The 72,089-nt window shown below is 33.2% G+C and overlaps 3 protein-coding genes across 3 annotated transcripts; 2 read left to right on the top strand and 1 right to left on the bottom strand.

The window, feature by feature from the left end:
- Positions 1-1,807: 1,807 nt before the first annotated feature.
- On the bottom strand, positions 1,808-3,010 carry LOC149962176 (uncharacterized). The gene has a single exon (XM_090164414.1). It carries the CDS (start codon positions 3,008-3,010, stop codon positions 1,808-1,810), a length of 1,203 nt encoding a protein of 400 aa, XP_090020540.1.
- Positions 3,011-15,688: 12,678 nt separating this feature from the next.
- On the top strand, positions 15,689-35,312 carry LOC149962175 (ATP-binding cassette sub-family C member 3-like). The gene is made up of 12 exons (XM_090164413.1): positions 15,689-15,724; positions 16,796-16,870; positions 17,361-17,564; positions 18,782-18,928; positions 18,992-19,088; positions 22,690-22,877; positions 23,623-23,799; positions 25,714-25,881; positions 26,349-26,575; positions 28,405-28,483; positions 35,081-35,176; positions 35,232-35,312. Exons 1-12 carry the CDS (start codon positions 15,689-15,691, stop codon positions 35,310-35,312), a joined length of 1,575 nt encoding a protein of 524 aa, XP_090020539.1.
- A 28-nt stretch (positions 35,313-35,340) lies between these two features.
- On the top strand, positions 35,341-64,586 carry LOC149962174 (ATP-binding cassette sub-family C member 3-like). Its single transcript, XM_090165508.1, has 7 exons — positions 35,341-35,614; positions 54,445-54,644; positions 56,306-56,432; positions 61,107-61,253; positions 61,594-61,919; positions 62,979-63,173; positions 64,387-64,586. The coding sequence occupies exons 1-7, from the start codon at positions 35,345-35,347 to the stop codon at positions 64,505-64,507; spliced, it is 1,386 nt and encodes a 461-aa protein (XP_090021634.1). The 5' UTR covers positions 35,341-35,344; the 3' UTR covers positions 64,508-64,586.
- The last annotated feature ends 7,503 nt before the right edge of the window (positions 64,587-72,089 follow it).

Raw genomic sequence — 72,089 nt, 5'->3', positions numbered from 1 at the left:
GATTTGTTTATACCAAATCAAAAATAAATAAATACATTCTTGACCAAATATACAATACAAATATCTACTTAACTAAAATGGCCCCATTATTAACTTAATTATTACTTTAAAATAATGAAATTTAAAATTCTACTCACTATTTTGTATTTAATGATAATTTGTGTGCCGAGATACGATCCTCTACAATTGCACCACGGCAAAGCCGTTTTTTTTATTCAAAGAAGGAAGGGCTGATTTGAGTCTGAGAAGACCGCAAGCCTGGCGAAGACACCATCTGATTAATCAGGGCGAGATATGTGTAACGGCTACGCCAACGGGGGGATACGTGGGGACAGGGGTGGGGACACCCGTGGCGGAAGTATGCCGACCACCCGTTGGGGGATTGGTGGTCGTCTTCACACAGCCATCCACAAACTCTGCCTCCCGGACGCCTGGGATTACAGGAGTGAGCCACTACTCCCGGCCACGGCAAAGCCGTTACCCTCGGCCGTTACTCTTTGAAACTACTAGTGAAAACTGCAACCTCCACAAGATGGCGGGCTCAAGCCGTCGGTTACACGGTATTACCGAAAATTTACTGTTAATATAACGGTTAATTGACGAACAGGACTATAGCTGTTGTGTACAGCAACTATCTAGTAACTCTAACGGTAAAAGTTGGTACTGGAATTTACCTGCTAAAATTTAACAGGAATTTAACAGGAAGCTACAGTAATTTTTAACAGTGTAGACTTGGCAAATGTTGGGTTTTAAATAGACCTATCAAATGAAATGCTTCAGTTTGATTTTTTACAAAGTTGGTGATTATCTTTCCCAAAATCATGTAATCTTCAAACGTTTCACAAATTATAAATTGACCTTTTTCATACGTGGTTCCTTTAAGCTGCAGATTCTGCGTACATATAGTATTGTCAGTTACAAATCCGAATTCACGTGAATGTGGTATCATGTAATCGTTGAAGTTTTCTTCTTCAAAGTTACTAGCTTGCCCATAATCGATTGTTGGTGGAAATGGGGAACCAGAGGAAAAAAATGCTTGTTGAAACTGATGTTTCTCTGCTAGTGTTTTAGTGATGTTTATAAAGTTCTTAGTATTATTGGCTATTTTCTTATAAACACTATGTTTACTTTCTAACCGTAAAGTCCATAGCCGAATAAGGGGTCCGAACTGCAAAATTAACTCGGGGTAATGACAAATCAGGTAGTGGTGTTTTGCTTTTAGATTATAGTTCGGGAAAGCCTTTAAGAGTTGTCTTTTGTAATGTGTTAAGATGAACATTAACGCCGCCACACCACTTTTAGAAATTTTAGGAGAAGTCACAATTTCGACAATAGTTTTTAATTGGATGTATAATTCCCACACGGGATCGGCGAATTCTTGAATTTTGTCTTTAACGATTAGAGAAAAATATCTGACTAAACACCAAATTTGGGATGCGTCACCAGAAACCTTTTTATTCCCCGAATTAATTGGGCATGGCTTGTTTCCATTGTCACTACCTTGCAATGAAAACTGTGACATAATCCAATTGAAATGATTAAATGTAAACCATTTCTTTTCCTGAATGAAATATGTTAAGAACAAAAACATGTCATACGCCACAACACCCTCAAATACGTCATGGGCAAGACAAGGTACCAGTGAAGGAGAACAAACATGAAAATATGATAACTCATTAAAAGGAGAGTTTGATCGGATCCCTTTCAGCGTTTTTAAAGTCGGATTACTGCTAAGTTGTAGTACGGTTTCGTTGTAATCGTTTACAGTTCTACGCTCAAATATTTCAGTGCCACCCAAGTTGTTAGCTTATGCATAACAGAATCGGCATATAAAACCATTTGAATTTTTTTTTTGAAATCCACCTATTTCGTGATTGCCTAAGTTATCTCCTAGGAGGCACAACAACCGAATTTTTAGGCGTGTCCCATCTCTTAGAATCATACCCTCGGTCTCGAGCCTTTTTAATTCGCTAATAAGCATTTTTAAACACAAGTCAAGTCTATGGTTTTTTATGTGTTTGTTTTTGCATAGAGAAATCAGTTGTATGTGGTTTATTGTTGATCGATACTCAGCAGGTATGTTCACTATACTGTTGTACATGCCTAATATTTTGTGCTTTGATTTAGCCGATCCCAAAGGATTTACTGTTTCAAATGCATCATGGAAAATCAACAAATGGATACATTTTTCTTCGTTAGACAAATGATCTTGACGAAATAGCTTTCCATCCGTGATGTCGCTAAGTACTTGATTTTCTTCATCCTTATATGAAGGTTTGGGAAACGTCAAAAGATCTTTAACATTCTCATTTAAAAGTAGAGCGAATAAAGATTCTTTGATAGGGACGTAGTGTAGAAATGATTTTTTCATATTTCGATAGCCAAGAAAAACAGGAACTGGATCAATATAGTTGAATTCTTGCTTGAAATACTCTTGCCTTCGATAAATAGATTTTAAAGCTTCGTTTGCTTTCTCAATGAAGTTAGATGCGGAACGTTTTCCGATAATTTCCTCAATAACGGATTCTTCTAAGCCAACAGCTCTCAAATCATCCGCCAAGTTGACTTTTAGAAGCGACTTCTCCAGCGATTGTAAATTTGCTATTTCTTCCGCAACGACCTGAATTGTTGAGCTGGAGACGTACATGTACTTTTGAGCTTGCAATTTTAAGTAAAACAATCCTAAATTTCTTTTGTATAAATCTTCAAAGTCGCATCGATGTTCATTGACTGACGTTTTGTCCTGTGTCTGTAAGGAAATTCTTGGTTTGACACCTGGATCATCGTCTAGGCTAATATTATTGAAAGTTTCTTTTGAATCTTCAACTGACTGATATTCTTCATCTTCAATGGGTGTGACAATTAGTCTTGAAATAGTAATTTTATTTCTATTGTGTTCGTCCTTGTGGTTTCTTGTAAAGTGGCTTGTAAGAGAAGACACTTTAGTAAATTTAGTATCAGATATAGTGCAATAGGGGCAGGCTACAGCTGTAGAGTTCTTAATATGCATTTTTAGATGAGAGATCAGTTGATGCACGAAGTTTAATTGAACACGACACCCTTGCACTTTACATAAATATAGATCTGTATCTGAACTGTTATTTATACGAATATTCTTATTTTGATTGTTCATTTCATTTTTATGATTACGTCGAAAATGGGTGTTGAAAGAATTGTAGTTCGAATAAGATTTGTTACATTGACTTATTCCACACACAAATTTTAAGCCGGGCACATGTTTATGGAGAGAGAGGTGATTTACATATTCTTTGAAAGTATTTGCTGAAAAGCATTCCGATACAGGAGAATTAAATACTGCATCATTAACCTAGTTTAAAAAAAACGTAACGATATCACCATTCATTTTAGCTAAGTCATTTTTATGAAATCTTCAGCGCCCTTTCGAATTGGACCCCCTGCCTCGAGATTTTGACACGTATTGAAAGTTTTCTTCATTTGTACCCCCACCTTGAAGATTTTTTCGGCACCTCTATTTTTATTACGCCCAGGGTCCATTTCCCCCTCTGACCCCCTACTTAATCCGGCCGTGTACACAGGTTTTCTCCTGTATCATGAACCAATATTTATTTTTAAGTTTCAAATCTCTTTACATACTGAAACGTTCAAACGACTACCTCTGCCCCTCAAATTTATGTTAATTTATTTTAGGGAGTAATATTCTAAGTGAAATGTTAAGTTATTTAATAGTTAACCAATTATTTCGCTAAAAATAAATTTTAGGCTCCTTGGTAGGATTTTAGGGCCCCCTTTCAAATTCCAAGGTAGACGGCTGCCTACCCCACATACCCCTGGCGCCGCCACTGAATTTAGCATAGATTGATTTGGTACGTTGGGGTAAATGAAAAAAAATAAATTTTGGCGTATGAAAAGGAAAATGCCAAATACCTTTCGACTGGTCATGATTGGATTTTTCAATACACTCAGTTATATTGCAAAACGTTCAGAAAAAAACCAATTTGTGAAAGAAGACTAGAGTAAAAACAAATGATAAAATAAAGATAAAATGAATTCTAAAACCATATTTCTGTAAAGGTATCTAAAAAATTGGTAATACCAATTTATTTTATTATTTTTTTTGGACCTCTAAATAAAGTTAAAATATTAAATTCAAATTTATGTGAACCTTTAAAAATAAATTTGACCTTATACTCTGCTTGGCGTTTGTATAAAATTAACATTCAATTAATTTTATTCATTATTATTATATTGTATTTTGACCACAAATATTATTCATGAATAAACGGTTTATCTAAATTTTGGCGAATAACTGAAATTTCGTTTATTTATACAAAACGCCGAGTATAACTACAAATTGTGTTAAAATACAAATCGAATTAAAATAGGATTTAAGTTACGTTTTTATATAAAATTTTTGGACCTTATCAAGCGCCTCAAATAATTAAGTTAATTTTATTATTTTACAATAACAATAACAGAATAACTTTCGGTGTGAAAAAGGGAGATATCAAGATAAATTATATTTTAGCTTGAAACATGCACAATTAAAATATATATTAAATAAAGTTTAAATATACGTTTACCTTAAAATATCAGCACAGCAAAACGTTGAGGAGCTCAATCTCGACGAGCTCTGAACTAGAACAGTGTTTTTAAGCCTTTTTTTAAATGAGAATCCGAAGCCGAAACCATACATACTGAGGGCCTGCGCGAAAGTCTTTTTGGGAACATTTCGCCAAGCCTGGAAAAACCCTAATAAGGTTCGCCCTCGACCATTGGTTTTTCATAGAGCTATTCCGGGAATCTCTCTCCGAAAACGCTCGAGGCTGACTTGGACAATAGGAAGCTACTCGTATCCTTTGACACTAAAGGGATAGGTAAAAGCACACGATAGTTTCGCGCGTAAAGGGTGGGCCGTCTCTGGCGGTAGTTAAGTATAGAAAGGCATACAATACGATTCAAACGTAGACATAAAATGAAATATTAAAATAGAAGAACGATTTTTGAACGAAGTTGCAAAACAATTATTCTAACAAAATTATATAAAAAACTCGGGGATACACTTTCTCCACCGTATTCCAAGAACCTCTGAAATTTACCTGTTTCTTAGTTAAAAGTCGACGACTATACGCCAACCTCAATAAGTTAGTTTTAGTATAGTTTTCACATCTTGTCTGCTGACAATTACAAATCGTCCCATCCAATGCAAATGAAAATTGGCTTAAATATAAAAGAAACTAAAGTCTGGAGAACTAAAAGAATATTTGAGAAAAACGTACCGGCAAAATTTTTATTAATCGACGTAATGTTTAAGACGTCGAATTTATATTTTATACTTTTCTATGATCGCCGAAGAAATGCACCAAATAAATAGGAGCTAGCTAGCGTTACCGAAATTCGACTTCAGTAATATTATAAAATAAATATAATATTGCGTAGTTTTCTCAAATTTATATTTTATACTTTTCTATGATCGCCGAAGAAATGCACCAAATAAATAGGAGCTAGCTAGCGTTACCGAAATTCGACTTCAGTAATATTATAAAATAAATATAATATTGCGTAGTTTTCTCAAATTTATAGGAAATATAAACTATTTTTTCATTCTTTTCTACAATTGGAAATTTTAGTTTTTCGATAACTTCAGAGATCTATATTACGCGACAGTTCAGTATTACGTACGCGGAAGCAGAAAGGAAATATGTTTATTTCGCTATTCTTTTGAAGTATTTCAACCCTTCGGCCAGAAACACACCTAATGTTGAGGGGGACGAAGAGACAAAGTCCTCTCGGAGAGTTAATTATAAAAACTTATTTTTGCCTTTATACACTATTTGTTGTTAATTTTACGAAAACATTCCATTTTCTATCGAAAACTATAAAAAATGAGTTTTACCTTAACAGAAAAAAAGAGTATTTCTTCAAATTCAGTAACGTATCTGTAATTTTTACAGAATTTCAAAAATACCTCTGATTTAGCAGTAATTTTAACAGTAACTTATCGTTTTTAATTAAAAACAGGGAATACGTTTCTCTTAAAAACAGAAAAAGTGGTAAATGACGAAGGACAACCCGTTACTGTAAAAATTTTCAGTAAAAATTACAGATATTTCTCTCAGTGGAAAAGGCCGGGAAACAGGACCACTGTGCCTCATACGGAGACCCGCCGCCCCACAGCAGGCTACCCAATCCTCCGAGACGACCAGTTTGCCTTGACCCTCTCCGTTAGTCTGAGCCGAAACCCAATTTCCAGCCCATACCTGACCGAAGTCGGAGGTGGAGATAGGACCATTTGATCAGAGCTTACATCTCCCACTGCGCCACCACCCTTAGGGGTTACAAGAGCCGGACCCCGACTCCCCGGTAAAGCCACCAGTTATTGCACACTCTGACCTATTAAGGGCCAAGGTCTCACCCAAGAGCACATGGGTTCCTTTTTCCATTCCTGAGCTAGTTATATTTGTTAGTGCAACAGAATGCTTAAAACAAGCCCTCCGATGCAGGCCAAGGCTCCAGAGTCCAAAATCGCAACAAAGAATCCCCTTGGAGTTTCGATCCATATAACGGTCAAAGCGATTTGATTATCTTCGGATAAAAATACGTTTCCATAGGGAACGCTTTATATTTAATTGGATAAACAGTTGCCTTAAGCCAACCTTCGTGATAGCACTATTAACGTTTTTTATTCGATAATAATTAGTGTTGTTTTGTTTCTTTTTATTAATGATTTAAATTAAACACGGTCATAAAAATGGTTCATTTATTTGGAACAGAATGAATCTCCCGAAGAGCACGCTTCATTCATTTCACAGTGTTCTTTTTCATGGATGTACAAGTACGTGTACCGTTTTGAGTTAGTAGAGACCTAGTAGGCTTTCTTCTTCCAACAGCCGGCTTATATTATACTTTCCGAAAAGAAAGAAAACCTGATATTATAAGCAGGGTGAAATTTAAAATTCATCGCTATTTTTGGATTCCACATTTTTGTATAAAATATCATTTCATTAGGTAAACTCTTGATAATAAATAAGAATTGATTAACTAATTGTATTTTTAACTTTGCAATGATTAAATCTAAGTATCAAGCACAAAAAGTTTCCATTAAACTATACCATAAAATAATTAATTCGGCGAAATTCATGAAATACGTTTTTATCGCACATCAATCAAAATTGTATATTTTGAAATAAAAGGAGATATTGCCTTTTGGGAAACCCTTTATCAGTAAATTATCATTTTCCATTAGGTTAATAAACATCGGATATAGAAGAGAAATTAAAAGCTCCGACATACCCAGATTGCAACGAAATCTAAAGGTTAAGAACACAAATTTTCAACTGGAGAAATATATGTCCAATCAATCGCTCATTTCCAAAGAAACAAAAAAGTAAGAGCAACTAATGTCATATTCTAATTTTTTTATGCGGAAAAATATTCCTTGTTTATGCTATATATTTATGCACATCTGAGATTAATACATTTTGGACGAGTACGACTGAACTATTCATCGTAACGGTTTGTATATTGATAATAGAAATTTTATAAGATTAACAAAAATCCAGCTTTGTTACGTAATAAAATGTTTATTTTATTGTTTAATCATCAAGCAGAAGTTTACAATGCTACAAAACCTTATGGCTATACAGGGTGTTTCGGATAAGAGTACCGAAACTTTGTATATGCATTCTATGGGTCTCTATGAGTACAAAATGTCTAATTTGGAAAAATAATTATATAATTTGAGATAAGGGTTACTGAAAATAGTCATGCTGTGGTTGTTATTGAAGAACAAAATTTAGAAATTTTAATACACTGATGTGTTTGATAAATGTTTTCTTCGCGTACGATAATTCTCCTCAATTTATCTAGTACATATTATCTTGGAACTATATCTACTACAGACTGACTGCTTACAAAGAAATCACTTTGTGCCTCGGATCATCGGATCTTCAGCGTTGACATCAAGCATTTTTACAAACGCTCTTTTATTGAATACATTTGTCTCCCATAGAGCATACTGATACTTTTTTAAACTTCTTTGACGGAAGTTGTTGGGAAATTTAAAAAACATTAGGCGTTCAGCTATTGTATACATATTAAGGTCATAAAATACGCAAATTTAGTTAATATTAAGCCTTGAATCTAAACAGTTATAATTTTAGGTTGAATATTAATCTTGGGTATACTAAACCTAGCTTAACACGGTTTAATACGATTTACCAATCCAATTGAAATTCCAAATGAAAAAAGTGTAAAAATAGCAAAAACGTATTTCATCCGCTGAACGCCATGCCTATTCTCGGGTATACGTCTCGTCTGATCTTATCACTGTTGCAATCAGATTATTGTGACACACCTGCCACTTCTCTATTTATATGGAACTTAGAATAACTTAATTATGATAACGCGTTTAATATTAAGGTAAATGGTCACTGTCAAATGCATATATACATTGAAACGTTATAATATATTTGAAAATCTGCAATTGCAACAGGAACGAGGCTTACATGGAATAGCAACGCTTGAATGATTATATTCTTTAATTTAACAGTGCAGATGAAAGAGAAGAATTGAAAAATAAAACATCAATTTTCAATATAGAAAGTGCTCTATTGAAAGCATTTGGGCCATCGTTGATATTTAATGCGTTGGTACAAATGAGCGCTGATATTCTTTCCTTGATCTTACCATTAATTATCAAGTAGGTTTTGGATTTATTAAATTGCATGATAATTTATCTTATAAATTTACTAATATCATACAGGGTGGAAAAGATCAGACCAACTCTTAATTTGACTAAAAATCTCAAAATTGTGTATCTCAAACTTGGCGACGGAATAAATCGTTATACGAAACTACAGACCTAAGTAACTGGGTGTAAAATTAGATAACGCTTTAATGTTACCAACTTTGTCTGGATCGGAACGTATGCCTTACGTAAATACTCTACCTTCGGCTAGAGGACCCATCAGCCTAAATGCTCGATGGGTCTACCATCTTGTGTCAGCACTGTTCAAGACAACTTTCCATTTCTTGGCGGACAGTTTGAATTCTGTTCTTCAAGTCATTTGAATGTTTCAGTTCCGTCTCGTAATTCTCGCCCTTCATATAGCTCCGAATGGTAAATCGAGTGAGGTAAGATCAGGAGACCTTGGCGTATACATATGGTGGGCGCGGTGGGGGAGCCCCCCTCCCTCCCCTTGACGTTGAAGACCCAGCACCAACGTGCCCTTCACACCCCCCCCCGCCCGCACCACCCTCCTGCGTATCCATCTACACGCAATTTATTTGTCAGTCGAGTAGTTGTACTTGCATATGGTTTGAATAAAATTTGCTTCAGCTTTGCATGTGCCTTGGTGATTTTTTTATTACACCCATAGCTCAAGATGTCTTTTAGCGTTTCCCCCGCTTGAGTTTTTTCTGTATCCGCCACTGACCGCCTTACGGAATTGGTCAGCCACTACCGATCCAGCGCTATGGATATTGGTTGTTGAGCCATTCACGAACATTGACTTCAAGCGGCATCGCTTTATGCCGAACGGTTCCCAGACGTAAGACTAGTCGTATCGTCGGGGATGAAGCCGGGGAAGTGGATGCTGTAGCACGTTTTCACGACTATCCTCACTCTAGCGGTAGATCGGTTGCTGAAGAGTTGGAAGTAAGCCATCCGACTATTCTTACAAATTAACATCAGAACCTACTACATCCTCCTCCACCAAGCATTAAACGATGAAGATTTCCTAAGACCCCAATACTTCGGTCGTAACATACGTCATCTCATTGAAAACGTTCCCTCCATCAAATTAGATGGAAAAAAAATATTCAACCACTGTCAATGCTAATTATTCTATCACGCTACGTAAGACTTCCCCAGAAAGTCCAGGTTAATTTGTCCCGTGATGTTCCCATCGAAGAAAAAAGGTCCAATAATTCTGATAATTACAACCAAAATATTTGTCTTCCGTCTAATTGTATGGTAATTATGTCTTAACCAATGGGAATTGTGCCGGGACCAGTAAAGTTAGTAATGACGGTTTACAGTTCCATCCCTTTGAATTGTAGCCTCGTCAGAAAAAGTATCTGACTTCAAAATAACGGATCGTTTACAATAAGAGGACAGAAGTCTTTCGCTCTAAGGAAATCTTCATCGTTTTATGCTTTATGGAAATGGATCAGATAGGGGTAGTATTGGTGGCGATGTAAATTTGTAAGAATAGTCAAATGGCTTACTTCCAACTCTTCAGCAACCGATCTACCGCTAGAGTGAGGATTGGCGTAAAAACGTGCTCGAACATCTACTTCCCCGGCTTCATTCCGGACGATACGACTAGTCCTACGTTCACAGCCCTGTGCAACGAAACCACTCCCAGTAAGTAGGTTGTATCTTATGCAAGTGCTTCTGTCTGGGAACCGTTCGGCATAAAGCCTAGCCGCTTGTAGTCAATGTTCGTGAATGGCTGAACCACCAATATCCAGGGGCTTTTTAACCATTAGGCAAAGTAGGCACGTGCCTAGGGCGCCATTTTTCTAGGGGCGCCAAAACTCTGATTAAGCCCCACGGTCCATGTACTTGGCTTGCCCCTACTCAAAATAACGCCGAAAAGGTTTGGGGAAACTAAAATATATTTATTTATTTACTTATTTATTTATTTACTTATTTATTTATTTAATTATTTATTTATTTACTTATTTATTTATTATAAACCGATACGCCCCTAATTAGCTGACCAATGCCAAGGGGTGCCAAATTTTTCTGTGCCTAAAGGCGCCGAAAGGGTTAATCCGCCCCTGCCAATATCCTTAGCGCTGGATCGGTAGTGGCAGACCAATTCCATAGCTGCCATTCTCTCCTGATCTTACCCCACTCAATTTTTTTCATTTGGGGCAATGTGAAAGGCGATGTTTACGAGACGGAACTGATACATTAAAATGACTTGAAGGACATAATTCAAACCGCCGTCACCAAAATAGCTTCTCGAATGCATCAAACTGTCCGCCAAGAAATGGAAAGTCGTCTTGAACAGTACTGACACGAAGATGGTAGGCACATCGAGCATTTACACTGATGTTTCCTCTAATCGAAAGTTGTTCCAAGCCACACAAATTTCGTAATATTTAAGCGCTGTCCACTTGTTGAAACTTTCGTCTTATCACTTATAAATCATTATCCAATTAGATAACACTTAGTTCCTACTAGTGAAGTCCAAATTCTTCCAGTTACATAATTCTGTAGTTTCGTTTATCGATTTATTTCGTCAGCTGTTTTAAGATACACAATTATAGTCAAATTAAGTGTCGGTGTGATCGTTTCCAACCATAATGTTTCAGCATTTCAATGCAATTTCTAAAGTTACTTTTATTGCTTTAACGCTAAGGCGTTTTTTAAAAATCCGGGAATATATTCCCAAGTCTAATTCTCATACATATTAGTAGTTTGAGAAATATTCAACCACCATGTAACAATTCCATTATAAATTGAATTGAACTGAAAGTTGTATTTTTAGTTTTTAGAATTTATTTTTTATTTGCAAGCCAATATCAAGTTTATTTAAATCTAAGCTTTACTCAAAGGGGTTCGTAAAATTTCGGAGATATTTTGAGAAACACTTACAGCATTATAAATTACCTTTTCAATACCCAAAACTTGTATTTTGAGCAGATAAAATATTTGTGAGTTTTTTCAAAGAATGACAACAAAACCTTTTTGTGAACGTAACATCATCATTGAAATATTTTGAATGAAATTTATAATATAATCACTCTTTGAAATGAATAAATGTATAATTACGTACATAAGTCGTGGGAACATATTATACCATAAATAAATTTTATCCAATTTTTGGGTTAAGTTTATTTAATCAACTCATGGTTAGCAAAAATAAGAGGGATTTGTTCTGTTGCATTCGGTTGTCCTTAATGACGTCAGTAGTAACAAAAAATACGGTAATAAAGTTCTTTTAAACGCTGTTTAAAAGTAGTTTTATCGGCCCAAGGCAAATTGCGTTTTGGATATTTTAAGATAATATTATTTTTCTAACTCAAAGCCAAATTGTAGAAATTTAATTACGTGATATTTATAAGGGTCAGAAGAGAGCCTAGTACTGTTCACGAGCTGAGCTGAGTGAACTTTATAATAGCTTGGCTGCACGCGACTAGCAAAAGCAGTGGCTCGACTCGAGTCACACCGAGCACAGGTTTGGCTCAACTCGAAAATAAACGAGCCGAGCCGAGCTGGCTCGCTTCAGACGCTTAAAATGCGTTAAATGCCCGAATATGCGAGTATGTGTGTGCTTGAAATAGTTTAAACTAAGTACGTAGGACTTGACTCGTTAAAAATTACTCTCTCCCCCCATTAAGGAATGTATTAGTATATTAAAAACCGAATGAAACGTACTGTAATATTCCCACAGCTAGGAGAGTGGAAAAAACGTTTTTCTCCTGCTTTATGTCGCTTAAAAGAAAAAAACAACAAGATTGTTGGTGGAGAGAATGAAAGCAAAAATAAACAGTGATTGAAAGTGGGGGGTATCCCCTCTCGCGGTATTAGGGCTGGGATAAGCTTTCTTCCTCACTCGACAGAGGCGCTAATTTACAAATTGACCTTTTTATTCGTGCGGGGGGTGTAAGTAAGGTAATACCCACTTATAGCCAATAAGCTCACCAGCCGGCTCGTGAGCCAATATGGCTCGATACCTATTGGCTCGGCTTGCTCAAAAAAAAGCTGGCTTGTTTAATAATCAAACCGCTTTTAAGCCGGCTCCGCTCGGCTAGAACTCAGCTCGCTCGTCATGAGCCTGAGCTGGCTCGACCTCATGAACAGTAATAAGAGAACCGAAGAGGCGGCATACGGACCGAAAAAGCAACGATTTAAGAAACTCTTATTTAAACATTTTAGAGTTCAAATAGTTTTCGATAGAGTAAAGAAATATAATTACGAAGTAAACACTTGTGCGCAACAATTATTGTTGACTTTTGTGTAGTGCTCGGAATTGTTTATTCATTATCCACAAATTTTCCGATTTATTTAAAAAACGTTGGTAAAAAGAATATCATTTTAACTTATTTAATTATGTTTTTACGCAACCAAGCATTTATTTGAATGAATGTGGTATTTATTTAAATAATTGTTTGTTTTATTTAAATAATAGGTTTATTCACTTTCGATTATTTAAATATTTTACAATTTGTATTCAGCCATTGGTTATTTAAATAAATATTATTTAAATGTCGCCGAGCTTATTTTATTCATGGATAAAAATTAATCGAATGCCGAGCACTACTTTTGTGAGACCCGTACGTGAGAGTAGAAGTTATAACATATGCTGTTAGTATACCGCACAGCTCGAGGGGTCCGACATTTGCAAATTTTTCGTACGGGATTTTGAATCTCAAAGTGATTTCAGAAATCAGAAATTGATTTTGAGATTTCAGAGCGCGATTTTCTTGTTAATTTCTGATTTTTAGACTGATTTCGAGATTTTGGAACTTATTATCGCCCAGATTTCGGGATTTTTAAGTTGATTTCAAGATTTCTAAAATTATTTTTCTCTAGAGTGTACGGGATTTTTAAGAATGTCGGACCCCTCGGCACAGCTACATAATCCTACCGTCATCGTACATTACTGTGAGAATTTGAAGTTGCTGAACAATAAGGTTGACTTATATTATAAATCTATAGTATATTTTTACCTCTCCGAGGGGACAAAGTCCCCTAGGAGGGGTTATACAACGACCGTGTCTGTCTGTGGGTCGGTCTGTGGGTGGGTCTGTTCGGTGCAAAGTGTAATCACTGCGTACGCAGTTTCTCAAAGGGTTGGCAAAACCACCGTGTGACGGTGAGCGTTAACGGACGCATTTGCGGTTTGGTTTGGATGGTGTTTTTTCGCTCACTGTCGTGACGGTTTGGTGTATTACGTTTTTGTAATGTTTATGCGTAGGTTGTGAGTGTCGAATTTGTTGTGTTTGTGTTCTGATGGTTGTGCATGTTGAGTCTGTTGTGTTTATATGGGCGTTTTCTCTCCAACTTCTTCTTAATGACTTTGGGACGGACCGAGTGCTGAGTGTAATGCTACCTCTCAACGTCCAATGGCAGGGTTACCACCAGTTGTACACGGTATTCGTCTTAGTATCAATTTGCGATCGCATCGGGCGGGATTTGAACCCGAGACCTCCTGCTTGACAGGCGGACGTTCTACCACAGAACCACCGACACTTGTTACGCCTTATTGAAAATTAGACCTTCAGCTTTATCGGAAGCGTATTTAATAGAGTACGAAATTTTGGTTTAATTGAAATAGAATTGAAATTGAAATTATTGCATCGAAGAAATTCTAATTTAGCGTTTCTCTATTGATTAAAAACAAATGCGCCACCCAGGTTTCGAACCCAGACCATTCGGCTTGGCAGTCGAGCGCTCTACCACAGAACCACCGATAGCTGCTTAGATTCACTGAAATTAAGACAGGCATCGTAAGCATAATAGGTAATAAAGTCTTTTTTTATTAATGAATTTATGAAGGCCTAATCTGGTATTTTTTAAAGGTTAAATCTTGTTTTAGCGCAGTCAGCCGAGATTAGAGGGTTAAAGGGTAGACCCTGTGGGTGGTCCACTTTTTTAACGACCTATATATAGTTCTGTTAATTCAAAGGAGATAATTTAACGTTAATTGCTTTAAGAGCTGGCGGTTAGTCAAGTGGCTCTCTGTGCTTTGTTGATGGTAAGGTTTTTGCTTCTTGTAAATATATTTGGTGTGGATATTTGGATATCTACGATTTCTAACGCAGTCAATGATTTCTTGGGTGTGCGAGTCATTATATGATATTGGAAATTGGACTGCATTGGTCTTTCTCATGTGGTATGCGTCACAACGTCAACAGGAAGTGAACGAGTCGTCCACTACCAGATATCTACGGTATCTTCATCAAGGGCGAGTGTTGAAATAAAATGAGCGTTAAAGATGCGGCAAGTATTTCGTAAGAGAGTAATTCCAAAAAGCCTCTGTAGATATTTCTTTCATTAAAATTTGCTTCGTATTATATTTAACTGATAAACTTGTTCTGTAAATGGGTTTAATTCAATTGTGCATTGTTATAGTACGTCTAACTTACTGTTGTACATGTAACTACTTAACTTATGATATTCTGAATAAATTAAAATTGGTCGTTTCGTCTCAATTATTTTAATTATAATTAAAATTTTATACCGGGCGGGATAGAAATGGGTTAATATTTTTAACAAATAACTCTAAATTGCGGAGATATATCTTTAAGGGTTATCTCGAGAAATTAATACCACTAGGGACAATTCTTCCGAGGAGAGGTATATTTTGGCTTGCCAATTTGTCTTGTTGTGGTATTTTTTTATTTGGGCGACGTCGTTGTTTTGACGCCAAATATTTTAATTTAATTTAAAATGATACAACTGTTTTACGTTCTAGGTGGCTCATTGAATTCGTCTCATCTGGTTCACCAATGTGGCATGGGATGCTATTCGTCATTCTTTTTACTATTATATCTTTAATAAGAAATATAATAACCGAATATAGATTTAAACTTGCTTATACATTATCATCCGCATTACGATCTTCAACTGTCAGTTGTTTATATAAAAAGGTAAGCAAAACCTACAACTGGCCGCCAAGAGCTCCGATCCGCGGGAGCAAATGGGGGAGGCAGAAAAGAAAGAGGGACTTCCCAGATACGCGCTGAAATGGAGGATCTCAACGATCTGGCTTTATCAGACCTGGTTTTGGAAATTTGTTACCAAAATTTCGCTCAACGCGGGAAAGGTTTCCAACAGCGTTGAGATTTAAGTCACTACCGCCCAACTGGCATTGTTATATTTTATTTTTTAAGTTTAGATTTCATGGGCGTTATTTAGGGGAAACGATTGGGCTAAACACAACGTTAATTATTGATAATATCTAGCAGACCATATATACCAAGACGAAATTAGATATCTACGGCACAAGTGACATAATGCGAAGCATTAAATCAAAGAACTGTTAATTCCATGAGACTTAGAAAACCTAGTAGAAATTACATACGCAAAAACGATGCTTTATATCTATAAAAATGCCGAAATTTCACGGCTTGGATTCGATCTTATTAAATATCCAATAGCAAACCAAGCCCAAATAATTTAATTTTTTTTAATATTAAATACCATTCCATCCACCACCTTAGTGTTTGTCCTGGGGTTGCTGCAATCACTATCCTTTATTTCAAATTTATCTCAACTTCCACAGTTTTTATTGTAAAAAATCAAGAAAGTAACAAAATCAAAATGTAATCAGTACCGATTTCATTATCACCCAGTTTGAATCAACTTCGGCTGATCAATGAGAATCCATATTTGATATTTATTGATTTCAGTGTGAAGAAAGTATTTCAGTTAATTGAAATTTAATAAACTACATCAGTCAACTTTACAGGAAATTATTTGAACAAAATTTAGTTGCCCCACAGATTAAAATTTCTTTGAAATATTTTTTGTGAAGAAGAAATTGGGACATTTTTCAAGTTTATTGTGAAGACATTGCTATGTTGTTTTACCTCTTAAGATATTAATTTGCTTCAACAAAAACTTTGCAAAGTTAAAATTTAATTTGCAAGCTACGTTAATCAACACCAGTTTTGAGAAATCGGCCAACAGTTTCACTTGACTTATAATGCCTGTACCCTTAAAGCTAATTTGCGGTATTTTTAAATTAAAGTAATTACTAAATTTTGGGTTTATTCAAATAACGTTGGTAAAGTTCAATTTAATTTTTATTAAATGGAGTACTATTGAAATTAAGTGGTTTTTTGTTTATAGTGTCTGCGACTGTCTCATAAAAGTCGAAGTGATTTTGCCATTGGTACCATACTAAACTGCATGTCAGTCGACTCAGTACGATTTGGGATGGTGGCTGTTTCTTACCATCTAATTATCTGTTTTCCCGTGACAATTGTAATCGCAACCTATCTTCTGTGGACGTTATTGGGAGTCTCAGCGTTAGTTGGCATCATTAGTGTCATTTTATCTGTGCCACTCCTTCAACTTCTAGCGAATGCTTCCAAAGTATATCAGGTAATCAAATGTGCTTTGAATCTCACAAAAATACTCATCTCAGCGATTGATTTTGTTGTTAATATTCCTAAGTTTACGAATTAATTTGTTTAATGGGCCAAATGTGTACATTTATTTTATGTATTACGAACTCGTCTTACGAAGGTATCATAGTTAAAACTATTAAGTGAGCTATTGTGAGAGATGTGAGAACAATTAAGCTGTTATTAAGGCGAAAATAAACAGATATGAAGTTAGAAAATTATTAGAACGGCTAAGAAAAGAACGTTATAAATAAAGATAATTTTAATCTTTGTTATTCTTTATTTAGCGCGAAGTTATAAACTGCAAAGACAAACGAATAAAGCTGATGAGCGAGATTTTGAACGGAGCTCGGGTTCTGAAGATGTACGCTTGGGAGAAGTCGTTCCAGGCGAAAGTTGATGAGCTCAGAGATCAAGAAGTGATTCTGATGAAAAAAGCAGCTATTTTAGAAGCTATAAGTCTACACGTTATTCCTATAACTCCCTACTTGGTAAGTAGATTTTGACCTAACGATAACAATAATCAACTAGGCTAATACCTAAAGCACCATCCTATAGGCTTAATTCACCAAGCGACTTTTATCGCGTTTAAATCAGGTGGCAGGGTTACAATGCGTTGGAGGGTGGTGACAAGCCATTCATTCTACGTGATCCCACATATCCCTAACCTAACTAATACCGTTGACAAGATTGGTTCATGTTAGTGGCATATTTTATTTTATAGTCTCTTGTATATCTAATAGTTATGGAACTGCAAAAAATATATAATCTGGCCAAAACCTTAGGTTAAAATACGCAAAGTCCTCCGCATTCAAACTTGATGTTTCAGCCCATGAGTGCCGTGAAACCAAATTATGAGCCGCCAGTATATACGTTGGCCAATCACAAATATAAGGTTCTTAAAAAACTCATTTATAAAACAGCTTTGTCTAACCACATTTATGGACAGACCCATATAGAACTTGTTTATATTTCTGATTTGTTAACGTTTACTGGTGAATAAATTAAGACCTCGCCTAAAATTTTATTTCTTTGCGATTATGGGCTAAAACATAAAGACGACACATTTTGGTTTTTATGCGGAGGACCTAGCGAAACTTAAGGTTTTTTACCAAATAAAATATAATTCATTAAAGTTCGAGTCTAGCCGCAATTCCAGAAATAATAGAACGCGAAAGTTTATTATACACACTTAGCTATGGATACATCGAAAAATGAATGAATTAAGCCGCCTTGAATTAACATACACTATCGATAAGATAAAGGAATATCTCCTTAAATACAAACATGGTATACGGTAGGAAACACAATATCGATCAAAGGTAAGATAATAATATAACACAATATTTGAAAACATAAAACTTACAAATTGTTAGTTAGTTTTTATATACTATGAATCCGTAGTTTCAGAAATTAATAATCTCTTCGTTTTATTAGTTTCTAACCCCAACAAAAAGAAACCAAATTTAATTATCTGAGCTTATTTAATTGTGGTTAAGTTAATATTGATAGATTACTATTTGAAAACAACATGCTTGTAAGAGAAAACCCCGGATGGTCTTTTATTTAGTGTTATATTTTCATTTTAATCGAGAGTTTAAATTGAAAATTCCTTAATAAATATTTATCGATTAACCTAAGTATCTTTGAATGAAATCGATTTAAAAATTAACAAATTTTGTCTAATTGTAAACAACATAATTTGCAGGGAACGTTTCTATCTTTCACGATGTTCGTTTTGTTGGATGATGATAATGTCTTGTCACCTTCAATTGCGTTTACAACTTTGCAAATATTAGCAGCAGTCACTGCAAATTTTTTCCTTTTGCCAAGTTTTATAAATGATCTATCAATGGTAAACCTCAGTGTTGAGTACTTTTTTATTATCTTTAAAATATTAAATTGTTTTCATTTTTAGTTAAGGGTTTCATTCAAACGAATTAACGGAATTCTGAACGGCAGTGAAATAAAATCATACGTTCAAACTGGCCATTCAAAACATAAAAAGAGCACTGGTGAAAGAATTGTTATTTTTCCACTAAACATTGCTTTTTTATCAAAAGATTTTAGCATGGTTACAGAAAATAGTGAGATAATATGTTATGTTATAATCATAATAACTTCCTACAGCTGTCCAAGGAAAAAACCTTTCAAAAGGCAAAAAAATAAAATTTTAGATGTGAGGTTTGCCTAAATAAGTAAATTTGTTGATTTAATAATTCAAATCAGGCATGTAAATAAATACGAATAATATTTGAAAAAGAAAAGATATTGCTCTATTGAAATTATAAAAAAAATCCTAATCAGGAAGTGGTTAATAAAGAAAACAAGTTAGCAAGCTTGCCAAGAAATACCTCTCCTCGGTAGAATTTACCCTTGGGTGTATTTACTGAACACGGTACTCAATGATATTTCGCTATCAAAAGCGTACTCCAAAAAATGTTATCCTGGTGCTATCCCAACCAGTAGATTATTTTTCATTTAATTTATAAAGATTTCAAATGTTTTTGCATTAAACAAATTTCCAATATCAATAGAATAAAAAACCAACTTTAGACCCAAAACGTTATTAAATTACCAAAGCAACAAAATGAGAAATATAAAATACAAGATTTAAAATTGTTAGAACGCTCACGAAAGGTGAAATATACGTGCAAGAAACTATTTTATAGAGAAAAACCAACCCATTTTATTATAGGTCTTAAACAATCAAATTTATATGGAAAACAAAGTTGAAGCGAAAACCAAAATTATAAGTGAAAGCACTAATAAAAACTGCGTGGGCTCATGACGAAAACCAAACGAAGCCGTTAAAAATCAATGCAAATAAAAAATCGTAGAAGTCAATTATAACCAACATTATCAACAAACAAGAAAAATAACCAATAGAAAAATATACAGGGTGTCCATTTTTAATCGAAAAAGTGATTTTTCTCACTAACCGTTGAAGTTAGAATGTATAATTTTTTGTGTGAATTGTCAGTACCGGGGGCCATTGTTGTACATAATGTTTATCGATTTTAAAATAATATTTTAAAATTTTGAAAAAATAAATTTTGATTTATTTGAGCTCGTAAAATTTTGCCAATGAGAAAAATGTAGAGCGACGTCGAAAACATAAGAATAACGTTTGGTCGTTGAAAACACAACCATTTTTCACGGAAATACACGCGTTTGAAAATTGACTTAACGGGTAAACAAAATAATTGGATAAATCAAAAACTAGAATCTTTTGGATGCAGTGGAAGTCGTAAGACAATATTATTTTTAGGATGTACTAAATATTATTTTTATTTATTTAATGCAAGATTCTAAATTTCTAACTCTCATTTAAATGCTATATTACCATAGACCATTTTCGCTCGGGGAACCTTCAAGATATCACGTATCTAATTTCGGGGATATTGTTTTTGGACTTTCGATTATTTTTCATTAAATTTAATTTAAATAAATAAAAATTGTATTTAGTTCAGTCTAACAATAATATTGTCTTACGACTTCCACTGCATCCAAAAGATTCTAGTTTTTGATTTTTCCAATTATTTTGTTTACCCGTTAAGTCAATTTTCAAACGCGTGTAATTTCGTGAAAAATTATTGTGTTTTCAACGACCAAACGTTATTCTTATGTTTTCGACGTCGCTCTACATTTTTCTCATTGGCAAAATTTTACGAGCTCCAATACATCAAAATTTATTTTTTCAAAATTTTAAAATATTATTTTGAAATCGATAAACATTATGTACAACAATGGCCCCGGTACTGACAATTCACACAAAAAAATTATATATTCTAACTTCAACGGTTATTGAGAATAATCACTTTTTCGATTAATAATGGACACCCTGTATAATAATAACCCAACTAAGTAACAAGTTAATTAAAATACTTAGGAATCAAGAACAAGTCAATCTAAATACCCACAGTAATAAACATTGTATTAACATAAATATGCAATAAAAATATAATAATAACCCAATCAAACAACAAGGTAATTCAAATAGTTAGTAATCCAGAAAATGTCAAACCATATACCCACGGTAATGAAAATTGTAATAGAAAAAACCAAAAACACCTTACCGTTAAGAATTCCCGGCTTATAACGCACGCAGGAAAAACCCGCAACTGAATAGTGAAGGCTAAACAACAGCGCATATCTCAAAATATAAAACCAACGTAACCACATTAATGAAAATGTATAAAACATTTAAATGCAAGAAAGAAAACACGTAAAATAAATAACGAAGTTACGAGTAAAGTAAGCAAAACGAAAAAAGCGCGTTGTATACCACTTGAAATTGTATTCATAAATGACCCTTAATGGTTCAAAAGTACCGATAGACAAAAAACTAACTAAGTGGACCACCCATGGGTTTTACCGTTTATCCCTCTTATCTTTGCTGACTGCGCTAAAACAAGATTTTACCTTTAACATTTCATACGTAAAAAATGTTGACTTTAAAAACTATTAATATACTCTTCCACTTAAGATGAGTAATTAATTTAATAAAATATACAAAAGCACACAACCTACTCTAAAACGAAGATTCCTTAAAAAAAATTATAACAATCGTATAAACCGTTCTGAAGTTAAAAATGCGCAAAAAATAGTATAGGGCATATTGATTTTACCATAAGGTGAAGCCCATTAGAAAGTTCCATAGCATTTGGTGGAAAAACGGGGTAATTTTTCCATAGCGTTACGGTGGGGGAAGGAAAAGGTTTTAATGTTAAACTCTAGACTACATATATATACACACAGACGACCGTCTGTGTGTCTAATTAATTTCAGGGTATACAAAATGTATAAATTTTCATATTGTTCAAGTAAGGCTTATTGGTTTCGTTTTAAATCGTCTACTTGCTAGGCGTTAGATTTTATCTTAAGGGAATGAAATTGGCGGTTTTTCAAATGTTTGTCATAATTTGCTGCCAAAAGTATTGGTTGTTGAGATCTAGAAGGGCCAACAAGTGTGGCAACACTTCCTTTTATTAGTCGGGGATGTATATCGTTAGACTTTCCGAGTGACTTTCTAACAACAGAATAGGAAAGCCCCAAGTCCAAAGTATCGACTTCTTCATCCAAAACGAGGATGCGATGAGGTAGAAGAAACTAAATGATATTACGGTCCTTTTCGAAAATATGCCAAAACCAAAAATAATACTTCCACGAAATTACCGTCTTTGTTATACAGTTTATGCCACAGAGATTTAATTTTTCACGGTTTATTCAAAAATTAATAAAATTCCGAAATTTTATACGCTTGCATTTAAAGGAGCTGAAATATTTCGTTATAAAGTGAAATTAGTCCTAAACCTTAAGTTAACTTCTATCAAAATTTGCTTCAGCTTATTTAAAAGAAATTGGCAACTGCCTACTTGCTTAGCTGATTATTATTATCTTTATTATTATTATCCATTTGGAAAATGAGTATTTGCAAAATAGGGATTATCAGTGAACCTGTTCGTTTTACCTTAATTCGAGGAAATAAAGTGAACTGCCTGATATTTAAAATCATTTTTGTATAAAAAATTTACTTTTGTTAGGGTGCCACTGGATATATGGGTTTTATTTAATATGAATTGTTTATGCGCCATTTACTGTTTTATTTTGAAGCAATCGAATTTATTGACGGATATTTCACTTGGGATTCTTCGAACGAGCCCGTTGTCCAAGGAATAAGTCTGGAATTTGAAAAAGGAATTTTGGCTGCTGTTGTGGGAAAAGTCGGTTCTGGAAAATCCTCTCTGTTGTCGTCTATTCTTGGTGAAACGGAGAAATGCCGCGGAGAAATCAGAGTGAATGTAAGATAAAAAATTTGATTCTTCTTTACTTCATAGGCATTCGGTTTTGGTTGTGATTCATTTCATCCCTATTAAAGTGAGCCTAGACGATTAAAATTATTCCTTGGGTAAAACACAAACTTTAAAAAAAATTGTGGCAAATCCGTTTGAGTCGTAGTTAACACAACCATCGTGCTACTAACATTGCAATATAACATTTAGCTATTTTATGCACGTTAGGCCATCTTTGATTGCCTGATGTATCTTTAACCATTTAAATCTTTGCAATACCAAATAGAGTTGAGCTCGAGTAAAATCAAATTAAGGCTTCTATGCCGGTTTAGTAATTGAGCTATTAAAGTTAAACCACTTTGTGTGGAGCTCCCTTTCCAAATTTGTTGAGATTAACGGTAATAGTTAAAGCAGGGAGCTGTTGGCTCGCTTGGTATGCAGGGCTTGCCACCACCCTCATACGCATTGTAACCCGGACACCTCAATTAAAGGCTTTAAATCGTCGCTTGATGACTTAGGCCTGTGGCGGTGCCTTGGGTATTAGCCTAGCTGATAATTATTGATTATTATTAAACAGTTAAAAAGTTCATACAAAGGACATTTTAATTCAGTCCTTTAAATCATCACGTCGAGTTCCCTGTTACCCTATTTATTTATATTTTAGTATATAAATGCTTTAAAATAGTGAAAATTGGTGATATTACTGGGTTTCACTTTCCATTGTATATTTACTGGTTGTATTTATTCACCGAAGGGAACTGTGGCTTATTGTCCTCAACAAGCTTGGATTCAGAATGTATCTTTGAAGAAGAACATTTTGTTTCACCGCGAAATGGACCGAGATAAGTACGAGAGGATTCTGGAGGAGTGCGCTTTAGAAGAAGACATTAACATTCTTCCGGCTTTCGACGAAACAGAAATTGGTGAAAAAGTAATTTAACTCCATTTGGGTTCATTTACAATTCTTTTCAATATTGCAGTGAGCGATTTAAATTAACCATAATAATAATAATACAGTAAAATAACAAACAATTTGAAGGGGTTTCATAGAATTGTGATTAAAAATACAACTTCAATCATTTTGCATTATAGGACTTAAAAAATGGTGGAAATTTTGTTTTATAAAAGAATTCCTATTATCAGGGTTTAGATTTCAGAGATTTTTCAAAATATTCTATCATAGCAAATGTTTTGATCATGTTATTTTGAAGAAAATTTTAAACATTTATTGATATTTAAAAAATTAAAAAAGGTCCAATAAATTTTTTGGGGTTACTGAATTAATTATAGTTAAACGGAAAAAATTTCGAAAAAGAAGTTTTGAGAAAGTTGAAATAACGTTGAGTCTTATCTGACAGTTTGTGTTAAATCACTTTGACCATGGCCTTCGAATAGAACCGAATCACATAAACAATTTGTATATATTCTATATGTGAGCTCCATTCTATTATGCGGCGGTAACTAGATAGCTGGCGGTTATTCAAATAATTAATAGATAAACTATATCTGCAGAAAGACCACACATATTTGTAGATATGTAAAAATTTTATACCTACAAATTTTCAAATTTAATGTTATACTTTCCAGTTAGATTTTTTGTTCAACAATATAACGGAAAATGGACTAGCCAATTAATTGCAAATGTAAAGTTCATTTTGTGATATCAGTGCGTAATTAAACTTTGAATATATGCCACTAGGAGACATGACTAGGAGTTCACAGCCGGGCCCTTTTCCAAACGCGCGCTGTTAACGAAAAACGTGTATTTCCCTTCTCTAACTATTACCCCCCAAACCGTGGTATCTCCAGTCTCGGAGACGGACCCAAGATGAAATATTTTAGTGGCGTTCTCTAGCGAGTATTGTGGGAACTACCGCTGAAGAAAAAACCAGTTCTGACTGGGTTGTAGAGCCGCCACTGACTTACGAGAGCTTCCACCGCGTCTCCCAGAGGGCGCAATGTTGATAGTAAAGTATCTCACGCGACGGCCGAGAAAAAAAAGGGAACGGCAGAGAGAAAATTCAAGGGGTGGGTAGAAAGCCTGGGTTATTGGGAAAAACGGGTTTTTGTGTTCAGGACGCCGGGGTCCATTCACCGCGGCAACCGCTGTCAACTCCTAGTCATGTCTCCTGATGCCACTAATATCAATATACAGGCTGTTTCAAAAGGTTATGCCAAAATTTTAAGGAGTTGTAGGGGTTGAGTTGAGAAGTATGCCTGTTTACTCCCATTTTCCTACGATGAGCTAAAAGAGCGCCAGAGGGCTTCAAAGTGTGACATACTGGCCCCTGGAAGTAGGCTGCAACAAGCTCAAAACCAAGCAGCTGGGAAATAAGAACATTAATGTTTGCTGCTTGGGTTACTGCTTGTTGAAGCCTACTTCCAGGGGCTAGTAGGCCACACTTTGAAACTCTCTGGCGCTCTTTATCCTCAACTCCTTAAAATTTTTGCATAACCTTTTGAAACACCTTATATTATTCTTTAACATCGTATATTAAATGTACGAATTTGAACAATAATAGGGTGTGAATTTGGAGTGGTAGGTTCAAAATGGAATCGTTTATGTATAAATATATATCTTTGACACAAAAAGGAATGTATTAGGTTGAACATTACAATGAATAATGTAAAACCTTTTAATTCAACGCGACCACCAAATCAGTTCAAATTTAGTGCAGAAAAAAATTAAATATAAATTTTGGATTGACTTTTGAAATATTCTGTCAATTTAAATGAATCGGCAAAATATCATTAATTTGAAGTATTTTCATTTCGGTAAAATCTGTATAACAACAATGTTCAAAACCTCACAGCTTAACTTGTTAATATGTAAATATTTCTGCAGGGAATTAACCTTAGTGGGGGGCAAAAGCAACGAGTGAGCTTAGCCAGAGCCGTTTACTTGGATCGAGACATCTACTTGTTGGACGATCCTTTGGGCGCTGTAGACACTCACACCGCGAACCATTTGTTCGAGAGGGTGATTGGACCGAATGGACTTCTTAAAAATAAAGTAAGTTACACAATTTTCAGTTTTAACGCTACGTTTAGGTTTATATGGCAGACACCGTCACCCATTGAATAACTTTTGATCCCGGATACACCTGAGGGGGAAAAATGTTACCCTTAAAATGAAATTCCGCAATGATTAAACTTTGTAAGCTCTAAAAAACTATTTTCACGTTCACTGTTTTTGTCAAGTGAAAAGCAACTTTTACAATCGATATTTTCATCAAATTAGCCCTAGCCCAGGAAATGACTTATAGCTTTGAATAATGCCAATAGTTGAAGAACTTATACGAGAGGGTATTTTTAAAGTACCAAATTCCGAAAATAAACATTTTGAATTAAGCTTGAGATAATCTGCACCTATGTAAAAGGAAAATTTTGTTGTGTAAAATGTCACTGTGATTAGTTTATCAATGATAACAAGAGTGTTTAAATTTCCATGGAATAACTTAATTTTAAATTTTGTTTTAGACGAGAATAGTGGTAACCCACAATTTGTGCCTTCTACCGCATTTCGATGTTGTTTACGTGATGGATAATGGTAAAATTGAAGGCAAAGGGACATACGAAGAATTGCTAGAGAAAGAGGGTCCGTTCAAAGATCTCTTAAACGAGTTAAACAATGAAGGAATTAAAAACAAAAGGATAGTTCAGAAAGAAAAATCGAAAGCAGACATAACGAAATATACTTCAAAAAGGTAATTCCAATGTTCTATTCAGTAGTTAAAAGACTACGGTTATGCAAAATCTTTCAACGAATTATTTGTTCTATGCTGTAAGAAACACTGAACGAAGCTTAGATGATCAAAAACCCACAGACCCCATATTAATGGGTATGTAATACTACGCTTTAGCAATGAAAAACTCCAGTAAAGTGTCTAACCTCATTTAAGCGCGTTACCCTCGTTACTAGAAATGAATTGCCGATATACTTATAGTTAACAGTATAACACATTTTAAATCATACAGGCTGTTACGCATGAGCATGTCAACAATTAATTGATGTGTTCTTTGGGTCATATTGAGTCGAAAATGTCTTATAAACAAGGGTTCCAAAATGCATGGCTTCCGAGAAACTGGCAATCACAAATCAGCTTCCGAAACGTCGAAACACGGGCAAATGTGCATCATATACTAACTTTATGCCAAAAATCATCTGTCTCCTAATTTATTTCCGGTTTTGGCCTTTTCTTTGCTTAGATTTGATAAACTATCATTACCATGATTAGTCGGTACAACCTTGGGTGGGTGACCTGATTTTTATATAGATTGGAATGACTTACCCAAAATTGATTCTTTCATATCCATAGTAGCCACTGTGAATTCGTAATTGCTATATATATCAATAGAACATAAGATATATCGGTATCCACTTTTGTAGTGTTTTATATGTTGCATGTTTGCCAGATCTAGTTGCCATTGAATACTATTGTCTTGTTTCTTCGGAAATTGCATCTCACTGGTCTGTATAACGTGACATGTCGATTTATCTCAAGGCGATAAAAACCACGAATGTCCTTTACCTTGAAGTGTATTTCTTCTAGCTTACCCATTCCTCGTACAGTTCTTTTCCGTTCGTAATACCTGTACACAAAGTCAAATAGTTCCAAAACATTAATAAAAAATAATAACTAAAACGCTGAAAATATTTGAGTGGTTTTAAGCATGATAACGATAAAGAGGTCAGCATGCCGGAGGGAATAGGATCGTTGCTTCCATCGAAAATGAAAGAACTAATAATACTAGGCTAATACCCAAGGCACCACCTTAGGCCTAAGTCATCATGCGACTTTTGAAGCCCTTAATTTAGGTGGCCAGGTTACATTGCGTAGGAGGGTGGTGGCAAGCCCTGCATGCCACGAGATCGAGCCAACAGCTCCCTACACTAACTATTACCGTTAACCTGATTTTGGATTATATTCTGCATTTCAAATTTATCCAACTCAATTATGCATTGCCATACCTAGATTTGGGATTTGGGGGGAAACACCCGGTGGTGTAGCCTTGGAAGTTCATCATCGGTCAGTGGCCTTCCACTGCTCTGTCTGGGACCGGCCACTCGTTCACCACCCGGTGGTGTAGCCTTGTCAGTATACCACTCAGCACCAACCGTTGGTGTAGCCTTGGTAGTTAACCACCAGGTGGTGTCCTTCCACTGTGCTGGCTGGGACCATCCACTCGTTTTCCACCCGGTGGTGGCCTTCCACGGAGCTCGTTGGGACCAGCCAATCGTTCATCACCCAGTGGTGGAATTCCACTTCGAAAGCTGGACCCAGACAATCGTTCACCATCGAGCACCACCGGGGGTGTAGCTTTGGTAGTTAACCAAACAGCACCATCAGCTTAACAGTAACCATTATTACGAAACACTAAAAACCATTTGGTAACTGGTATGGTGATAAAGAGGATTCATCTAGGACTTTGATTCTTAGACTGCAACACGCTGATGTCCACATTGACATATATTTGTTTGGTATTTTATTTATTTCAACCGGATATTAAAATTAAAAATTATTTGCAAATTCAGAGAAGAAACTTTTGAAAACAATTGTGATGAAATCGTTGGAAAAAAAATAATTTCAGAGGAAACAAATATTCAAAGTAGGGTAAGTATTTTTTAAAGATAATTCACCCATAATTAATTTCTCAAATATTTTAGACTACCGTCACTACAGAATTTATCTGATATATTTAAATTATCTCGAAACATATTAATGCAGAATGCGTGACTTATATAGACGAATCAATTTGGTTAGTTGTTAGACATTTTTGCTGTAAGGCAATCCTTACGACTCTTTTGAAACAACAAACTTGATAGTATGCTTCTTAGGCAGATCAATTCGTTAATATTTCATATCTGCAAAGATAAAAGAACTGGTCCACTAGATTCAAGAGCAGAGTTTTCTAACTAACGGTTTTGTAACAAAGCAATTATCCACTTCCAGCATGAGACCTCCGAAAAACCAGGCTCCATGGTTTGCTGCAGTGCGCTTTCAAAAATTGGTTACAATGGTAACTATGTAAATAAAGTTTTCGGAATTCGGCTGGAAGTGAGTATATGCTGTTGATTTCACTCAAGGCAGTAATTTCTAATTTAGAGTACGATGTCTATATTAAATTTAATTTATGGCTCAACTTCGGAGCTTAGGAGTAGAAAATAATAATTGATCGAGTTTTGTATCTTTGTCTCCTAAAGACTATGCTTTATTTAGAGAAATACAGAAGGAAATATAATTTTTATTAAGGCTAGATGAGATTTTATTTATTTTATTTATATTATCTACTTTGCTGATCCACTCGGTAAAAATTCGAAAATTCCGCTTTTGTTGCCCAAGTTATTATTTTCTTCGTAAAAATAAAATAAAAAAGGCGGCCACGTTTCGCTTTCGCGAAACGAAATTTTAAAATCGGGGGCGGTGTTGGGGGTTGAAATTGTCACGTGATTAGGTGCTGCTGCCATCTACATCGTTTTTAGGAACCAATTCTGGATATTTCTGTTTTTCTTCCGTCTGCTTCGTTTCCTTTTCATGCTAAGATTAAACAAAGTTCGGAACATTTTGTAAACTAGTTTAGTTCTTAGTTAGTACAGTTATTATTTAAAAATGAGTGTTAAGCTTGGAGCTAAATGTGGTGTAAACAAGTGTTTAAGTTATTCCAAAACTCATAGAGTTTTAGTTAACAACAAAATAAGCTTTTATAAGTTCCCAAAAGAGCCAAGTCTTAAAAATGAATGGGTAGCTAGAGTTCAGCTAAGTTATAATGAAGTTGAAACTAGCCCAAGAAAAAGAAGGAAATGGTATCCAAAAAACTCTAGTTTAATATGTGGACTTCATTTTCAAGCAAATGAAAAAAAAGCTATGTACAAAAGGTTCCAATTTACATATCAGGTCACGTACTTTCGCAATGTGTTTTTATATCAAGCACTGTTGTACTCGATGATGACAAATCTGGTATGCTATTAAATATTGGATCGGAAATTGAGATCTCTTTAGATGTTGAAGAAAACTGTTCAATAAATTGTAACCCAGGCCTTCCTTTAAAAAAATATCAACTAAAGTTGATTTTGGTAAGATAATCTTTAAAATTGAGTTAATTGGCATGAAATATTAAAGCTGTTTTTTTTACATAGATCATACATATTTCTCTAATGTCAAGGACATAATTAGAGACTCGCAAAACAAGTTGATATTATCCAATCAAAAAGAAGAGAGAATGAAAGATGAATTAAAGGAAATGAGGAGCCACGCTAAAGTCTTGGAAATAGAAAATCAAAAGTTAAAGGAAGAAGTGAAACGGTTACGAGAACTAATTCAATAGAAAGATAAAGAGAGCGCGAAGAAACTATGAAAATATTGCAAAATGTGGAGACAAGCTTAAATTTTACACCGGTTTTCCTACATATCAAGCTTATGACAGATTATTTCGTTATGTGGAGTCAGATTAATCCAGTTTGTCACTTGATAACAAAGGCCAAGGTTATAAGAGAGTACGAGAAAGAGAGGAAAGTTCTCCAGGTCGGCCAATGGCCCTACCATTTAGGGAACAATTATTATGTGGAGTCAGATTTATCCAGTTTGTCACTTGATAACAAAGGCCAAGGTTATAAGAGAGTACGAGAAAGAGAGGAAAGTTCTCCAGGTCGGCCAATGGCCCTACCATTTAGGGAACAATTATTATGTGGAGTCAGATTTATCCAGTTTGTCACTTGATAACAAAGGCCAAGGTTATAAGAGAGTACGAGAAAGAGAGGAAAGTTTTCCAGGTCGGCCAATGGCCCTACCATTTAAGGAACAATTATTATGTGGAGTCAGATTTATCCAGTTTGTCACTTGATAACAAAGGTCAAGGTTATAAGAGAGTACGAGAAAGAGAGGAACGTTCTCCAGGTTGGCCAATGGCCCTACCATTTAAGGAACAATTATTATGTGGAGTCAGATTTATCCAGTTTGTCACTTTATAACAAAGGCCAAGGTTATAAGAGAGTACGAGAAAGAGAGGAAAGTTCTCCAGGTCGGCCAATGGCCCTACCATTTAAGGAACAATTATTTTTAACTTTGTGTAAGTTACGTGTTGGATTGTTGATTCTAGCATATCGTTTCCAAATATCAACGACAACTGTCAGCAATTACTTCACAACTTGGTTGGATTTGCTTCACAGGAAATTAACTAAAATCCCAATTTGGCCTTCAAGGAATGTAATTAATAAACATATGCCACAAGAATTTAAAGATAAATTTCCATCAACTAGGACGGTGATCGATTGTACAGAGGTCTTTATTGAAACTCCTTCAGATTATAACACACAATGCGATACCTACTCAAATTACAAGCATCACAACACAGCAAAAGGATTAATTGGAATAACTCCGAATGGGTTTATTTCGTTTATCGCTCCATTAGCTCCTGGTAGAGAATCGGATGTTAAACTAACCGCTAAGAGTGGGTTATTAAATTTACTCGAGGAGGGTGACAGTGTCATGGCAGATCGAGGTTTTTTGATCCAGGATATATTAGCGGAAAAGGGAGTATCGTTAAACATGCCACCTTTCCTCAATGGAAAAGAACAACTATCCTTAGAAGAAGAAAAAAGCACAAGAGATTTTGCGGCAGTGCGAATACACGTTGCACGTGTAATTAAAGAACTTAAAAGTTATCGAATTTTAAAATGCGCATTTCCTAATTCAATGCATGCAAGCTTGGAGAAAATTTGGTTCATTTGCTGTTACTTAGTCAACTTTTTAATGAGCCATTATTAGATAGAAATAAATCGAACAAATAAAATTAATATTTGTACTAAAGTTTTATCTTCACTAAATGTCATATTTTGTAACTAACTGGTTAAAAATAATTTCACCACTAGCATACAATTAAAAGTCGATTATTTACAACACTACAACTGTTTTAGTGTTGTAAATAAACGAATTTTAATTGTACGATAGTGGTGAAATAATTTTTAACTAGATTTAATTTATATGTACATGAAAGCCAGCAAAATTTCATTTAACAATATTTTGTACTTAAAATAATTTTTACGTAAACATCACTAGTTTTTAATTCAAGTTATATTTTAAATGTCACATCACAAGTCGCTTGTCACAAGTTTTCCATAAAAGTAGTATTTTCACTAAAATATCAATTTTAACATTTGTACTAAAGATTTATTTGCACTTAAGTATCACAATTTAGTTTTGGATTAAAATGATAAAAATAAAAATCGTCCAATTTTTGCAAAATTGTTTCAAAAAAAAATCAGGGTCAAAATTAATTATTTCACAAAAATAATCTACTCCTGTGTCTACGACAAAATCACACCAGGGCACACCTGTAATACCCAATTGACCTTGAACCCTATAATAGTAATTGTGGGTGCGTTTCAGCGATATTTGTCCCGATGCTTCTTTTTTTAAACGGACATTTAATTTTAGGTCTTTTGCATCCTCAACCGTTAACCCAAGTTCTTTGACCTTCGCTAAAGTTTTTATCTCAATGAGACCAAACGAATCGGTTTCCTTGTCGTAAATTAAACCGTCTGGCGAGGCTCCGATGACTGGAAAACCAGGGTTTATAACAAATCCAGTTTTAAAGGCAAAAGCTTTTCCTTCTCTTGTAGCTAAATACTTAGCTAAAGCCTTAGCCTCATTTACAATTCCTTCTCTTACATATTTGTTGTTAGAAATATCTACACTTCCTCGTAAGCTTGCAACAAACTTTTCATCCACCCCTTTTTTTCGTTTAACAATTTTGCCCAAATTGGAAGCCGTAAGTCTGTCTCTTCTCTCAGTCACCCAGAGTTGCGAAAATGATTGTTCCCGAGTCTGCTCTTCTATTAGGTTGGCTTCTTCAAGTGTAACTGTTAAGTTGTTAGGAAATTCAATGTCCTGTTCCGCGTGGATAGCTTGGGCTAGAAGCTTTAAGCGTTCTACAGGTGCTGTAGAATTTTCAGAATCTACCGTAGCTATATCACGTGAAAAATTTAATGAGACCGATTCTTGCGGAGCGTAATCATTTTCTTCTAATATATTCTGCCACATATTCAGAACATTATCATCTTTAAAGGAGCTGGCTAGTAAAACCAAATCTCTCCTCCCTTGGTCAAATGACGGCTCAAGTTGAAGCGAACTATAGCCTCTCACGCATAGCTTTCTTGGACGTCTACTGTTTTCTTTTTGGCCTGGAGTTGGTTTTTTAAAATCTAAAACACTAAACTTTGTAGTTGACAAATTTCTTTTCACATTCACCTTTCCCCATTTTTGAGCAATCTCGGTTGGAGAGACATCATTAGGAATAAATTTTCTTCCCTCCATTAAGCAATCCAGCACAAACCACAAGGTAGCTGCAACATGACAACATCCGCCACCTTTGCCACAATTACACTGACACGCACCTTTTTTAACCGACCCATCTCTTGAATCTAAAACCGCATAAGCGTTGTATATTTTGTTTGCTTTGTACGATGCATGGACCCTTGACTTCACATACGTAAGAAAGTTCTCCTTGTCGTGCGAAACCAACACATTTGTTACTTTCTTGGCCTTGAACATTCTATACCCTTTGGTCTTATGCTTTTCACTACGTAAAGAGTGATGATGATTATTGATCTTCGAGTTTGAAAATGTAGCTGGAATAGATTTTAACTTTTTTGTCCAATTTCCTTTGGGGATATTTATAACAGTCTCCGTGATATTGGCTAATACATCATTAGAACTGGACCTTAATAATTGAACATAATAATTAGTTTATTTTTTAATTTATAGTAAAACACTATTACCTTATCTCAGTATTATCCTCTTCCATGTTTATTTCTTGATTATCATCAGCATCAAGAAGCCTAGGCCTAGATAGTATTTCAATTTTATGATTTGTTTACTTTTTATACATTTTCAAGAAAACAATTTTAACTGATAGTAACATCTTCCTCTTGCATCCTATTTGAATTAAGTTATTTAACTTATTGTGTTTTGTTACAGCAAATCTAAAAACAACGTGTGCCTAGGCCCTCGTCGAAAACGGTCTCCACTCTCGAACCTAAATACGGCTCTGCGCATGAGCGAACGCTATTATATCTCAGCAAATAGTGCTTTTCTTTCTTTCCCAGCGTGCCTTGCGAACATCCCGGAAACCGTTAAAAATTTTCAAACCAATTTATTTTAGGGTGTATTGGTTTTAAACCGATATTTTCTGAATCCCCTTAACATGCACTCTAAATTTGAAATAAATTGCTACACTTCTAGTCGGAAATAATATTTTCATGTTCGTAAGTAGCAGCAAAAGATGTGGATGTTTTTTATTGCTATTATTGAGCATGATAACGGAGCTTATGGAGTTCTTATAAATTTTATACATAAATCAGAAACACAGTATCAACAAAAACAATGGACTTGAAATGGTGTGAGCGGCTTTTGGGTGGTACCTCTAAATCGATGATTATTAGAAATGTCGTTCCATTTCAATAAAACATTATGTTTTGAAATATCAAGTACTGATATTAAGTAAACTCTCAATGATACGATCAACGATTTCCATAGTAAAATGTGTCGTATACTTCACAAGATTTGGCGTAAATGAAGTTCGACGTTGCGCAAGAATATATATTATTGTATTTGGGGTTGTGAATATCTCGTTGACACTAGCGTATGCATATTTTGTGTAACGAAAACTACTGATGTTTGAGGTACCAAGCTGGTTGCTTTGGAAACCAACCTTACGTAGCGAAATTGCGGCAAAACTCACTACATGTTTTGGTCGCAATGGTAACAAAAACTAACAATTGTAAGTGGATCTTTCAAAATGTTATTCATTTGATTTTCAATTTCTTATAGTTTTAAGTTTTTGCGTAAGATATTTCAACCTTTCCTATACTCGCATTTTGTATTATTATTGTTTAACAACCATGAAATTTTTTTATTCGAAACTTTTATATTTCCATAAATATACTTTTGCCGAAGATTTTGTATAAACATCAATTAGATGAAAGAAAGACCACTGTTGCAAAGTTAAATCGTTATTAACAAGGCTCTAAACGTCTCAAAAGTGGGATCTGAGAAAACGTACGCAGCGTTGTTAATAAAGTTTTAATTTGTTAAACAGCGCTTTTTCGTTTCCGTTTACAGATATCAAATATGTCCTATGTTTCAAAAACACAAAAATATTGACTTTGTTTAAACGGTCTCAGGTTTAAACTATTCTTTCAATTTGTTTTTCAGGGAGTTTTTTCGGTGGCATGGCAATATTTCAACCTAATTGGGTTAAAGAGCTGTTTGGCCATTGTCTTGGGCTTTTCTGGCGCTTATGCTTTATCTGTGGTTTCAAATTACTGGTTGGTGCTTTGGACTGCAGATATTCATTCTTCAAAAGCTGATCAGAGCAATGCCACTATGTCCAAAATTAAGAGACTCTCAATATTTGGAGCAATTAATATGGGGCACATTATTATGACCTTAGTATCAGGAATCGTTTTATTGATTTTGATGTTAAACGCCGCCGTTAAAATGAATCGAAAACTACTAGAGTCAGTTCTTCGATCACCGTTAGCCTTCTTCGACACGACTCCAGTTGGACGTATCCTCAATCGCTTTACATCTGACATCCAGGAAGCCGATCAAGGAATGAACTTTTATTTGCTGATGAGTATCGCCTATGTATTTCAGACAGTATCTTTATTGATAGCTGTAATGGCTGAAATTCCATTCTTTGCGTTGGCGATTGTGGTCTGCCTGGTGCCTTTCATATTTATTAAAGTAAGAACCAATTCCATTTTAATTAGTACAAAACATTTGGCCAGTAACCATCACCCCATTAGAAGAGTAGTTGTTGGCAATGAAGATTATAAGAAATATAGTTTCGATGCACAAAGCTAACATTTTAAACCATTTCTTTGATTATAATCAGGTTGGGTTTACTACAATAAAGGATTAATTTTAATAATAGTTGATGTTGTAAGTAATAGGATATCTACATTATTTTGCTCAACGGCTCTCGTGAAAAGAATTTACGTAACATCAATGTTACTGTTAGTACAACGCAACGACATCTTCTGAAGAAAGACTGAATTTTTCTCTGAACGTTTCTCTAAGGTTAAATGCCAAACGCAAACAATATGACGAACCGAGGTTTTCTCACTGATTTAATAAAAAAACTCAAATATTCAGTAGATCTTAATATAATTTTAAAATGTTCAAATTAGAAATTTAAAATGGGCTATAATAAGTCGCTAGATGACTTGGGCCTAAGGTGCTAGGTGGTGCCTTGGGTATTAGCCTAGCCTAGCTGATTATTATTACCAGTTAAACGGACGATTGTTTTGGAAAAACACAATGTTTTTTCTTTGTGATTTTAGATGGGACTTCAACGGAAATAAATTAAATTTAAAGATAAATGGAAGTATTTCTTTGGTATGTTAGACTATTTTTTGGTGGATTTCTCTAATTATTGGTAAATTCAAGCAAATTAGGGTAAATGAAAATAAATTAAGGTAAGTTTGAGTACATGTGCAATATTTAAGTTAGATTGAAGCTAAGCAGTGAAATATATAAACTGGTAACCCTTAAAATTTTATAATTAATCTATTAATGAAATTTTGGAGATCCTGAGTTTTTTATCAATTTTTTAGGTGATACGTAATATCGAGTTAACTTAACAAGGACATAAGCTAGATTTACTTATAAAAATTTAATTTAAATATATTTATAGTATTGTTTAAAATGAAATAGAATCTTTTGATAAATTCTTATTTTTCTAAAAGTTTCAATGTTTTTATGAAAGGCCATACGCTATCTTTAAGCCTTAAAACTTGTCCAGAAATAACATTTAAATAATGTTCTGATCCACATAAAGTAAAATGTTGAATGAATGTCAATATTGTAAACGTATTCGAATTCACGTTATGTGTTGCAAGTCACGGGCTAGAGTGACAAGAAACAATATTTTGCCAACTAATTTTTCAAGAATATGTGCATCTTATTAACACAATGCGTTGAACAAAACTTAGAAAAGTGCTATGGTAAAATTTATTATACACTTTGGCGGTCATCAAAGGGTATATATATATAGCTAAAGATCTCATTTTTAACATTAGACTCACATTTTTACCTTGTAGAAGGACTAAATTTTAAAATGTTTTGGAAGTGGGAAAGTCTGACCTATTAAGGTGGGTGTGTGGTGTGGATATTAGTGAGTTTGTCCGTCTGTGTGTGCTTTTTCCGTGACCGTAGCTAATTCCTGTCCTTTCTTGGCCGCAAAGAATAACACAGTTAGCTATATATCACCTTTTTTCTCAGCTCAGCTGAGCTTTTTTAATATTATATATAAATATCAAAATTAAGCAGGAAAAACAACAATATTTTACGAAAGGGAGACGTTTCAAGCCGAGGCCAGTTATCAAACCACTATTTTAAGACTACTAACATAAGTTTAAAAGCACGAGATTTTAAATTATGTCGCGAGAGACATATGCGTCAAAAAGGGAACGTGAAAAAATCTTAATCAAATACCAAATGGAAAAGAAGAATACAATAAAGAATATATTTATAAGTATAACCATGAATGTATTAATTTTAACCATGCATATCGAACTATATCATTCCATTTAAAAGAGTGAGAGTCACTTTCCCAAATATATTTCGCAATGCCATTTGTCATATCACGGTTCTTTACTCAAATTTTATGTTCTTTAATTCTATCTGTAATTGAACGTTTAGCTTCTTCAATGTATACCTTTTTTGTTTTTGTTGAAGATAACGATAAGACTTTTTTATGTATGTGTAAAGAAACCATCCACGTTACGATGTTTTTTCTAAAGGTTATGTGAGATAAGAATCTGCCTTGTTTTTTGTTGTATAGTATATATATTCGCACTATCATGAAATCCACCAAAGTGTTGTTGCATGCAAGTGCAGTTCTCCCACTGAAGTGATGGACTTAAGCGGTGAATACCACAACGTACATCCTATACCGCACGGCACTGACAAGTATTGTGGGAAAGACACCATTTAAGATATGGTCTGAGAAGCCTAATCCGTTCATCAAGCATTTCAAAAGTTTTGGAATAGAATGTTACGTACATATTACCAAGGCAAAGAGGAAGAAATTGGGGAAGAAGGCGTACAAGGAGTATTGTAGGGTATAAAGAGAACTTTGATGGATATCGGACCCAGGTTCCTGAACTAAATGACGTCTTAGGGTCTCACGATGTCCAGTTCAATCCTGAGAGGCGCGTCATGGACACCTGGTTTAAAAGGAGCTGATGTTTTCAGCCAGGGCAAGCAGTTGACGAATTTCCATGGTCCGGAATCTGATACGGTGATGATTAGATTCCCAGAACCGTTGAATCATATGATGATGAGGTTCCTAGAGCAGTCGAATCGCATAAAGACGTTATTATCAGATACTTTGAACGACTAACGACCTGTCCTACGGGATCAAACAAAATTGAAGAAGCCTTCCTGTGGTTTCTGTTCCTCTCCGGCAGATAGGGTGTGCCTAATCGGTGATGCATTACCACGATCTGCAAGGGAAGAAAGCGATGTCCAATGAGCAAGAGTCCGTGGAAACAGATAGGTGTTAAGAACTTAGGGTGACCAAGATAGCGTTAACACGAAACACAAAGCTCGACTGGTAGCAATGGGCTACACGCAACGGGAAGGTATCGATTTTGATGAGACCTTTGACCCAGTCGCCCACTTCGAAACGGTTTGCATCTCAGAAGAAGCTCTGTATGAGGCAGTTTGACGTAAAGACAGCTATTCTTCACAGGGTACCCCCCCCCCCCCCCTATGAAACCGTGAAAATCCCATGCCTTTTTAAACATAAATCTTTCAAAAGTATTTTTGGTTGCCATAGCAAAACGGAAGCCCAGCGTAACATTCATGTTACCCCAAGGTCTACATACTCCCCGAGTTTCATTAAAATCGGTGATTTAAAACTCGGGTACACTCCTCGTAAGTAGATGTCGATTTAAATATCAGTTTCGACAGTGGCTCCTGCAACCTTTTTATAGGAAATCGTCATATGATTGACAGAAATATTCCTAGCCCTTGCCCACAGATATTAATTCACTAAGGCGGGGAAAGATGACACAATTGATGCGAGTCGTGGCCTTATCGTGACGTGAATTAAATCCGAGAGATGGGGTTACATACAGGTTAAAGAAAATTAAATAAAGAGGGGAGATTCGAAATCAGAATGGAAACCCTTTCTCTTTAATCAATAACAAAATCTTTATTAAACACTTTATTTTATAAAACACAAAATGAACATAATGAGGGGGAGGACTGAGGGAATAATTCTACTTGACAATAGTGATGGTTAGGCCATCTCCACTTTGGTTCTTTTAGCTTTTTCAAAATTAGAGGGGGAATACACTCTTTGACCTTAAATTTATTAATGAAACTATCTCTTACGGTTTTCAATCCGATCTGTGCCGGTATTCTTAACCTCGGGCATCTTGGGCTCAAAGAATGGAGGGGACTAAAATAAAAATACACTTACACTAAAAAAAATAAACGCTACAATTAAAATACTACAATTAAATTACGCACTTCACAGAACGTCCGGGACGTCTTTGGGGGCAGCTTGTTTACGCGTTTTATTTAACACTTTCCTATTTCTCTTTATTTGCTCGTCTACGGGTTAGCGGCCGGATTGCGGGTTTCTTCCTATATTCTTTTACTTCACAAGCTGACGGGGGCGTAGGTACTTCGGGTTTTGGCCTAAAATGTCCGGCTAGGCTAGGGAATCTGTCTCGGTCATCTGGCTTTCTTCTATCGGTAAGGCTAAATGTTAGGTGATAAACAGGTGATTCGAGAGTGTTGAGGGCATTACGTTTCCCAGATTTATTATGCTCTTCCGGTTGGAATGTCGTGGATGTAGGTTATCTAAGTAGTGATGGTTATTTCAATCATGAGGGTTAATTAATTTCTAAGCGCGACTTCATCGCACATTATTTTATATTTATTTCGACGTGGCCTTTTTCTTGTCCGAGAAACGGAGTTATCCGGGTAGTGAAGGCGGACTTCTTTCCTTCCTGGTACAAGTTGAGGTCTGTCCAGTTCTTGCAAAACCAGAGTTCTGTCTTCTTGGGGTTCTGTCTCTTGGTTTTGTTCCGTGGATTTTAGGGATGAGTTGAAAACAAAAGTAATTGGTGACCTCCCATTAAGTGGGTCATTGGTGTACCTAAGACTCGTGTCCTGTCATGGGATGTATGACGTCGTCTGACCTACGAAAAGTCGCTCGGGGTTACGGGGGGGGGGGGGGTTGCCAGAGATACTCGAGGTTCCTGATTTTCTGTTTCTATACGGAAACGTCCGGGCGCCCTTTCGACCCTGTGGCCTGGCCTTGGAAAACGTGTGTTTTTTGTTGGAATATCGCTACCAGGTAGTGGGCTAGTGGCCCGCGGACATGATAATGATTACATGGGAGCACTGTGAGCTGAGGGGATATTATTCGTCTAGTTTTGGGGCAAACCTGGGTGGGAATTGTTTGGAATGTATTGCACCACGTTCTTGTGACCGAGAGAAAAACACTTTTATAAAGCGAGGTGATTCGGTTTGCTATTTAAAACCGCGTGACAAGGGGTTTCGAACCCGAAAGCTTGCTCATTTTATAAATATGAAATTTTAAACCATGAAGTATCCGTCGTGCTTTTATTTATTTATTTTATACTTAATTACCATGGGCGCTAACTTTAACGTATATGAGTGAACGAAGCAATTTAACGAAAACGTCGTGACATACAAAAGTGTACGCGCTAGACCCAATTTCACGCTAGACCCAAGGTCGCACTAGACCTATGTTTCAATTTTAAACTTTGGTGAAAAACTGAAAACAAACTTTAAAGTAAAGACAAACACGTGACAAAATAATATTAAAGCGTATCTTCCAGTCTAGGAGCTTTCAACCAAGCCAATATAGAGGCTGGTGACCTCTATTAGAGTTCAATAGATGGTGCCAGCCACTTGAATACCTTCGCTGGGATTATTGACTTTTCTTTAAAATCAAAAGCCATTGCTTCAATAATTTCGGCGGGTAATTTCTAGAAAAATATGGCAGTACCGCAGTGGATTCAAAGTTTGTTTTTGTCTGTGACCTTCGGGAGTCCTTTTTGCTGTATCTAATACTGAGTAGCCTCTCCCGTAGAAATTCTATGCACCTTGACCGGCGGACATGAAATTTGAAATTTAAATTCCTATTTGTAAGTAAAGATTTATATTTAAGGGCGAAATGAGAGAGCGTCTGAGTGCCTATCAATTTGAGTAATAAATGCCGCCTATCCATTTAGCGCCCTTGGCGGGAGCCAACCCCACCACAGTTTTTCTACAGATCTTTGGCTTAAAGTGGGTGTCTTTGGCAATAGGGTTAAGCTTTTTGAACGCCAAAACGGCGCCCCTTACCCTCGCGCGCTGGCCACCGCCAATGCCTAGTTACGGCCCTGCACTGACGAAGGAAGGTGGACAAGCGAATCGCGTTTCCAAGCAAGAGGGAAATTTTCCTGAATAAGACATATTCAATGTAAGTGATACCAAGAAAAATCCATTATTGTGTACAAAGTAAACGGGCCAACACTGCGGCAAATCTTGGATTCAGTCATTTCTACCAATTCTTCAAGAAATTAACTCTGAAGCAAATAACGTACTGTGTATTTCCAACTCTGAATATTCGTTGCAGACTGTTCTGGCTAAGCATCGAAACGTCTTCGAATCGGAACCCAGAGGGTGCCTAAAAGGTGTAAAAGCAGGAGTCGAACCCGGATTATTTAAAGCGAGAACAGTTCCCTATGCTTACAAGGACAAAGTGGATGAAGAATTGACAAGGTTAACAGAAGCTAACATCATATCTCCGGTTCCATATGCTCAATCAGCAGCTCCTATTGTTCCGATCCTCAAACCCAACGGCAAGATCCAAATTTGGGGTGATTTCAAGGTCACAGCGAACCGCCAGATTGAAACTGAAAAATATCCGCTTCCCAAAGTGGAAGACATCTTTGCCCAAATCGCGGCATGCAAAATATTCACTAGGCTTGATATGCGAGATGCATATAGCCAGTTGCAGTTGGACGAGTCGTCAAAGGATCTTGTGGTCATCAATACCCAAAAAGGGCTATTCCAGTACAATTTTCTGCCGTACGGTATATGATCTGCTTCAGCAGTGTTTCCATTCACATGGAGATTCTTCTCAGAAACAAACCAAGCGTTTCTGCGTTTCTCCGTTCCAGGATGGTATTTTACCAGGTGGAAAATGTTCCGTTGTTCATGTGAATAAGCTTTATTCGCCACTACAAGTTTTCAGCGATGCTTGTCTGAATTTCAACCTAGAGTCCATTGATTTTCTGGGGTATCATCTCGATGGCGAAGCTTTCCATCCACAAACTACCAAGATGACAGCAATCACTGAAGCTCCAGAGCCCAAGAACCTAGAAGAGCTCAGGTCTTTTTTGGGCTTATTTAACTACTACTCAAAATTCATTCCCAACAATGCAACTGCACTATCACCGCTATACCGACTCCTCGCAAAAACAGCCGATTGGCAATGAGAGAAAGTCTTACCTTTGCGAAAGCCAAGAGATTATTTCGAACAAATCTCCAGTTGATAATAGAATGCCAGTCGCAGTACCATTAACCAATAGCGACCACATAGAATCTCTTCATCAAGGACGAATCAGAAATCTGTGAGCAACGACACATCAGAGGTCACTCAACCGCGACGTTCACAACGTACGCACAAACCGGTAGTTAGACTCGGATTATATATAAAAAAAAAGGGTGAAGAAAAAGTGGTGTTGTGTTTGTATAAAAAAAACATTTTATCTAATCAAGACGTTATATACATTCCTTCTTTGATAACGACCGGACTATAAATAAGCACAGTATTGTAAACCGGCATGAGTTGCCTGACAGTCCATCATGTAAACATCATCATGTATATATATCTCACCAGTAATAAATCTTGTACTATTATTATTTAACTTGTCGTATTACTTTTTTGTGATATACAACACATATTTAATTTTTTGTATTGAGTCATTTTATTACTCTGCTGGTTATTGAGATTAAAAACCTCAATAGTTATATTTCCCTTTTTGACGCGTATGCTGTTGTCTCACGCAACACTCGTTAAAATATCGTGCTTTTAAATAAGTATCATAAAATATTGTATTGATAAAGGATCTCGGCTCGAAACGTCTCCAATTAACAAAAAATTATACCATTAGAGTTTCTACTACTTAATTTTTTATACAGGGTGTCCACTAAAAAATGAACCAGGGCGAATATCTCAAAATCTGTTTTACGTGCGATTTTGAAATTTTCAAGTTGTATACAAGATGTAGGGGGAAACCTACTGCGAAAATGTCGATGACCTTGAACCATGTCTTCAAGGTCAACCAAAAACTAACTCGAGAACCATAAGTGTTAGAAAGTTGGTTCCAATTAGAAAGGTGTTCCACGTGACTTGATAAGTACAAATAGCTTTGACCTGCTCGGATTTGTCCAATAGGAAGCCGCGATATGCTAGATGAAAAACAAGAAGGTCGTTAAGTTGATAACGTGTCGAAAGCGAGGTTCGGGAACTGATAACTCTAAAGATCCTCGTGTTAGAGTACTGAAATTTGCTACACATCCTCATCAGGATTGAGGGTCTTGAGTTTAAAAATTTCAATGACCTTGAACCAGGTCTTCAAGGTCATCCAAAAATTAACGCGAGAACCGTAAGTGTTAGAAATCTGGTGCCAATTAGAAAAGTGTTACACGTCACATTGTAGGTCTAATTAGCTTTGATTCGATCGGATTTGACCAAAAGGAAGTCAAGGTAATTTTTGAATGTCTTTGAAGACACGGTTCAACACTACTTTGACGAGAAAGTGGTGATTCACAAATTTCCTATTGAAACCTAGTTTCTAAACCACGTCTTCAAGGTCATCCAATTTTACAAAATTGAAAAACTCCCACCATATTGAGTTTGTCTAGCAAAATTCGATGTAACACGAATTGGTTTCGAGTTATGTGCGTTTTCTTTCAATTTTCATTTTATCGACCTTTGTGATTCTGAAAAAAGAGTTCTTCGACTTCCTATTCGTCAAATTCGATCGAATCCAAGCTAAATAGACCTACAATGTGACGGGGAACACTTTTCTAATTGGAACCGACTTTCTAACACTTACGGTTCTCACGTTAGTTTTTGGATGACCTTGAAGACATGATTCAAGGTCATTAAAATTTTTAAACTAAAGACCCTCAATCCTGATGAGGATGTGTAGCAAATGTCAGTACTCTAACATGAGTATCTTTAGAGTTATCAGCTCCCGAACCTCGCTTTCGACACGTTATCAACATAACGACCTTCTTGTTTTTCATCTAGCATTTCTCGGCTTCCTATTGGTCAAATCCGAGCGGGTGAAAGCTATCTGTACTTACAAAGTCACGTGGAACACCTTTCTAATTGGAACCAACTTTCTAACACTTATGGTTCTCGAGTTAGTTTGTGGTTGACCTTGAAGACATGGTTCAAGGTCATCGACATTTTCGCAGTAGGTTTCCCCCTACATCTTGTATACGACTTGAAAATTTCAAAATCGCACCTACAACAGATTTTGAGATATTCACCCTGGTTCATTTTTTAGTGGACACTCTGTATATATTATACCATTGTGTTTAATCAGTTGAATTGTTAGCATGTGTATAGTTTCGCAGAAATCAAAACTAAGATTCAAACTTGTAATCAAATTATTGCTCCTGTTTTACTGGATAAAGAAACTTAAATGATTTCATCTATCTTAATCTAAATTTTTCCAAAAGAACTTTAATTAACTACCCTCATTCGCTCTACCTAAAAGTTTATTGAATTTTATGTTTCAGTTCGCAGTGACTTAAATGCAGTGGATAAAACGTTAAGGTCTACTCAATCCTTGAGTTGAAATCAAATCTGTGAGAAACACCTCGGGTGGTCTCTTTCTACGGTGTCATTGGGTTTTAGAATACAAAATGAGGATTATTTTTCCGCTGGGAGTTGAAAAGGAAATAAAATTGAAAATATTTCTTTAATTTGGCTATTTTACCCATTACATATAATTCGGAATTCAATTTCTTTTATCGGGGGATTTTAAGTAAACACTTCTATACGACTGTTATTATGGTTGACATTGATGGAGTGGTCAATTAACTGTATTGTAATTTCTTCATCGTTGTTTTCTAAACGCAATTTCTATACATGCTTATATTTGGTATATTTTTTAGATTTATACGTTTTAAACAAGGTCTATCAAAGTTAATCAAAGTTAACTTTGTCTTATGAGGTATATGTGTACAATAAACTTTGTTTTCTAAACCTGCTAGATGGTGCTCCCCTGAAAACATTTTAAGTGATAAATGAGTTTATTTCGTTTTCGGACTACCTCCGAAGGTCATTTAACCTTCAGATTCGTAACAAAAGAATCAATTAGATAACGAATAGCCAGAAATATGCCCAGAAGCTGCAGACTACCTAATATTTCCGAACTGATTGAAAACCAAATAATAATTTAGTTAAAAGGTCTGATTAGAACTCGAGCTCCCGCAGTCCCTGCTTTTAAATGAAACTCAATTTTTTACAAAAGGTATTTTTATTCCATATACGGTAGATCTTGTGACAATGCTTTCTCTTCGTCACCTAGCTGTACACAGTGTTTTGAAAAGCCCAAAATGCGGCAGAAATTAAAAAATTAATAATATTTACATATTTGTTACCAGGAAGTCAACAGGAATAACGAAGCACCAAAATTTTAATGCTGCGCCCCCTAACGACGAAGTTAGCTTCCCCCTAGGAACAAATAGTTAAGGTTGGTGGCATTTGATACCCCTTAAAGAGTTTAGAGAGTTGACAAAAATTCACGGTCGTAAGTCTTACCATGTACTAATAAAATTAAGTTTTAGGGTTGGAAAAGTCCATTTTAGAGCATGTTCACCCGAGATTTCTTCCGAAACACGCAAGTGATACCCAATATTTTTCCAACGTTTTCTAGTAAACGTTCCATTATATCCATTCTATAAATATTCCCGGTTTCCCTTCGCGACCGTTGAAGAAAATTGACTTGGAAGGTTTGTAGAATATTACTGTAAATCTAGGCTGAAACCGCCATATTTGGCTATAAATTTCATCAGCGGGTAAAGCAACTTATGCATAACAATTTGGGTAATACTATTTGGCAGATGTCATTTAAAAGTAAATATCGTTGGCTGAAAGCCAAAATCGCTTAATATTCTGACCGCTTTTTTGATGAGTTTCTAATCTGTTATCAACGCTATAAATCTATTTTTTATTGCAATATAGTAAAATTGCATTACACTTCCTGATTTTTTCTTAAAAATTTAGCGATCTTAAGTAGAATAAAATATTAAGGTACATTTTTTGTAAAAAGACGATATCATTTTGAATATTTGTACTAAAGAGCCGGTTACCCCACAAGTATCGCTATTTATGTAGAATTTCAATGACTATTTAAAATCATTACCGAATACATTTTGGTAGATCGTAGTTGCTTTCTGAAGAAGAAAACAAATTGAAAAGAGATAACAATATTTAAAGCGCCGAAATGTGGTTTTTTTTTAAAACCGAAAGTTACTTTTAAATTTAACGCGCTTTCACTTATTTGAATAACGTGTTTGTTCAAATATGGTTAACCCACAAATTCAAATTGTTGGCAATGTTCGCAACGACCGCTCTTTCAACGCAACAATAACAAACGACGCCTCATTCAGTAGTAATATTTTACCTTCTTTAAGTTTTTCGCCAACAAACAGTAATTCAATTGATAAAATCAACCCAAGAGTTCCCATTACTAAAAGGGAATTGGTTGGAATTTTCAAAGATCACAAAAACCTAGGTGACTGTATTTCGAGTATCTGCATCTTACTTGGAAATCAAATAAAGGAAAACCTTTCGAAGTTTCAAATGGTAATTCTACGGAGAGCGATTGAGAGCGGAAAAAAACGTTTAACCGTTGGTGGAAACAAGCTGGTAGAGTGATGGCTAACTTTGAGAGGAAGCACCACGTCTGGTTGCAGACAGCTTTTAAAATTCCTGAAATTCTTCTTACTAATTCTGATCCAAATACGCCCTTAGGAGTTCCTGATGTAGGAAGGCCAATTATCGAATTTTCGGTTGCATCTGCTCGCGCAAAACGAGTTCACGTTAGTGAGTTAGCATCCTTATTGGAAGACGAACCCGCTGAGAAAATCATAAAAGCAGCAGCAGTAGCGGTTGAACGGAAAGGAGAAACTTTATTGACCTTGGGCTTACAAGAACTGATGAACCGTTCGAATTCAGCATCAGCTGTACCCGAAAGAATGTCCAAGGACGTGCCAACGTCTTGTTCTGACACAGAAGCGTTGATTTAAGATGGAGATTTATCAGTAAACACCTATAATATGAACAGCAACAAATTGAACAACTGCAGATCTTCACTTCAAACATTTCGGGCATATCTGTGTCAGTCGCGTACAGTCTTGATCTTACTGTAATCGACGGCAAAGTGCTTAGTATTTTATCAGGTGCTTCGTCTCAGCAATGCTGCCCAATCTGCAGTTCAACACCTACCCAATTTAACGACATTCATCGTCAAAACTTTTTACCGAAAGATGGAACGCTGTTACGATATGGAGTTTTGCTTACATTTGGGGTACCGCAACTTAGATGGATTAAAGACCTGGCGCATTAAGGGGGGAGCTAAGAACCCGACCTTTATTAAAAGAAAACAAGATATTCAACGTTTGATGTGGGATAAGTTATCATTAAGGGTAGACTTTCCTAATCCTGGTGGGTCTGGCACGAGCAACGATGGAAACACGGCCAGAAGGGCTTTTTCGCCTTCAAATAAAGAAATATTTGCAGAAATTCTTTCCATTGAACGTTGGCTTGTGGAGGGGTTGCACGTAATTTTATGTGCCATATCCTCAAATTTTCGAATTGATTCAGGAAAATTTGGCCAGTATTGTCTAGAATTAAGTAAAAAGTACGTTGACAATTATAAATGGTTTAATTTGCCTTCAACCCTACATAAAATCCTGGTTCATGGTGAAATAATTATTCAGCAGTCCACTGTACCTATAGGAGTTCTAAGTTAACAGGCGGGTGAGTCCCATAATAAATTATACCGTCGAGACAGCGAAATGCATTCTAGGAAAACATCTAGAATTGAAAATTTACGGGACATATTTAATCGAGCCCTGGATTCGAGTGATCCCATTATTTCGAACATTTCCCTCAGCAAAAGAATAGCAAAGCAAAAACAAATTCCACTTTCGAGAGCCGTTATGGATTTACTTAAAGAACCAAATGAACCACCTTATCCAGTCAGTTTAAATAATTCTGAACACGAGATAGAATTGTGTAATGAAAACCACAATTATTTTCTGAACAATATGCGTTTAGCAACTGAAAATATTGAATAGCTATGTTTGCTTCATATATTTAAAAACAAATAAGCAATTAAGATATTTGTTAACATAATTTTTGTATATTATCAAGTGATGTTTTGCCTGATTAAACTGTTTTCTATAATATAATTTTTGCAAATTAGTATAAGCTAGGGTAATACTAATTTGCATAACGGTAGGGCTTTTCTACTGTTATTCGTCTTAGCCAAATTTTGGCTAGGAATTTTATTACTAATTTTTAAATATTAAAACTCAACTTTCTTCAACGGTCGCGAAGGGAAACCGGAAATATTTATGGAATGGATAAAATGAAACGTTTACTAGAAAACGTTCGAAAAATATTGGGTATCCACTTGCGTGTTTCGGAAGAAATCTCGGGTGAACATGCTCTAAAATGAGGTTAAGTTAGAAGAGACCACCTATGGACTGTGAGAAGGATGATACAATACGCGAAAAAGTAGATTAGTTCATAATTAAAAGGGATAATATATCTAAATCCTTAACAAATTTTAAGAAATTAAAAAACTTACTAATAACACGTACCGATAGGTCTTCGAGCGAATCTCGGATCAAATAGATCTTCGAGTAATAAACTACATAAAAACTAAATAAAATAGCCAGAAATTCCAACGGTAGATCGGTTTCGTTCTATTTGGAACTCATCAGTACCGTGCAGGAAATCTGGCTCGGCGACTGTTATATCGAAAAGAGAAACTAAGCCTAAACATTAAAAATTTCAAAACGCGTTGCGTAGCAACGGAAAGCCGAAAAGGGGGGAGTGTGGTGGAGAATAGTATATACGATAAGTTAAGTAAGAAGAGACCACCTATGGACTGTGAGAAGGATGATAAAATACGCGAAAAAGTAGATTAGTCCATAATTAAAAGGGATAATATATCTAAAACCTAAACAAATTTGAAGAAATTAAAAAACTAACTAATAACTCGTACCGATAGGTCTTCGAGTAATAAACTACATAAAAACTAAATAAAATAGCCAGAAATTCCAACGGTAGACCGGTTTCGTTCTATTTGGAACTCATCAGTACCGTGCGGGATATCTGGCTGGCGACTGTTATATCGAAAAGAGAAACTAAGCCTAAACATTAAAAATTTCAAAACGCGTTGCATAGCAACGGAAAGCCGAAAAGGGGGGAGTGTGGTGGAGAATAGTATATACGATAAGTTAAGTTAGAAGATAACACCTATGGACTGTGAGAAGGATGATAAAATACGCGAAAAAGTAGATTAGTCCATAATTAAAAGGGATAATATATCTAAATCCTAAACAAATTTGAAGAAATTAAAAAACTTACTAATATGGAATTTCTGGCTATTTTATTTAGTTTTTATGTAGTTTATTACTCGAAGATCTATTTGATCCGAGATTCGCTCGAAGACCTATCGGTACGAGTTATTAGTAAGTTTTTTAATTTCTTCAAATTTGTTTAGGATTTAGATATATTAGTATATGGTAAGACTTACGAGCGTGAATTTTTGTCAACTCTCTAAACTTTTTAAGGGCTATCAAATGCCACCAACGTTAACGCTGTGTTCCTAGAGGGAAGCTAACTTCGTCGCTAGGGGGCGCAGCATTAAAATTTTGGTGCTACGTTATTCCTGTTGACTTCCTGGTAACAAATATGTAATTATATATGTGTCTGGTAATTTTTTAATTTCTGCCGCATTTTGGGCTTTTCGAAACAATGTGCTGTAGTTTTTGAAGGTAGAGCACGCGCTGCAGTCCCAAAGATTCTTCGGAATCTGAAACCCGCGTTCAAGTATAGCACTATAATAACTGGCGCTCGTGACAATAAATAAGAACATTTTATACTTTTATTTTTTATTGTTTTATTTTATAGAAACACCTATTCGAGATCATCGATGAACTAAAACCATATATAATTTTTTGGGAATTATTGTTTAACATTTTTAAAAGAGTGTGGGATAGGCACTTGCAGTATAGAGATTGATATCTTTCCGAATATTTGTGATAACGGACTAGTGTTTCCACTACGGATATCAGAATTCTTTGGGAATTTAATTTTATGTTTAACGCCACAAAAAGTTCAAGTTACTTGATTTTGGATTTCAGGCGTTAAATTAAATCAACCCCTTCTATTATAAATTACTCGAAAAGGTAGAAAAGTCCATAATAAAAAGGGGTAAAAAAACCTTAGCCCTAACAAATTTAAAGTAATGATCAAACTTACGAACTACAATAAGTCTTCGAGAATTAAATGTTATTAGAATTTTGAAAGCCTCAATCATAAATGGATAGTTTGGTGCTATTCTAGATGATGTTTATGTTGGATATCATAACGTATAAATAATATACTTTAAAAAATTATATTTGGGATAAAAGTTATATAAACTTTAAAAGCAAGTGGCAAAAGTTCATTTATGTCCTTTCAGAAGTAAAATAAGTTTGAAGACAAATACAAGCCATTTGAATTTATTGATACGATTTTAAGTATTAAATTTAAAGATACAAATTTCCAAAAATTCTAATGGAATAGTTTTAAAATTGTCTAATTCGGTCTGAAGCTAATATGGCACATTGGTCCAGGAACGCTTATTGCACGAACGGGCTCAAGAAAAATGGGTTAGAAGCTTAAAGATTCAACCGGCAGTAGATTTCTAAAAGACTGGTGTCAGATTGACTGGCGTTTGAGTCTGTAGATAGACGTGTAAGAGAAATACAAGACATCAAATAAACGACCTGGATACGTCCCGATTAAGCTGACAATTAACCATACTAAATACTCTCGGACGTCTTTAGGCTTAACGTACACTCATCCTCAGGATGTTCACTAAAAACCCGACGTACGTCTTAGTACTTGTCCTTGGGACGTACTTTGGCTCTGAGAAAATCAGACATTTGCTCGCCTTTTAACCTCCGAGTCACGTCAATACAGGGTGTTTCAGAAGTCAGTACAGTAACTTTGAGGTGTTATAGAGGTCGAGTAAAGATGTATGACTGTCTTTGTCGCGATCCTCTGCGCCGAATAGGAAAAGCGCTAGAGAGCGTTAAAGTTTGGCCTAAAAACGCCTAAATGTAAGTTTCCAACGAACACAAGAACTCAGATAGAAAGCCGGTTTTAAAGGGGTAGTAGGAAATTGTACTACCACAAAATACTCTAAATTTTCGAGTGCAAAAAAACTTTTATTTTTTAAAGTAAATGCTCAAAATGTCGTCCTCCAGCTCCTAATCAAAGTCGGCAGCAATGAAGAACACGCCAAACGGACGAATGATTGTACCCCAACGAATGCGCGACAGCACGTGTGCTGGTCGAAGGTTCGTTAAGGAAGGCCTGCAGAGACAATTGAGAAAATAGACCAACAGACCTTGAAATAACGTTTTTAGTCGAAGCGAAACAAATGAGTAGACATGTTGCTAGAAGAAATGTCCAGTCCTGTTTCGAAACCGCCTAGCAACAGGTCTAATCATTTGTTTCGCTGCGACTAAAAACGGTATTTAAAGGCCTGTTGGTCCTGTATTTTCTCCATCAGTTTGAGATTACTACCCGTCATGGAGCGTTATCGATATACCACTGAAGAACTTGCGGACATTCATTTTACGTACGGACGAGCGGATGTTAATGCAAATGTTGCTCAACAACTTTAACGTGAAAGGTACCCGAACAGAAATATCCCAAATCCAAGAACTTTTACGAATGTCCATCAGCGATTGTGCGAGACAGGTGCAACACGGTTAAGAAATTACTGTTAACTTTATTTTGGAGACGAGATATTTAGGATATTTCTTTAGGCAATCAATCAAGACCTTGGCCGCCCAAGGGATATGCGCAATCCCCGGATGGAAGCGGATGTCCTGCAGGCCTTTCATAACAACCCTTCAACCAGCACACGTGCTGTCGCGCATTCCTTGGGGTACAATCATTCGTCCGTTTGGCGTGTTCTTCACGATGACGGACTGCACCCTTATCACCGGCAAAAGGTGCAAGATCTCAAAGCGACCGATTTCCCATTGCGCCTGGAGTTCGCACGATGGTTTTCCGAGCCAGCCGCCCAAGATCCTGTTTTTCCAAGATCTGTACTGTTTAGTGACGAAGCCACATTTTCCAGGAAGGGCATATTCAACACGCACAACCGGCATGAATGGGCCCACGTCAATCCACATGCGACATTTACCCGTGGATTTCAAGAAAAGTTTAGCGTAAATTTGTGGGCTGGAATCGTTGGAGATGTGTTAATTGGTCCGTACATGTTGCCGCCAAGACTAGATGGGACGACGTACATGGTTTTCCTTCGTGACTTCTTACCTGACCTTCTTACCTGACCTTCTTACCTGACCTTCTTGAAGACGTCCCGTTAGCAATTGTAAGACACATGTGGTTTCAGCATGATGGAGCTCTGGCTCACTTTTCCTTGCGGGTACGAGCGTTCCTCGACGAGCAATATCCAGGAAGATGGATTTTCAGAGGAGGTCCAGTCAGATGGCCTGCAAGATCACCGGATTTAAACCCACTTGACTTTTTCCTGTGGGGGTGGATGAAGGAACTTGTCTACGAGACACTAGTGGAGACGGGAGTGGATTTGGTCGCAAGAATACACGCAGCTTCGGAAAAGATTCGTACCACACTTGGAGTGTTTCAGGCCGTACGTTCATCCCTTCTTCATCGCTGCCGACTTTGTTTAGGAGCTGGAGGACGACATTTTGACCATTTGCTTTAAAAAATAAAAGTTTTTTGCACTCGAAATTTTTGAGTTTTTTGTGGTAGTACAATTTCCTACTACCCCTTTAAAAGCGGCTTTCTATCTGAGTTCTTGTGTTCGTTGGAAGCTTACATTTAGGCGTTTTTAGGCCAAACTTTAACGCTCTCTAGCGCTTTTCCTATTCGGCGCAGAGGATCGCGACAAAGACAGTCATACATCTTTACTCGACCTCTATAACACCTCAAAGTTACTGTACTGACTTCTAAAACACCCTGTATATCTATATCCATCTGGTTTTCGGGACATCATACGGACAAATGCCATATACCGGCGTACTGTCCATAGGACGCCGGAGGGATGATGTTGGGTTTGTTGGGGCACTGACAAACGTCAATTATACGAGGATAGTCAGCCTTTTTGAAGCTTGTACGTGTTGTAGGTGGTATGGGGGGAATTGGTGCTTATGAAGAATAAACTTAAAACCTAAAAGTGTAAATAATCCGTAATTCGTTTAGATTAATGATAACGCCAGCTAAACCTTATTCGGAAGTGATATGCAAAAACCAGTTACAAATAATTATTATATCTTTTAATAAATTGTAAAACAACACAATAACTGCTCAAAATGCCCACTTTGGGCTGCTTTACAAAAATGACAACGCCGTACAAATGATCGACGAATCTTGTCGAAGATTTCAGGCTTGTTCCGAATAGTCTCTCATCCATCAATAATGCGTTGACGAAGGTAATTAATGTCACGGACATCTGTTTTATAAACAAGGTCCTTCAGATATCCCCAAAGAAAAAAATCGCAAGGCTTTAAATCGGGAGATCGAGGCGGCCACGAAATAGTTCCTCCTCGTCCTATCCACCTTAAGGGAAATGTTGCATCAAGGTGATCTCGCTCTGTGCGGCTGAAATGTGGTGGCGCTCCATCGTGCACGAACCACATTCGCACTCTAGTTGCCAACGGGACGTCTTCTAATAGTTCTGGTAACGATTCCTGAAGAAATCGTTGGTATGACTCTCCATTTAACTTAGTCGGAAGAAAATATGGTCCAACTAGATAGTCTCCGAAAATGCCACACCAAACGTTGAGGCTAAAGCGCTCTTGGTGAGTTGCGACTATAGTTCCATGTCGGTTATTTTGGCTCCATTGATGATTATTGTGCAAATTGACTATGCCGTTCCGGGAAAAATTGGCATCATCGGCTGTTAGGATAATAATAAAGAACAATTGATAGTTTATTGAAAACAATTTGGTTCAAGGAAGAATATTGTTTGCCAGATTTAAGGCCATGTCCGGTTTCTTGGGGTAGTTTTTGCGAGCCCATATCTCTGAAACAAAGCCCTTTAGGACCCATGTTTATTAGAAATGGTTTACTCATAGAGACTCATAGAATACATATAGAAAGTTTTGGTACTCTTATCCGTAACACCCTGTATTTTTTTGTAAAACGTAACTTCGAGGAAACTTAATTCTCTTAGGTGTATTTCTCGAAAGCTCATCGACAGTTGAAGAACCTTTTGGTCAACTCAAATTCTCCTCTGTTCACTCATTTTTCTGACACTTTGTGCGGTGCCAGCGTCATCAGATCTCTGAAAGCTACCGACATATTCACCGAGAAAGCATTTTCACTCATTGAGGATAAGGAAGCGAAACATTATTCATGGACAATGAGTGTGAGGTTAGAAACTGTCATATATTTAATTTCAACAAAGTGTTTTCACGTGTAGTGTACAATTTGTTTTATTTATTTTACTTCTCTAAAATATATTTAACTTTAAATCCCATAACTGTTTTTTTATTATAAATGTTATGCTTGAATTCGGACAAAAGTAGAGTAAAGTATGTTATTAAAATTTATTTCGTGTTTTGCGTAATGCACAGCGAAGTCACTCTTTCTAGATTAAAGTTCTTATGTTTCAATTTTTATTGTAAAGGAATTGGTTTTCAAGACAATATATCTAGGTTGATATAAGTTAGATCTTGGATTAATAATAGAAGCTAACGCTTCCTGGATATGATACTCTAGCCTTTGGTAGATGATTTTGGTTTGGCTCACATAAGCCAGTGAAAGATGGGGACGAAAAAAGGGGGGGTTTGGACGACTTCCTTTAAAATGTTACCTTTCCGGTTTTCGCGACGCATGCGCGAGTCTTTAGCAAATCAGGAGCCAATATTGTAAGCAAGCGATTTGTAGTTTGAAAAGCCAAGGGTTTGAAATCCCTTGCTCTTAGTTTTTTGAAATGAAAGCAAAAATTAAGGTTTTATTGGTTATACAATAAAATTTTTTTTGTTAATGGGTGTGAAACACCTAAATGTAAAAGTGATTCAAGATACGCTGACCGTGCTTATATCGAAAACGTAAAACTATTACCTTTTCCTAAGCCTTTCTCAAAACGTGTTTGTTCGCGTATGCACGTGCTCCTTGTTTGTCCGTTGTGCTTCTTAAAATTCCCACTAGGCGCGCTGGGGTCGCCCATTGGCTTTTGTGAGCCGCGTTTTTCAGTAAGTGTCATATCCAGGAAGCGTTAGCTTCTATTATTAATCCAAGGTTAGATGTCATGGTTTTATAAATCCGTTACCTTTCACTTATTTTCCATTCGATATTGCGTGAACGTACTAGTGATCTTTTAAATAACTTTTTCCTTGCTATAATACGCTATAAAAATTGTTTCACTAGATTTTTCTCAATTCCTCGAAGTTATTTCATATTTAAATGGAAATTCGTTAATTTTTAATGATTGCAAAAATCCAGGCTATTCATATTTCCAATTACATTAACTGGATATAAAGTTACTTTCCCTAATAAAGCTTAGCGTATACTTGGCAAAATCGCTTTTATAGATTATTCATCTTTCAATTAATTGTGCCGGAATAGTTTACATGAAAAGCCACCCCTCTTGTAGTAGATCGTACGCCATAAATCTACCACTTCATTTCCACAAATACCTCATAGAAGTTTTAGAGATTAATCTGTTTAATAACTTTGTTGAGGTGGGGTGGCGGAGTGGTTAGCACTTTCGCCTCGCAGCGAGAGGAGCGGGGTTCGATCCCAATTTATGTCACTAGGTGAAAGCTCGGAACAGATCCTTCTGAGTTAAGTTTGCAAGTTATCTCCCCGTTGGTGTAAGGGGTTTTCCCCTTCCATAAAAACTTGATAACGGTAATAGGGAGCTATTGGCTCGCGTGGCACGAAGGGCTTGCCACCACCCTCCTACGCATTGTAACCCGGCCAAATGAATTAATGGCTTTAAAAGTCGCTTGATAACTTAGCCTAGCTGATTATTATTAGAATTAATTATTATTATAATGACTTTGAAACTACAATAACATTATTTTCAGATGGATGTCCTTCTGGGTAAATTTGTTACTAAGTGTGCTGTTACTCATCGCTTATCTATGGGCAATACTGTCAAAAGATTTCCTCTCACCTGGAATTGTTGGATATATTCTTAACAACTTGAACACGGTTTGTGTTATTTAACTATCAGCTCATTAAAACGATTCCAGTTTTGTTTTTCGCTTGCCACCTTTAGAAAAGGTATTTCTCTTACTAAATGGAAAAGTAATTAATACATTTTTGAACATGACCACATAGACAATGTACATGAAATACATTTTGGGACTTCACTCGAGCTTACTATACTAAAATGATTCTTCGGTGGAACCTATCCCACCTACGCGGGAAAACATTAAGTTCAGACATTCCAATTACAGATATGTTCAAAACGTGAGGAACAAAAATTATAAATTAATTAAAAATTAAGAAATATGCAAAAAAGGGCAAAATGTCTGAACATTATATAAAATATTTCTAACAATGCCAAACTTTCCTGGCATTTTCTGGATACTTAAACATATTGTAAATAACCATCTTTATGAACCAGTCTTCTTAGGCAAATTTTTACTAGCGGCTCGGTGGGTACCCGAGAAAGCCCCATATTTGAGATACAAATATTTTGTTTTATTATTTTATGGGCTGAAATGAAAAGTCAATCAATATGTTAAAAAAATCCAAAAACACTTAGAAAATAATAATTAAGGTGGTCCGTATTTAATTATTACTTAAATGTGTTCCAATGTATAAAAATATTTCATAAGAAATTTTAGAAATCCTGAAAATTCAAAATTTTTTAGCATTAGAACCAAGGGAATTTAAGTTAATTTTTATACTTAAATATCACGATTATAATTAAATATCACGATTATAATTAAATATCAAGATTATTATTAAATATCAAGATTATAATTATATATCACGATTATAATTAAATATCAAGATTATAATTAAATGTCACGATTATAATTAAATATCACGATTATAATTAAATATCACTATAATAATTAAATATCACGATTATAATTAAATATCACGATTATAATTAAATATCACGATTATAATTAAATATCAAGATTATAATTAAATATCAATATTATGATTAAATATCACTATTATAATTAAATATCAAGATTATGATTAAATATCACTATTATAATTAAATATCACTATTTTAATTAAATATCGCTATTATATTTAAATATGACGATTATAATTAAAAATCACGAATATGATTAAATATGACGATTATGATTAAATATGACGATTATGATTAAATATGACGATTATGATTAAATATGACGATTATGATTAAATATGTCGATTATGATTAAATATGACGATTATGATTAAATATGACGATTATAATTATCTGTTTCTTCTGGCCAATCTTCGTTTTTCGCAAGTTTGATATCGATCATCCTGTAATTTAAGTTTCTAATCACTATAAATGTAAATCTCCCAGTGTAATTTTTGGTTATCGTTCATCGTTGAATTTTCTAACTTTTTCAGATTGTACCATTTGTGAGGCTCATATTTTTTTATGGAACATATGTTGAGGCTTCTCTTGTGAGTTTGGAGAGGATATTTGAATACTTCAAATTGAAACCTGAAGTGAGCTATATTTATATCGATACATTTTTCATTTTTGTAAAGTTATTAAGTAAGTGCTCCTTTACTAAAACGAATGTTATATGAATCTCTTCGTGAGTTAATTATTTAAGATTTATTTGAAGCTTTGTTATTATTGTACGGTTTACATATTTTGTATATATTTCAAATAAAAAATTTAGCTCGATAATTTATGCTTCAAAAAACGTTCCAAATAATCCAACACTGGAAAATATCTCAAAATTAAGTAGTTTCAGAAATTAGCTGTAAATTAAGCTATGCGGCTAAAATATTTAAAAAAATTGAAAAATGGTTTAGTTAAGCGAGCCGAGCTTAATCATTTAAGGTTTTGTTTCATTAAAACATTCAAGCTAATTGATTGAAAATTAATCCAGAAAAGAGACTTAACTTGAACCTTTATTGGTGCCCGTACTGTGAAAAAAATCGAACGATTCACACTTTCGATGAGCCCGATTTGGCCGTATTTCATTTCACCGCTGCTTTTAACGAATTACGTTGAACTTTCTTTAAAAAGTAAAGTAACCTTCGATCATGCAAAAAATTATCTGTATTTTTTTTTAACATTGACCGTTAATCGCTATTTTTAAGTGTTTATCTTCAAATTATACATTCGTTACAAGTAGAAATTCATTAGTAATACTGGCACTGGAAAGTTCAGAAACATGGCGAGCCACGAATTTAAATCGACTTGGCGTTATGGTCGTGCTCTAATATATAAGGGATATAAGTATCGCGTCATAAAGAACGCGGTCAAAAAATGATTATAAGTGCGTGGAAGAAATATGTAAAGCTCGGGCTACTATGATTAACCGCAACACCGTTTATTCTGATAAGAACGCGATCCACACTCACGCAGCAATGCCGATTAAGATTGAGGCTTCTCATTTTAGAAGCAAAATTAAAAAGAAAGCGCGAGAAGAACCATTAATAATAATCAGCTAGGCTAATACCCAAGGCACCACCTTAGGGCTAAGTCATCAAGCGACTTTTGAAGCCTTTTAATTCAGGTGGCCGGGTTATAATGCGTAGGAGGGTGGTGACAAGCCCTGCACCATTACGTACAACGGCTCAAATTAATAGTTCCATTCGTGCATAATTTCTACAAAAACCAGTGAACGACGAAATCAAATCTGCCCGTCAGTAAGCCACAACAAAATATATTGGTGTGAAATCCGCTATATATCGCGAGAAACAAATAATATTTCCAACGCAACTGAAACACAGACGGAAATACAGCTAGAAAGGGGATTGGTAGTCTCCTAGAGACCAAAAGAACTTCGTAGTTTGTGACGACGGTCCTGGTGTCGAAGATCACGTAATTGTATTTGGAACAGACATCATGCTTCGAAAATCTTGTTCACCTCAAACAATATACCTGGATGGAACATTTAAATCATCGCCAAGTATTTTTGTTCAGCTTTACACTTTTCACTGTGAAGTACTCAATACGATGTTTCCTGCTTTCCACGCGCTTCTTCCAGACAAAAAACATCAACTTACATTCGTTTGTTCGACGTTTTGAAATCTAGGGCCAATCTGATCAACGCCGTTTTTAATCTACCCACTTTGCAGCTAGATTTTGAAGTATCGATGCTGGTGGGGTGCTGGTTACATTTAACGCAAGCGGTTTATAGGAAAGTGGTAGACGTGGGACCTGAGTACAATGAAAATCCGGGAGATCTTGGTATCAAACGACTTGTAAGAAGAAAATCGGCTCTGCCTCTAGTAAAGCCCGAAGAGCTCGATATTTTATTGGAAGTGATATATGAAACACGACCGGCGAATCCAAAATTTTACATTCTTCTGAAATACTTTGTGGAGAGGTGTCACGACGACATTACAAGCACGATTTGAGCAATCTATCTGGAATCAGTAAAATAATAGCGGAAAATGAACGACCAACAACATGAAAGGCTGGCACTACGCGCAGACAAAATTCATCCAAATATGAACGAACTAAGAATTGTTTTAAAAGAAGAACAAGATCAACTTAAATTGCACCGGAACGGCCTTACTGTTAGAAGGCGAACACCAACTTACGAGAAATTAGATGGTAGGTTAGTTAAATTTAAAACTTTCGTGGAAAAAGTAAAATTTCGTAGTTATAGAATTTAGACGCAGTTAGCTATCTTATAAAACATACAGAATAAATACTATGTGTATACATTTTTTAAGTGTCGCCGAAATGAAATTCGGTGAAACGAGACATACAGGCGGCAAAATGGAAAACGGAGAATTGGGACACCACCCTTCATGATGGCTTAGACACCCGCGACGTTTCAATGTTGTCTAGAGCACAAGGGACGATTTCAATATATTTAGGCTCCGTAACGGAATTAGATTATGTCTACCGCATGGAACGATGTTACATAAATATAACTGCCCTTTGCTAGGCTCATTTTTATTCAGGTTCCCTAAAAAAATTATGTAGCATGTCTAGAGCCCGAGACCAAATTAGATGTAATTGAGCTAGATAATGAATAGAACAGGTAACAACACCGTATAACGACTAGGATCCATAATAATGCGTTTTTAAGACTAGAGTTTGTAACGAAGGTAATTGTTATTTAATTTAAATATCCAACTGATTGAAAATAGCAATTGCGGTCTCTTTCATTTATTTTCATTCCATAAAATTAATACAGACTAGATAAATTGTAATCGGAAATTTTTCCCTATATTATTTGGAATTGTTAAAAGGTGGTCATCGTCTTCAATAAATTAAACGACTTTAATCCAGATAAGGGGCAATGCTGCTTAATTATTCCACATAATTTGTCCCTTAATTTCGGAAAGGAAAAAAAATAATCTTTGGATAAGGTAACCGCTCTCTTGAACAGTGTAAAAAATACTTAAGCAATGAGCACTTCATTTCTTATTATAGTTAATGCGAAAACTATTACGGTATTTCTTTTTCGAATTGGTTTTACTTGAATTTTATGCTCTATTAAGAACAATTCAAATAACTGGTAAATATTTCGTACTAGTAAATAAAATAAATTGCAAAATTTATTTATTGATCAATAATGTTTAAAATGCGCGTGATTTTGAAGGAAAAATGAGTATGTTAGGGAACAACAAGTTTAGTAATCAGCAAAGAATCAGTCTTGTGCACAAGCGTCACAAAGTGTATTAATGCTTTTATCATTTCATGAACGTTTTCCTCCCAAACAGGCAGATTGGAATAAACCAGAAGCGCATCTACCGAAGCAATGGCCTGAGAAAGGTCAAATTATATTTCGGAATTATTCAACTCGCTACCGGGAAGGACTGGACCTGGTTTTAAATAACATATCTTTCGTTGTAAATCCAATGGAAAAAGTAAGTAATTAGGTAGTTTTAAAAATAATATGAAGAATTAAGATTCATGGTCTACAGAAGCACTAAAAGCCGGAAATGTTGGAATTACTTTTTGTTGAAACAAACACTTTACATTTTCCATCAACCTTCGGACCTTTTTTTAAGTAGTTGCTAATTATAACCAAACACAATTATAAATATAAAATTATAGTTAACCCAAAATAAAATTGAAATATAAATGGTTGATTTTGCTATATAAATTCACATTGGTTTTTTACTTTGTTGGGGCCTTTGTTATTTAAATTACAAAGATTGTAAGCATTTTCAAGATAGTAAAAGTAATTTCTATTTAATATATTAGGTTGGTGTGGTAGGAAGAACAGGCGCTGGAAAATCTTCTTTGGCATTGGCTCTGTTTCGGATGATTGAGCCAGCAAACGGAGAAATCATTATCGACGGACAAGACATCAGCAAACTGGGTCTACACGATCTGAGATCCAGAATCACCATCATTCCGCAGGATCCTGTTCTCTACTCCGGAACCCTCAGATTCAACTTGGACCCTTTCAACTTAAACAGTGACGACGAACTCTGGACAGCTCTAGAATTAGCTCATTTAAAACCTCTCGTGAAGACGTACAAAAATGGGTTAAATCACGAAATGATGGAAGGTGGACAGAATTTAAGGTCAGATTTTATTTGAATTTTTAAACTTTGTGAATACCGATTTCGATACGGGTCTGCAGTTTGGGAATATTTAAAAAAATTATATTACGACATTCGTACTCATCTAGCGAAGTATCACCAGCTCTTACAAGAAATCTTTTCGACCAGATTTATTTTCCGCGTAGCAAACGACTTTAAACTCTTCATCTTTAGCCGCATACTATTTATTAGCTATCTTTTAACGCCAATAAAATTCTTCAAGGTAGCGACGTCCAATTTAGGCGGTTATATGAACTTAAGTACCCGGCAGACTTGCGCAACATAATAACTGAATTTCACTGGATACTTCGCTCTTTAAAACTCATTTTTCTTTAAAAGTGCCTGAAACTATGAAAACGATAGGGAATGAAAAAAGGGGCTCACGTGACTTATTGACGTCGTAAGCCCGTGAATAGGTATTGCTGTAAAATACGGTGATTATGTTAGTTTCGTCGCGTGTACCATTTTTCGTTCAGAGAACGACTCGTTCAAAAATTTTCGTCGAGTAGCAATCACACTGTCCCATTTAACAGGTTGGGAAAGACTAGATGAATTTTATAGTTTCACCTTGTTGAAAAAAATTATTTTGGTTTTTTGATTTCATTTGTTATATATTAATTATATTTTTCAATTTAATTCTTTTAATTCTTTGTTTCGTCCTGGCAACCACAATGTATAGAATATGAAACATGGTGTTTGTGAACTTAAAATTGCTATCCCAATTATTATTTAAATATTATTTCATTTCAAATACTTTACTTTATTCGAAGTATTTTATTTCTGATACAGAGTTTTTACCCAACACTCATCAATTTATTCTTCTTTAAAGAAAAATATAATTTTGCTCCAGAGGCTTAGATGGTGTGGCTTTGCCTAAAGTCGTCTTTAGTCCATATGGTACACAGTTGTTTAAAGAAATCGTTTGTCACGTGGTGCATAACGTCATTAAATAATAATTACTTGTATGATTGATTTTTTTAGCTATATAAGAAACAACGAAATAATAATTATTAATAAAGATAGCTTAATTTGTTTGTTTAGCCTGGGCCAGCGTCAACTGGTCTGTTTGGCAAGAGCGCTTATCAGGAAGACGAAGATTTTGGTGATGGATGAAGCGACGGCTTCGGTGGACATGGAAACGGACGATCTTATCCAAGCCACAATTCGGGACCAATTTCAATCTTGCACAATAATCACCATTGCGCATAGAATAAACACTATCATGGACTACGACAGGTAAAAATACACGCAATTGATTTATTAATATGTTCTTCGAATATCCTAAAAACAGAGACAGACCCTTTATTTCAAGATATATAATATCGAAGATTTCTAAGACATATTGCCGCGTGGCACCTTCAATCAGCAAAAGGGATTTCACAGCATCAAAATCAAGGTTCCACAATTTTAAAAATAAATGTTTCATAACCATGATTTTCTTATCCGCCTATATGAAGAAATTAAAATTATCATATCGCCAAACTAAATAACTAATGATAATAAAATCTTCAGCTTTGTTACTACCCAAGGTACCACCCTATACCAAAGTCACCTAGCAACTATATGCGGAATGCACGTGGTGGTCAAGCGACTCCAGTCAAAGCACGGCCCTATCCAATGTTTCTGGTGCTGGCGATACTGATTCCAGGGCGAAGATTCTCCGGCGGTTTGAGGAACCCATTTCGTAATGATATTCTGTATTTACACAATTTGCCCACTCTTACCAATTTTCTGGAGAAACTTGGATACATTCTTTAAAAAATAAATAACCACCTTGCTAAATGAAACTATTATGAAGGAGCTTTCCTCCCGGCGCAATAAAAGATATCATGTTTGAACTGCGACTATCCCAAGCTATTCAATTTTGGCGTCATCTGGCCAAGTGCTGGCTACTTACTCCGAAAGTGCTGATTTCATATTTAGGTGCTTCAGATTTTAAGTATTAAGAAATATTGTGGTTTTCATTTGTGATTTTTTAAGTTGAAGTATCTTTATAATCTATGAAATTAAAAATCTAAGATTTGAATTTGTTAGAAATGATATATTCGAAAAACGATCAGACATGATTCGATAAATAATTTAATAAAGATTAATTTTAAGATTTTTAGACTGGGGCTCCATTACCTAGAAAATTTCCTATTCAAACATTTTATTCACATTAATTGCAAAAGACATCGACATGGTTTTGAAACCAAACACGTTTAAGAAATTTTCGTTTTCACTCATTAAAGGTCAAAATAAATAATTATAAAATACAAAATGTCTGATAGGCAGCTATAGGGGTGAAATGATATTTCCAATATAAATAATTTCAGCCACTCCGTCCGAAAATCTTAGGTCAATATCAATTAAAATTACAAAACCAAATCAAAGTGTAATTATGTTATAATATCTGAATATTTAACTTGTAGAAATTTAACAATTGAATAAAATATTAATTTATTTTCAGGGTGTTGGTTCTCTCTCAAGGGAAAATCGCAGAATTCGGCGCACCTCGTGAACTTAAAAGAGATAGCAAGTCATGGTTTTCCGAACTATCAAAACATGCGGAAATTCAAAGCCATAGCTAAATGGAAAAGTCTATAAAACTGTACCATTCTGACAAAAATATTTTCAATATCAAGCGCTATAGCTAAACAGTTAATAATTGGGTGTTTTCGATAATGTAATTATTGTAAATAAAACAAATTATCGAAACCTCTATTAAATATTTCTTCAAATATGTTTTATCTTAAGATTCAATTAAGACTAATAATTGAATCTTTTTCCTTAAATATTCATTCAATATACCTTCTAAAGAAATCTTATTTTACTTCTCTGAGGGCATAGCAGGAAAAACTAAGTTTGTAGCAGTATTCAATGGTGAGAAAAACCAGAAAGCCTTGATGGCTATTTAAGTAATTTTATTCACGAAATGGAAGAACTAAAGAATAATAGATTATCGTACAATGACCACACGTATGTTTTCAATTTAAAAGGTCGCTTAATTTTGAATACTTGAGGACGAGCAATGGTAAAAAACACAAAAGGCCATAATAGATATCACTCTTGTGACAAATGCGCCATTCATGGTCTTAGGTTTAATGGAAGAACTGTTTTTACACACAATCCTAAGGACTTAGAAGGGCCTGGGATATCTTAATCGAAAGGAAATACCATGCCTTCGGTAGCTCGTTATTAATTCCTGAAATCGGGGGCTCCGAATTGGTCGGTAAGGCCCACAAGTCAGTTATTTTCCATGTTAGTGCTTTTTGGCGATCGGCGTCAATAAATCTACATATTTATTTAATTACGATCCAATTGGTTGAAAATTACATTTTTAGTTAGAACTAATCCATTCTGAACTAAATTTGAATGAAATTTAATTTTCAAGTGAGATTTATGGCCGATTCGCAGGACACCACAACCCGCGTACGCTTTATTGTGATATTTGAATTTCGTACCCATTGATTCAGGCGCCATCCAATTACAAAAAACCTTCGCGTTTCATTAATTTATTTCCTATACCAGGTTACTCTTAAAATCCGGTTTGTCTTAATAATTATTTATTTAAAGGGGTTTGAATTTCGCTACTTTATTTCCCAAACAAGGTTATTTGAACAAGTTGGAATGCCTGCCAAAATATACCTCTCCTCGGAAGAGTTTGTCTTTGGGCGTATTAACTACTAGACACTACCAATTCCCCAACGGGTGGTCGGAATACTTCCGCCACGGGTGTCCCCACCTCTGTCCCCACGTATCACCCCGTTGGCGTGGCCGTTACACATATCTCGCCCTGATTAATCAGATGGTGTTTCGCCGGGCTCGCGCTCTTCTCAGACTCAATCAGCCCTTTCTTCTTTGAATTAAAAAAAAACTACTAGACACTGTACTCAACGATATACTGCCGTATTCAGAGGGTCCTCCTTTAAACAAAATCCTGGTTCTATCCCAACCAGTGGAATATTTTTTATTATAAATGAAATAAATATTATAAATGAAATAAATATTATAAATGAAATAAATATTATAAATGAAATAAATATTATAAATGAAATAAATATTATAAATGAAATAAATATTATAAATGAAATAAATATTATAAATGAAATAAATATTATAAATGAAATAAATATTATAAATGAAATAAATATTAAAAATGAAATAAATATTAAAAATGAAATAAATATTAAAAATGAAATAAATATTAAAAATGAAATAAATATTAAAAATGAAATAAATATTAAAAATGAAATAAATATTAAAAATGAAATAAATATTAAAAATGAAATAAATATTAAAAATGAAATAAATATTAAAAATGAAATAAATATTAAAAATGAAATAAATATTAAAAATGAAATAAATATTAAAAATGAAATAAATATTAAAAATGAAATAAATATTAAAAATGAAATAAATATTAAAAATGAAATAAATATTAAAAATGAAATAAATATTAAAAATGAAATAAATATTAAAAATGAAATAAATATTAAAAATGAAATAAATATTAAAAATGAAATAAATATTAAAAATGAAATAAATATTAAAAATGAAATAAATATTAAAAATGAAATAAATATTAAAAATGAAATAAATATTAAAAATGAAATAAATATTAAAAATGAAATAAATATTAAAAATGAAATAAATATTAAAAATGAAATAAATATTAAAAATGAAATAAATATTAAAAATGAAATAAATATTAAAAATGAAATAAATATTATAAATGAAATAAATATTAAAAATGAAATAAATATTAAAAATGAAATAAATATTAAAAATGAAATAAATATTAAAAATGAAATAAATATTAAAAATGAAATAAATATTAAAAATGAAATAAATATTATAAATGAAATAAATATTATAAATGAAATAAATATTATAAATGAAATAAATATTATAAATGAAATAAATATTATAAATGAAATAAATATTATAAATGAAATAAATATTATAAATGAAATAAATATTATAAATGAAATAAATATTATAAATGAAATAAATATTATAAATGAAATAAATATTATAAATGAAATAAATATTATAAATGAAATAAATATTATAAATGAAATAAATATTATAAATGAAATAAATATTATAAATGAAATAAATATTATAAATGAAATAAATATTATAAATGAAATAAATATTATAAATGAAATAAATATTATAAATGAAATAAATATTATAAATGAAATAAATATTATAAATGAAATAAATATTATAAATGAAATAAATATTATAAATGAAATAAATATTATAAATGAAATAAATATTATAAATGAAATAAATATTATAAATGAAATAAATATTATAAATGAAATAAATATTATAAATGAAATAAATATTATAAATGAAATAAATATTATAAATGAAATAAATATTATAAATGAAATAAATATTATAAATGAAATAAATATTATAAATGAAATAAATATTATAAATGAAATAAATATTATAAATGAAATAAATATTATAAATGAAATAAATATTATAAATGAAATAAATATTATAAATGAAATAAATATTATAAATGAAATAAATATTATAAATGAAATAAATATTATAAATGAAATAAATATTATAAATGAAATAAATATTATAAATGAAATAAATATTATAAATGAAATAAATATTATAAATGAAATAAATATTATAAATGAAATAAATATTATAAATGAAATAAATATTATAAATGAAATAAATATTATAAATGAAATAAATATTATAAATGAAATAAATATTATAAATGAAATAAATATTATAAATGAAATAAATATTATAAATGAAATAAATATTATAAATGAAATAAATATTATAAATGAAATAAATATTATAAATGAAATAAATATTATAAATGAAATAAATATTATAAATGAAATAAATATTATAAATGAAATAAATATTATAAATGAAATAAATATTATAAATGAAATAAATATTATAAATGAAATAAATATTATAAATGAAATAAATATTATAAATGAAATAAATATTATAAATGAAATAAATATTATAAATGAAATAAATATTATAAATGAAATAAATATTATAAATGAAATAAATATTATAAATGAAATAAATATTATAAATGAAATAAATATTATAAATGAAATAAATATTATAAATGAAATAAATATTATAAATGAAATAAATATTATAAATGAAATAAATATTATAAATGAAATAAATATTATAAATGAAATAAATATTATAAATGAAATAAATATTATAAATGAAATAAATATTATAAATGAAATAAATATTATAAATGAAATAAATATTATAAATGAAATAAATATTATAAATGAAATAAATATTATAAATGAAATAAATATTATAAATGAAATAAATATTATAAATGAAATAAATATTATAAATGAAATAAATATTAAAAATGAAATAAATATTAAAAATGAAATAAATATTAAAAATGAAATAAATATTAAAAATGAAATAAATATTAAAAATGAAATAAATATTAAAAATGAAATAAATATTAAAAATGAAATAAATATTAAAAATGAAATAAATATTAAAAATGAAATAAATATTAAAAATGAAATAAATATTAAAAATGAAATAAATATTAAAAATGAAATAAATATTAAAAATGAAATAAATATTAAAAATGAAATAAATATTAAAAATGAAATAAATATTAAAAATGAAATAAATATTAAAAATGAAATAAATATTAAAAATGAAATAAATATTAAAAATGAAATAAATATTAAAAATGAAATAAATATTAAAAATGAAATAAATATTAAAAATGAAATAAATATTAAAAATGAAATAAATATTAAAAATGAAATAAATATTAAAAATGAAATAAATATTAAAAATGAAATAAATATTAAAAATGAAATAAATATTAAAAATGAAATAAATATTAAAAATGAAATAAATATTAAAAATGAAATAAATATTAAAAATGAAATAAATATTATAAATGAAATAAATATTAAAAATGAAATAAATATTAAAAATGAAATAAATATTAAAAATGAAATAAATATTAAAAATGAAATAAATATTAAAAATGAAATAAATATTAAAAATGAAATAAATATTATAAATGAAATAAATATTATAAATGAAATAAATATTATAAATGAAATAAATATTATAAATGAAATAAATATTATAAATGAAATAAATATTATAAATGAAATAAATATTATAAATGAAATAAATATTATAAATGAAATAAATATTATAAATGAAATAAATATTATAAATGAAATAAATATTATAAATGAAATAAATATTATAAATGAAATAAATATTATAAATGAAATAAATATTATAAATGAAATAAATATTATAAATGAAATAAATATTATAAATGAAATAAATATTATAAATGAAATAAATATTATAAATGAAATAAATATTATAAATGAAATAAATATTATAAATGAAATAAATATTATAAATGAAATAAATATTATAAATGAAATAAATATTATAAATGAAATAAATATTATAAATGAAATAAATATTATAAATGAAATAAATATTATAAATGAAATAAATATTATAAATGAAATAAATATTATAAATGAAATAAATATTATAAATGAAATAAATATTATAAATGAAATAAATATTATAAATGAAATAAATATTATAAATGAAATAAATATTATAAATGAAATAAATATTATAAATGAAATAAATATTATAAATGAAATAAATATTATAAATGAAATAAATATTATAAATGAAATAAATATTATAAATGAAATAAATATTATAAATGAAATAAATATTATAAATGAAATAAATATTATAAATGAAATAAATATTATAAATGAAATAAATATTATAAATGAAATAAATATTATAAATGAAATAAATATTATAAATGAAATAAATATTATAAATGAAATAAATATTATAAATGAAATAAATATTATAAATGAAATAAATATTATAAATGAAATAAATATTATAAATGAAATAAATATTATAAATGAAATAAATATTATAAATGAAATAAATATTATAAATGAAATAAATATTATAAATGAAATAAATATTATAAATGAAATAAATATTATAAATGAAATAAATATTATAAATGAAATAAATATTATAAATGAAATAAATATTATAAATGAAATAAATATTATAAATGAAATAAATATTATAAATGAAATAAATATTATAAATGAAATAAATATTATAAATGAAATAAATATTATAAATGAAATAAATATTATAAATGAAATAAATATTATAAATGAAATAAATATTATAAATGAAATAAATATTATAAATGAAATAAATATTATAAATGAAATAAATATTATAAATGAAATAAATATTATAAATGAAATAAATATTATAAATGAAATAAATATTATAAATGAAATAAATATTATAAATGAAATAAATATTATAAATGAAATAAATATTATAAATGAAATAAATATTATAAATGAAATAAATATTATAAATGAAATAAATATTATAAATGAAATAAATATTATAAATGAAATAAATATTATAAATGAAATAAATATTATAAATGAAATAAATATTATAAATGAAATAAATATTATAAATGAAATAAATATTATAAATGAAATAAATATTATAAATGAAATAAATATTATAAATGAAATAAATATTATAAATGAAATAAATATTATAAATGAAATAAATATTATAAATGAAATAAATATTATAAATGAAATAAATATTATAAATGAAATAAATATTATAAATGAAATAAATATTATAAATGAAATAAATATTATAAATGAAATAAATATTATAAATGAAATAAATATTATAAATGAAATAAATATTATAAATGAAATAAATATTATAAATGAAATAAATATTATAAATGAAATAAATATTATAAATGAAATAAATATTATAAATGAAATAAATATTATAAATGAAATAAATATTATAAATGAAATAAATATTATAAATGAAATAAATATTATAAATGAAATAAATATTATAAATGAAATAAATATTATAAATGAAATAAATATTATAAATGAAATAAATATTATAAATGAAATAAATATTATAAATGAAATAAATATTATAAATGAAATAAATATTATAAATGAAATAAATATTATAAATGAAATAAATATTATAAATGAAATAAATATTATAAATGAAATAAATATTATAAATGAAATAAATATTATAAATGAAATAAATATTATAAATGAAATAAATATTATAAATGAAATAAATATTATAAATGAAATAAATATTATAAATGAAATAAATATTATAAATGAAATAAATATTATAAATGAAATTGTTTTAAACAAATTTCAAATATCAACTTTAAACCAAATACATTATTAAATCAACGAAGCAACAAAAATGATAAATATAAAATTCGGAATTAACATTTATTAGAACGCTCACGAAACATAAAATTTATACGTGCGAGAAACTTTTTTAAAGACCAAAACCAACCCATTGTATTATAGGTCTTTAACAATCTTATATATACGGAAAACCAAAACTGTAAGTGAGAGCACTAATAAAAACTGCGTAGATTACCTCGACAGCCAAACAAAGCCGGTAAAAATCAATGCCACTAAAATATCGTAGACATGAATTATCCCTCACATTAGCAACACATTCGATAAAATAAATAAAACATGAAAAATATATAAAAATAACCCAACCAAGCAAAAAGGTAAATTAAAGAATCAAGAAAAAATCAATCCAAATACCCACTGTAATTAAAATTGTAATAGCAGATATAAGCAAGAAACAAGTTGGCAAGCCAAAATATACCTCTCCTCGGAAGAATGGTCCCTAGTGGTATTAATTTCTCGACACGACCCCCAAAGATATCTCCGCAATTCAGAGTTATTTAAATTTTAATTTTAATTTAAATAATTGAGACGAAACAATCGAGTTTAATTTATTCAGAATATTATAAATTAAGTAGTTACAACAGCGAGTTAGACTTACTAAAACAATACACAATTGAATTTAACCCTTTTTACAGTACATGTTTATCAGTTGAATATAATACTAAGCAAATTTTAATGAAATAAATATCTACAGATGGTATTTGTATTTTTCTCGCTTACGAAATACTTGCCGCATCTTTAACGCTCATTTTATTTCAACGCTCGTAGACTTCCAGTTGACGTTGTG

The sequence above is a fragment of the Leiobunum rupestre genome, chromosome 1 (assembly GCF_980474605.1).
Source record: "Leiobunum rupestre chromosome 1, qqLeiRupe1.1.hap1, whole genome shotgun sequence".
NCBI classification, from domain to species: Eukaryota; Metazoa; Arthropoda; class Arachnida; order Opiliones; family Sclerosomatidae; genus Leiobunum; species Leiobunum rupestre.
Note: the sequence above shows the minus strand (reverse complement) of the source record. Positions and strands in the feature narration are given on the sequence as shown.

Excerpts from the sequence above, each read along its gene's own strand:
- LOC149962176 (XM_090164414.1), bottom strand. The coding sequence starts at position 3,010 with ATGCATATTAAGAACTCTACAGCTGTAGCCTGCCCCTATTGCACTATA.
- LOC149962175 (XM_090164413.1), top strand. The coding sequence starts at position 15,689 with ATGGAGGATCTCAACGATCTGGCTTTATCAGACCTG. Across the intron at positions 19,089-22,689 it reads AAAACATAAAAAGAGCACTG|CAATCGAATTTATTGACGGA; the intron begins GTGAAAGAATTG and ends TTTATTTTGAAG. Across the intron at positions 25,882-26,348 it reads ATGGACTTCTTAAAAATAAA|ACGAGAATAGTGGTAACCCA; the intron begins GTAAGTTACACA and ends ATTTTGTTTTAG.
- LOC149962174 (XM_090165508.1), top strand. The coding sequence starts at position 35,345 with ATGTTAAACGCCGCCGTTAAAATGAATCGAAAACTACTAGAGTCAGTT. Across the intron at positions 54,645-56,305 it reads TCATGGACAATGAGTGTGAG|ATGGATGTCCTTCTGGGTAA; the intron begins GTTAGAAACTGT and ends CATTATTTTCAG. Across the intron at positions 63,174-64,386 it reads ACTATCATGGACTACGACAG|GGTGTTGGTTCTCTCTCAAG; the intron begins GTAAAAATACAC and ends ATTTATTTTCAG.